The sequence below is a fragment of the Onychostruthus taczanowskii genome, unplaced genomic scaffold (genome assembly GCF_017590055.1).
Source record: "Onychostruthus taczanowskii isolate IOZ18803 unplaced genomic scaffold, ASM1759005v1 scaffold21, whole genome shotgun sequence".
Lineage (NCBI taxonomy): Eukaryota > Metazoa > Chordata > Aves > Passeriformes > Passeridae > Onychostruthus > Onychostruthus taczanowskii.
In genome coordinates this window covers 1,650,326-1,711,273 of record NW_024499351.1, presented here as the reverse complement: position 1 = coordinate 1,711,273, position 60,948 = coordinate 1,650,326, and the positions used below count along the sequence as shown (strand labels likewise).

General features: G+C 40.3%; 1 protein-coding gene across 4 annotated transcripts; it reads right to left on the bottom strand.

The window, feature by feature from the left end:
• Nucleotides 1–4,758: 4,758 nt before the first annotated feature.
• Nucleotides 4,759–46,581, bottom strand: AFTPH (aftiphilin). 4 transcript variants are annotated; one of them, XM_041404277.1, is made up of 10 exons: nt 46,444–46,581; nt 36,055–37,840; nt 26,219–26,370; nt 25,586–25,712; nt 25,217–25,273; nt 23,528–23,650; nt 17,044–17,104; nt 15,299–15,382; nt 11,692–11,815; nt 4,759–5,987 (listed from the first exon to the last, which is right to left on the bottom strand). In XM_041404277.1, the coding sequence occupies exons 2-10, from the start codon at nt 37,828–37,830 to the stop codon at nt 5,843–5,845; spliced, it is 2,649 nt and encodes an 882-aa protein (XP_041260211.1). In that variant the 5' UTR covers nt 37,831–37,840; nt 46,444–46,581; the 3' UTR covers nt 4,759–5,842. The 4 variants fall into 4 exon arrangements, 3 of the variants coding, with proteins under 3 accessions (XP_041260211.1, XP_041260212.1, XP_041260214.1); XM_041404278.1 differs by lacking the exon at nt 15,299–15,382 and having other exon boundaries at nt 46,444–46,579; XM_041404280.1 differs by lacking the exons at nt 4,759–5,987; nt 15,299–15,382 and adding an exon at nt 15,107–15,123 and having other exon boundaries at nt 11,691–11,815; nt 46,444–46,580.
• Between the last annotated feature and the right edge of the window lie 14,367 nt (nt 46,582–60,948).

The window sequence follows — 60,948 nt, the reverse complement described above, 5'->3', positions numbered from 1 at the left end:
AACACTGAGTGTTTAATCACTTAAAGAGTCTAAAATCAACTGAGACACATTTCATTAGAAAAGCAAAACCAAAAGCACACACATGCTGCTGAGCTGAACCTGCCCCTTGGCTTCCCCTCCCTCTCCACGTAACTTCCTTGCTTTAAATATGGAAGGTGAGGCTCACACCATGGCAGCAATCCCAGCAGAGAACCTACTGATATTTTGGCGTTTGTTTGCTGGACCTGGTGTGAACCATGCAAACACCAGGACCTGCCCATGCACCAGCACTAACCCGAGGAGCAAAGACTCACTCACAGCAGCTCCACTGACAGTAGGTGTAGCAAATGCCACCCGGGCACACAACCAGTGAGGGCACAGGTGACAGCCCTGCAGAATCCCTCAGGGAATACAGCCCAATCTGATGCCTCAGATCAGTATATGGCACACACAGGGTACATATTCTAAACACACAAAACTATACCAAAAGGATCACTAAGCATATGGAAAACCAAGCCAGAAGAATCACTAAGGATGTTTAGGCAAACATTAAAAATATGTACAATACCCTAGTTTGACTCTCCTTTGAATTATTTTGTTTTCTACAGGACCCCAGTGTCTTCTAGTTCAAGGAGAAATATTTGTTTGCCCCTTCATATTCTAGAAGTAGTCCCAAGCCTAACTTGAGGCACACAATCCAATTACTGCATGGTGTACAGCACCAGAAACCTCTGTAGATATGTGCCAGAGCAGCAGGGTCCTGACAGAATCAGGGGACCTGCAGAGGAAGACTCAGAGACCCCTAAACTAAGAAAAATACTTTTCTGTGGTGAGCATATAGTGAATCCAGACATGAGACAGCCAGAATTCACCTCTGCCTTTGAGATGTATGTGAGACCTGTGCCAGCTGAGTCCTTCTCAGATATTGCTGACAGAGTTGATCTTCGCAACCTGTATGTAACACAGGGTTAACAACATATATTACATTTTTTAAGTACAGGTTGACACGATGAAAACAAGAGCTCCATCAGTTTTGGATGCATCACATGTGAACCTGACTCCCAGTGCCACGACTGAGTATCAAACAAGCAAAGCTCCTCACTGCTTAAGCTGCATCCCACAGAAATTAGCATTTCTGCACATTCCAATCAGGCAACTCATGCTGGGTACCAAATGACAGAAGTGCACAAGTGATCGCCTGCAAAAAAAGCTGGCATGGCCAGCTGCTTCCAGCCAGGAGAGCATCACACTCCACTGTGCCTTCTCTGCAATTTCCACACAGGGCTACCCCTTCCCTTCAGCCACAGGAAGCAGGAGCCCTTCAGAGAAGAGTTTCACTGCACTACGCTGATTCACAGAATAGATCTGCGCAGGGCACGAGGCAAGGATCAGGTGAAGACAGAAGGATATGTAAGCAACAAATGTCACATTGCAGACACATGACAGGACTGAAGCTGCAGTTCCAAATCCATGGCAGAGCTTTGCTTTGGAGGATTTGATTTTACACCTACAGTGAGGAAATACATTGTATCTCCTTATCACAAAATAATTTTTGAAAAAGGTCTTCTAACATCTGGACTTGTATCAATGCTATGACAGGCACCAGCAGCTGCATTTAAACCCTCAGTCTGCAGTCCAGCTCTCTACCAACAATAACTGACAGCAATAGGGGGGCTGTGGTGATGCAGCTCCCACGCACCCCACGGCTGTGACACATTTCTTCTGCAGAACAGGAACTCAGACCCGTGCAGCTCCAAGGCTCAGTTCCAGATTTTGGAGGAAAGCAGCCAGTGGGCACAGTGTGTGCACCTGTAATCCAGCCCAGGCTTTCCCTTCTCTCCAAATGCTCCTGCTCCTCATGCTTGTATCCCACTTTCTCCACCATCTGCTCTTCCTACAGCTATCCCAGCTGCCTATACTCTGAGTACTGCTTCACCTTCCTGTTTCTTCTTCGGCTGAGCTCTTGCTTCGTGTTTTCTTCCAGCTCCTCCTCCAATTGTTTTTAGGCCTCTGAATTTAAATGTGTTTCTTCCCATCTCCTTTCACATACCAGACTCTCTGGAGGGAGCAACCAGGCTGCTTGCTGCCTTTAATGGCTATGCTCTTTGGCAGAGGCCAGAAGACAAAAAACTTCTCTGATTTTGTAGCAGACACTCCTAGCAGGTACTAAGCAATGATTAGATGACCTACGCTTTTATAAATGATACTCAAGTGTATTTTGCAACTATCCTGTATTTTCAAAATGCTCTGAAATTTACAAGATAAATATGCAGAGTTGCAGAACTGGCACAAAATGTAAATGGTTGGACCCAGGGTGATTAATCTTACGTGCACTGGGCTACATCTCTCTCACATCCTAAAAGCCCACCAGATATTCAGCTCAAGTGCAGCAGTCCAACAACCGAACTTTCCACACGATGATTTCACTACCAGGCAAAATTCTGTACAACAACTCAATGTGATAAGAGTTAACTTCAGTACACACTCACTGCATTTGAGGACATGTACACACACTTATTTGCAGCTTTACTTTTGGCATCTCAAAATGAATTAGCTAATGATATTCTGAGAAGGTGTCAACGTTCCAGGTGCTGTGGGCAGTCCAGCACTGCCAGCACCTGCAGCAGGTGGTGGTGCTCTGGGTAAGGCAGAGCTGAACCCCCAAGTCTCACAGCACAGTCTTTCAGATAACACTAGCAGAGCCCAGCCCATCTTAGCAGTCATTCAGGAGCCTGCAGCTCACTTCACAGTGGGATCTTTGGACTTTGCTTCATGGCCATGTGCCAACTCAGGGAATTGCATCTGAACCAGGTGTCCTCCGCTGCTTGGGCTGGACGGGCACATAGGCACTCCCTCCTCAGTGACACCAGTTCTGGGGGGACAGAGATGCACCCTGACATGTCTGGTGACAATGCACAGCAACACAAATGTGCACAAAGCATCAACTGCCATCCTGCCCATGAGGCTACTGGCAAGATTAAACCAGACACTGCATGTTGTGTCAATGGGAACAGCATGGAAGGATAACCCCAATGTAGCTGAATCTCTAAGCCAAAACTTTCTGACTATGAACAAAGCTGCCTGTACAAGACAGAGAAGCAAGAGGATCCTGTCTGTCCATCCCACCATCAACAACAAAAAAGGAGGCTTAAGCTAGGAAACAAAAAGCAGTCCTACATTTTAAGGCAGGCAGCATCTACGGCAAAAGGCTGAATTTGGATATAAGCTTTACATCTTTCAGCAGTGTGAAGGCCTGTGGGATGTAGAAAGAACATAAAAATCCCATAAACACATTCTGGATAGTACCAGGTTTCACAAAGTTTCAGATTGGTATATCAGTCACAATAGAAATCTCCTTTTTCCCCTCCCCCACCCACGGCAGGCCACCAGAACTGCACTCAGGGACTGGAAGACAAATGGGCAGCTGCCTCTGGAGGCAATTGTGAGGAGACTAAAGATCAACTTGCAGCTGGCACTTCCACCCCCACCTCTCCTTAATACTTCAGTCCACTCGCTGCCAGACAAGGATCATGAGTCAGCTCCTAAACATATTCTCCTTGAAACAATAGCTATAGCTCTGTGCTGCAGCTATCCCACTGCTCCAGCTCCAAGGGACATGCCACAGTCACGGAAACAAAGGCACCAATTTTAACCTACAGCAGCCCAGCACCAGAACTGAAGGATACAATAAGCATGCACTACAGAATACTGTGCTAAACCTGGGAGATTAGCAAAGCTAATTTTGACATGTAACGGGCATGAAGTCAGTGCTGTATTGAAAATCTGCAGAAACAGCAAACAGAAGTGGGTTTGGGGCTACATGCTAAAGCAGATGGCTTTTGCTTAAACCTTTTCTGCTACAACAGGGTGCAGTTTGATACCACATCATTGTACACTGCAGTACTAATTAGAGGGCAAAGGAGGCAATTTAGCCTTTACAAATTAACTTTACCATAGCCATAGGAGCTGCTCTCTCAATTCCGAGCAGCCACCACTCACTGAAACTCCTGCACTCACAAAGATGGAACCCCAGCACTGGTCTCTCAAGGAGAGTAAAAAGCTTCCTTTTGCAAGGAAAAGCTTTCAGCTTACCCAGCTGATGACATCAAACTCAGGTTTTTCCGACCCAAGTGCTGTCAGACAATAAGGAATTCAAATAACAGATAAAAAACACACCAGAGATTTCTCAGAACAAGGTGCTAGGTGATGAACTGGTGGTGACTACTGAGCAGTTTAAGAGCTGTGCACATAATAAAGACAAGGAAGAGTCTATGTCCATGCACCATCCAGAAACAGCAGCACACAAAATATGCCTTACCTGCAGCAGCAGAGACCCTGAGAGCCCCATGCCTCAGCTCCACTCAGACCCTCTGATGAGATGTTGCTCACAGAGCTACAGTGCAGGCTAACACGAGAGCAGAATCCAGTGGCTGCTGTGTTTCTGGTTTTCTGTAGCTAAGAAATCAGCAAACCCAGTTGTCCTTTCTCACCTCACCATAGCTGGTGTTTCTTACAGCTGAATCTTGCCCATTGCTCTGAAGAGTCTCTAACCCTAAATATCATGAGCCACATTGCCCTACAAGCCAGAAGGGAAACTGGAGACAGAACTAAAAGACTGACTCCCAACACGACCAAGAGACAGGAACATTGAAAGAAAATCTGCAGGCCCTGCCAGGTGTGGTTTGTGGGAAGGTCCTATAGCGCATCAATTTTACCACTAACAGAAAAGTGAGCAATGCACACATTCTGTAAAAAAAGATAGCAGGCTGTATACATATGTATCTTTTAAATTATTTTATTTTGTGTAAGCTAAAAGGAAATTTACACACTTAAATCTCAAAAGACCTTGGGCATGCATATTGACCTTTTTAGAGGTTCTTCGACATAGCTCTCTTTTTTCCATAGGAATTTCCCCAGACATTTACAACCCATAGTTTTTTACTGTATATACAGCCTAAAACCATAGCAATCTATGATTATGTCATTTTACACTGTGCAAAATCAAACAGGAATAGTGGTACAACAGAACATAAAAATTTTTAACAGGTAAATTTCATTGTAAGACATTCATATTGTTTTGGTCCTTCTTTTCCAAATCAAACTGATTAAGAGCAGACAACCTTCTAATGACCAAAAAAAAAAAAAAAAAATCAAGTATCAAGTGTTTAGACAGTAATCCATAACTGGAACAAGAAATTACTGACAGCATACCTTTCAAAAGGCTATACAATGACAGAGCCATACTATTGAAGTTCAAGAACATAAAAACTGATCAGCCAACCAATCAAACAGGGGGAGGGGATGGGGGAAAAGAAAAGGAAAAACACATCTTAAGCTTGTTAAAACACAAAAGAAATTACTGGGTTTTAAAGAAACAATAACTGAAAAACCCACAAAAGGGACAACATTACCTTTTGATTTTTTTTCCAGCAAGAAGTATTTTAATATATGCAGGAAAGAAAAAGTTGCTCAATGCAATCTGAAAGTCTTAAGGGGGAACTTCACAGATTGTGAAGACTGAAGTTTTCATTATGTGTTTATAGGATTTTTTTTTTTAACTTTTAAAAGTTTTTTAAGAAGGACACCACCAGTGTATTTCACAAAGACATAAATGTATACAGCCCAGCACAACAAAAAGAATAGATCTTCAAAAAGATTTACCCCCAATTATTTACATTTTTCTCTAATATAAATTTAGGACTCCAGTATGTAAATAAATATACATTACTATGTATACCTTTCTAGTGCTGCTTACCAACAAATCATCTGAACTTGATATTTTTTTAATTAAAGCAAGATTGCTTTTTACGACCCACAGAGGGAGGAAAAAAAAATCAATAGAAAACGTCCAATTCACATCACTTTAGTCTACCTTTTCTTGGCAGCTTGTTGAAGGTGTTAATGTGGCTGGGAACATCAACACCTTGGCATGCATGAAAGTTAAGTCAGGAAGGCTAGAAATCACCTTGGCAGCCTCTTCACTAAGATGTTCTTCCTTTTTAGGCTTCCTGTTGGGAAGAAAAGAACAAAGTGCATTAAAATCCAGTACCTGATAGCCCTGGGATCACTGAAACAATCACTGATTGAAGCAATGTTCTGTCAGCTTGTCTCCCACTGACAGGCACTTCTGTAAGCTACTTGAAGGTAGTCTAATGTTATAATACCTACCTGCCTACCAATAATGTGGTAACAGAGAGAGTCAGCAAAATGTTCCTGTGTATATTGTTGCAATAAGGAAAAGAAGTCCTATTCAAATGATAATTTTTAGAGATTTTTTCCTTTGGTTTTTTAGCAGCTTCAAGAGTCAAGAGACTCACTTGAAGAGTCAATCATGCCCATATTCTAGAGATAAAACAGTTGGAGCATTAGTTCTAAACTACCTAAATCTGGTACAATTCTTCAAAAATGAAATGGAAAAGATCTTAAAAGGACATTAAGAAACACCTAAGTTACTTCTCAGTAATTTTAAAATAAAAAAGCACTTATCTTGTGTTTTCAACATGACTGTTCTCAGACTGTCCATAATGCCACTCTACATTGTGATCCCAAAACCTTTTTTCCCCCTCAGGATTCAGCAGCAGCAGAAGGTGCCTCACAAATAAGTGTATCTACTTGCTTTGAAGTGCAGGAGTATGAGCAGCCATGATGCATACAGCAGTTTGGGAATCACTAGGGTTTACTTTGCCCTTTGCATTATTCACAAGAATTACTGAGCACAAATGCATAAAGAAGTCTGAGTCCCATGTCACTTGGTTCTCACTATTATGCAAAAAATTCACACTTCCCAAGTAAAATGAAGCCTGGCTCAGACTGCTACAGACCCCCTCCTTTGCCCAAACATCCACACTTTACACATATCTGGCTTATCTCTGAAGAACACTGCCTACCACTAGAAATATTCAGTTTTCCATCAAACAGTTTCAAAAAGGCACCTGCTAAATCCTGTAATGATGTAAGAAATTGCAACTGAATAAGCTCCCTCACCTTTGTGGGAAAAAAAGCTGAGACAAAATGCTTGAACTAAAGAAACTGCTTTCCCTAGAACGCTTCAGAAATCTCCCTTGTGTATCTGGTCTTATTTATAAACTTTAAATGAAGCCCATGAGAGGACAATGTCCACTCCAGTCATGAAGCAACAGGTACTTTTTGTCAGCACCCATGAGGATTGTTTCCTCAGCTGAGCAGAGACCAGTGGAAAGTAAGGGGCCACATGTTTGCTTCCACAGAAACCTCAGAATTCCTTAGCTAGAAGAAAAAAAGAGCTGGAGTCAAATGCATCCTTGACATCTGATGATTGTGGTGACCATCACCACTGATCATTGTGCTGACACTGAACTATCACTTCTGTTTGCTACTTGAAATCCCCACTCAAGGAAACTTCTCTAGATGAGGCAGCCTAAATACTAAATCTGACTTACCTTCACAGAACAGCAATACTTTTTTTCTCTGCTGCAGTGGAATTTCACGAGCTACTGACTAGGCAGATTACCAAATTCTGGAGGATAAACAAAGCTGTGTGCTGGTTTTATTGAAGGAAGGAGCAGAGAGCCAATATGTGCCTCCTCTAACAACTTCATAGTCAGCTCTGTTTGCACTCAAAGGACTATCTCTGAGCTGTTGAAATGTGGTTCTCACCCACCACTCTGTTATCAGTATCTGGTGCCACTATTAATAATCACTTACCACAAGCCTCTTAAAGGTACCAACTCCTGATGATCAAGGACTTAGAGCTAACAAAGGAGTGTTTGGCAGAGGAAGCCAAGGGAAGAGGGCTGCCTTGGAGATGTTCCTGTAATTGTTCATCAGGGTAGATGGAGCTCACACACTCCTTGCTATTTATATTCCTCTTCCTCCTCTGCTCAATTACAGCATGCTAAGAAATGGCACTGCTGGGTCCCAGAGGCAGTGCTGCCTTTCACTCCGTGGTCACATGCAGCACCTTTGTCACAGGACAGTGCCATCACTCCTGCTGTGCCAGCTGCTCTCTGCAGAACAGGCACACCAGTGAGGTGCCAATCTCACCCAGTTACCCACTGCTCCCCTTCTGGCTGGAATATTCCCCTTTGCAATAATTTATCTACTCCAATGCAATGTAAAAGGTATCTCTAAAGCAGAAGTTAATACACTAACACAGCAATCACTGCTTAACTGTGACCAAGACAGAACTACAGATACAACCACTTGCTAATGAGACTCAAACCCTTTCTAGGAATCATCTCAGTGCAGAAAGAGATGAGATGGCCAAAATTCTCCATTCCTCCATGGAGAGAGGCAGGTTCCTCTGCAATACAACAAAACTGGACACTGCAAGTACACTTTCTGGGTAACAATCAACACTTCTGGTAGCAAATATCACCAGAGCAACCCTAAAGAGTTACTCATTAGCTCTAATTTTAAAAGACAAAGTAGCATCACCACTGCAGACAGGTTTTACCTTTTAAAGGTAGCAAACTGCCTACTAACTGTGATGTCCTTTAATACAGGCAAGAGAAGGAACTGTGCATTAACTTCAGGCACCCCTTTTGCTAAAGATGCTCCCATTACCAAGAGCTTCTTTTGCTGAGCCCTGATCTGTGGAAAGGAGCCCTGCAGAGCTTCTCCTGCTCAAGCACTCCTCATTTCTAGGTGCCATGGCTTAAAGAACAGACACCTGAGTGAGTGGACCGTCAGTGGCAGCTGTCCTATTTCTGTCTGCTTTGAAATCAGAACTTTTGATTACAAAACCATGAAAGGACCCATCCCTGGATCAAAACAAAGTCTCTGCCTCATTGAGGTTTCAAAATAATCCTCTACAGCACACTTTGCCCCTATCCATCTTTTCTCTTACACTAGGTTACATTCCCTCCCAAGAAAGACAGGAGGGATACCCCTACCCAAGCATTTGTACCAGCCCCTCTATCTGTAGGCACTACATTTCCTTTTCAAAGGCATGTTAACCCTAAGCCACAAGAAATGAACCAGACTTACAGGCAGGAAAGTTGTTGGAAGAAAACCTGGCAAGAAAGAGGGAATGCTTTGTCCATCCATCACTTGCATGTCACTGTTCTGTTTTGCATTCCAACCCCTTCCTGCAGCATTCAAGTCTTCCAGGGCTTCAGTCACCTCTCATGTTTGCAAAGGGTTTTTAGGATAGCACCAGCAAGGCCAGGTTTTATCAGCAACAACGAGCTGATTAGAGAAATGCACTTTAAAAACACTCTGTAATTAAGAGTTAGCCTGCTCCATGCAACACCATCCCCAAGGAGTATTTCCAGTTTAAATGAGGGTTTTGGCCATTTCTTGGAAAGGTATCAGTGCTCTGCTTTCCTTCAAAAAGACAGCAGATAAACTTTTGATCTCTGCCAATTCTATGGAACTAGGCAAGGCTGGAGACTGTGGAATGCTGCTCTGGATCCCTGACCTTCAACACTTACTGCTGCTGTCAGGGTTTCAGGCTCAAGCTGAGGGGGAAGTTTTCCTCCTCTCCCAATACCTTCCTGCTGAGAAACAGACTTTCTGGTTCAAGAGATAGCTTTGCAACTAAAGACAGGGCTACTTTAGACAAAGATGACTCTTCACATGGCATCCCACAGCTGAACAGTGGTATTTTTCACTCTAAACTTAACCCTAAAGATCCTGAGTTCAGCCAAGTCACAGACACAGGATAGCCTCAGCACAACTGAAGTTGCCATCAAAGTGATCCTAATCCACTGGTTTTGTCTTCCTCAGTCAGTTACCATGGATGTCTAATAGTTAACATTTCCAGGCTGGTGCATGAACCGTATTCTCACTGAGCTGGCTGTACCCAGCCACTGCTATTTTAAAGTCTCCAGTTCATTACAAAAGAATTAAAAAAACTGAAAAGAAAAACAAATTTATTACAAAAAGCTAACATTGTGCCACACCAGTTGGCATACTGCTGAGCCTATACCTTCTTATTTCTCAGGAGGCTTCTAGCCTGAAAAAACAGACTGCTTTACTTTTGGGGAGTTTGAAATCAAGAAGAAAAAGCACTTGAATTTTTTTTTTTTTTTTAATTCAGTGTTGATAAGAACATGCAAAATGTATTAAGCAGTGAAAACAGGTAATCCTTGCGTGTGTCTGAACTTAGCCTCCAAGTCTGCGGTCCCAGTCTGACATCTTTCTACATATCACAGATCTAGAACCAATTCCTGCTGGTAAGCAATGCTCTCCAGAACAGGGGAAGAGCTCTGACATCTGGATAAAGAGCTTTAAGAGCACAAGTAAGAGCTTTCAAGTGCATTGTGGAAGCAATGGGAAAAAACCCCACACCCCTCATACGAAAAAAACAGTACAGAAAAATGAGGGTCAACACTCATTTAAGCAAAGTCCCTTTGAAAACAAAAAGCTAAGACATTTTAAAGCGAGGTACAAATCTAAGAGTGCAGACACAACAAAGATACATTTGGAGTTTGCATGTCCTGCTGTGGTTACTTTTAAATTAAGCTAGAATATAATACAAAAGTATTTAAACTGTAACTATGTTTTCTAATTCCTGAAAGCCAAACTTCCACTACAGTATCTCCAGGAAGAGTATGTGAACGTCATGGATAGAAAAAGAGGCAATCCAAAAGACCCAAAAATCAGCATCAAAGTGGGGAGTTCCCTCTACTGGTTCTCCCTTGAAATTTCATGGCTTGTTGATTTCATGTTCACTTTCAAAATTATCACTGCAGGAAAACTGGGAAGATAGTTTTCTCAGTAAAAGAGCATGTTGAAAAGAACTCTTGAAAATTACAAATTAGTCATTTTAAGCAAGCCAGCTCCACCCCACCATTACTGTGCCTCTTCCTAAGGGCTGTTGCATGAAAGTACATCTACTTTAAGAGTGCTGAATAAACCCTAAAGCTCACTTGGGGGTGAAGATATGTTATCATGTACTTGTTGCATGTTGAGGCATACACTTCCAAAAAACCAGCGTTTTACTTGGTAAAGATTCCTCAACATTTCTTTTATAAAGGACACAGACATTAATTATATGTTAAGACAGTCTAGGATCCTACTACTGAGATACACATAAAAAAATAAGCCCAAAGAATACAAGCTTATAAATGGAGAGATGATTCTGGACCCAATCAACGCCCAGAATTCAAGCAAGCTATTTGATGTCTAAGGCCTTTCTATAGATACTACCTATAAAAAAAGCACAAAACTACTTCACATGTGCTCCACTGAGGCAGAAATGACATCCTAAACCAACTACACATTCAATCCTTAACCTGCAACAGCAAAATTAAACTGATGTTTGCTCACTGAAGTTTTGACAGTTGTTAGACATATTTGTGAAGGGACACATATAGTCATAATTATTAGTCTGTTATCATTTTACTTGTGCAACATTCTGTATTTATAAATTGCAGAGTCCAAGGAGAGCCTTCTGTCTCAGCCCTAGGTCACGGAGCTGATTCAGTTTACCCTGCCCCTCTCAGGAATCAGCTCTGGTGTTCAGAAAGTTGCTTCCTCCAGCTCAGTCTTTTCAGTCTTTTTTTCTACCAGCATAGGTCCTGGTGATCTTTTTCCTTCAGCTCATAAACTCCTACCCATCTCATTTTAGACTTCTCAGATAATTTGAAAGAAGAACTACAGTACAATGAACTTCAGATTTGAAATTAAAAGCCTTTTGATTATTCAGGAACTTCCGTCCTAAAACTGCACACACATTTCACACCACCCTTAGAAACAGAAGAATAATGTGCAATGAAGAGCATTTACCTTGTGGACGTGCTTGCCTTCTCCACTGTGGACATGAGCCTTGCAAAAGCATCAGTCACTCTGCTGCTTGCATTGGAAGTTTCCAGTTTTGAGGTTGTCAATTCATACAACTCAGGATCCACACCTTATAGTATAAAATAATAATCAGTGATGGTTGGAGGCAAGCAGAGTCATAACTATAATTAGTCATAGACCAACTTGCTAGAGACTGTTTTCTGTAAACATCTGAATCATTTATAATTTCAAGATACATGAAAAGAACATGACAGAACATGTTTGTGTTTCTGAAGCATCATCCTCTCTCCCCATCCTTTTTCAGCAGCTTTTTTAGCTGTAGTACAAAACACATGCCTTGGATCAAGTCTGGCATACAAGGTCTCAGTCTGTGAGTAAACAAAACCAGTCTGATTGACTTTTTAGAGTGAAACCTCTATAAAAATGTCAGCTGTGTCAGAAATGGATTGTTTCAATTATTTCAACTCAACTGGCTGTATTAAAAGAACACTGCATGTTAACAGGGACCAACTCTTCACCTAGAGATTACAAACAACACTGGCATGCAATAGTTTGTCATTCATTTAGTATATGGTTTTTCACTAGGGGTTGTGTTGAAATTTTAAGTGAGGAAAATAAGCTTTTATGAAACACAGAAGTGGAATGGCATTAAAAAAAGTTACATACTAATATGCACAGGACCACCAAAACTTTTAGTCTGTGCTCCCTTTTCAACTTTCAAGTATTTCTAACGCACTAAGAATCTGAATGTTTCAGCCCTGAATTTCTAGCTTCAGATATCTGAGGTCAGATGCTGAATTTTGACATCAATTTTGTTGCAAATGGATTTCAAATTTTAGCAGCAAAGTTCATTCTGAAAACACTGCAAACAACAGAAATCTGTATGCAAAAAATATATATGTATGAGTCCCATGCAGCTCCCAGATACAAAACTTGCATTTATTAATGTTTGCTGATGATTCTCAGGATCAAGATGCTTTTAGAAGTATTCCTGAAACACCAAAAGATTACTAAAAATAAATGCCAGTGCCTATTGTCCTGCCTTTACAACCACTAACTGCAGCACTGTGTGTGCTAACAAATGATGTTAATCATCCTCAAACCTGCTTTGCATGAGCTCTCTACAAGCAGTGTCTTGACCATTTATCCTTTTGGGACAAGTTAATTCTTCTTTTATTGTGAGGAAACTAAGCTGACCAAAATGTGAAATAAAGAAAATCATCTGGTTAAGTTGCAGGATGTGGAAGATTTGTTCCACATAGTATGAGTTGATTAGAAATTAATCATTTGTCCTTTTAACATACTTGTTTTTTTAAGTCTGGATTTTCACAGTTAATTTGATCCAGTTCCATGCAAAATATCAAAATATGTACTGTCCTGAGACCAGTATACCGAGACTTCTAGAAATGTCAGATGTTTACAGAACTTAGAAATAGGAAAAAGCCTAAATATTCCATAAAATATCCATTTTCAATCAGGGAGAGGAAGCCTTGAAGAAATACACTTTGACTTGCAGAAGCCTGCGAAATCCCATTAAGGTACAAATTGGAAAACTAATTGAAGGAAGGAGCCCTTTGACATGCAACTCTGCAACAAACATTAAATGCAACCTTGTAAATTACATCATTTAGATATTCCCATTTACAGTCCTGTCTTGGGATGTCACTGCTCAATTTACTGTTCTTTAGCCACCTCTTACTCAGCTGCATTTATGTTAAAATATTAACATGAAAAATAAAACAATACACTAAATCTGTGGGAAAATACTAGAAATTAGTAACTTCCTATTCATAAAGTGGAATGAAAATTTTAATTAAAAAGTTATTTTGAGTACTGATGAAATCAGACTGAGAAGAATTCTGTCAATCTATAGCCAGTAAAACTAAGTCTCCAAAGAAAGAATAAACTTCTACTGATAAAAGTATCTTCTTTAAGCAAAAAAAAAACCAAACCAGCAATTTGTCTTTCGATTATTTTATGTATTTTTTAAGAGTTGCATATTCTCCATTTTATTCAGATGCTGAGAGAGTATTTAAGGAAACCACTGTAAAACCTTAATGAGATATTGAAGGAAAGTTAGCCAACCAAACCCCACACAAAGCTCCTAAACACACACACGAACACACGAGCTGCAAGCCATGAAACAAATGACTTTCCCAGAAACAAGTCAGTAAGAAAAGAAACCCAAAGCCAAACCAAAAGAAATGAAGGAAAAAAAAAAGTAAAAGCACTACAGGGCATACCACAGAAGGTGATACCTGTAACTTGATGAAACAACAACATAAAAAATAAAATGCAATAAAAGACTAACAGAGTATTCCTCCAGTAAGCCCTTCCAGTGTGCACACCTTCTGCACAAGCAATAATGCATGTACCCAACTACACAAGCAATAATAAGTGTAATGGGCACTGGTGACTTGTGTCAGTGGACTTGGCACACATTTACAAAAGAATCTGTAGGACTCAAGCACCTTGACTTTGCTAGCTGTCACTTCCATGACAAATCTGCCCTCTTTCATCTGATAATGGTATTTCTCAAGGGTGGAATAAAAAGCCATTTAGATTGCCATGCCATAAAATTGTTTTCAGTGATTAGATCTTAAAACTAAAAAAGTGTGTTTTTAAAAAGAAAAAAACCATAATAATGATAATAATTTATTTGAAATGTGGGAGGACCCCAAACATCTTATAAATGGGTTTTAAAAATTAAAATTACTAAGAGGAAAAATATCTTTCCTGTGAAGAAATTTATTATCATGGCTTCAGGCATTGTATTGAAGGAGTACTTGCATTATCAATTTAACCTATGCACTGGAACAAATCCCCAAAGTGTTCCCTGAAATTCCTGCAGGAATTTATTAAAAGTGTAGGTTTTCACAAGCTCGTGCAAAATACTCAGAGCACGTAAAAACCACGTGAAAAATGAATTCAATTACTTTCACACATTATTCAGTGAGAGAGTGGTGTTTTCATCTCCTTTTTAAGAGAGTAAGTTGCAGATAAAGTGCTTTGGTTTCAAAATTAACATTCATGAATTTCTAATATCCCACAAACATGCAACTATCCTTCTTTTCTATTATAAAGGCTGTTAAAACACCTTTTTCACTGTATTATTAGGAGTAGTCCATGACCTCTTGGGCTGTCATGTATCAAGGTTGATAAATTTATTTTCACACATGGCTTCCAAACATTCTCATAATCCTGTAATTTGGAGGCACTCAGAGAAGAGAGCAAACCTCATCTTTTAGGAATTGCCACATCTACACCATTTTTCCTTAAGTGCTTAGAAGAGTTAACTTCCGGAATTTCTCATTTGAAAAAAGTGTTTTAACATCTTATTTGCAAGAGCATAAAAGCCATTCATTCCTTCAGCAGGTGACAAATACAGAGCTGACAGTACCTTTTAAATACTTCGTACTCGATACAAAACATCAGAAAACAGAACACAGATTAAAGGAAAAACGCAGTAGAGAGACATTTTAGAGAAACGCAATGTAAAACTTCTCCTTGTTTGTAGGAAAGTCAAGTGATGTGCTCATGCTTTTAGTAAGTTGTTATATTCTTACAGTTGTGGTTTGAACACTCTGCTGACCTGGGATTGTGGTGGTGCTGCTAGAGCTACTGTCATCCACGGGCCCAAAGAAATCAAGGTTCAGAAGAGTGGAACCTCCACTAGCTTGAAATTCAGTGACCGTGTTGGTAGGCAGCCATATAGAAGGTAAGCCAAGGGAGGGGTTTATGTGTAAAAAGGGGTAAGACACACACTTGAACATGCAAGTTATAATTAGTACTCAGTACGCAATTTAAAAATCGACATGAAAACAATGCTTACAGTATTAGTTTGTACCTTCTAATATGTTAACAACTTAATTCAGTGCACATTTCCTCATGTACAATGCAGCAAGGAAATCAACACTAGTAACTTTAAAATAGAAATATTTATTTCAATCTAAAAATGAAAGAGAACCAGCACGACCCAGAGAGAGAGATGTGACCAGTTAAAGGGAAACAATATATAGGTCAATTGATAGTTAAAAATAATGGACTTTTTCTCCCCTCACTGAAATTGAAAGCCATTCTTTCATCAGGAAAACTTAGCAGATCCTCAAATAGCAAAGAGCAAAAAGAAAAAAAAAACAAAAAACAAAAAACCAAAATTTTATTTAGCGGCTTTAAGCTATTAATTACCATTATCTTAAAGCAGTGTGACCACTGGGTAACAAATGCCACTCTTATGTCCAGTTCCTCACTGGCAAATTATACTGTTCCCCTTTAGTACTAAAACAGAAATCAAACCAAGATACATTTTAAAGTTGTTTGTTAAAAAGAAAGCATGATGATTGACTGAAGTAGTAAGACACCAGACAACAGCAAAAGGGTCCATCCAGGCTTTCCTTCAGCACCATGATATTGCTATCCAAACTCTTACACCCCGCACATTCTGCAACAACACAGTGTGGCAACACCAGTGCAGTAAGAGATGCACTTTATCTGAGCCTGCCTCTGAACTTGTGTGTCATCAATCAGCTGCCATCAGCAGGCTCCTTGTAAAGGAGTTTCTCAATAGGTTTCTAGTCTGTCAATCAAACAAGTTTCCAGAACCTGTTTTATTTCCTTTGCATGCACTTACATTTCTGACACTGGAGGCAGTGGCACAACTTACTTTGCTATTAAAATAGATACAGGTGAAGGGTCTTTTAGGTGATAACTATATACATTTACAGATACAAACAAGTTTGTAGCTACCTCTTTAATATATTAGCTATAATTAGCTCTATAGTTTAAGCAAAAGTGATAATGAATGAAGTCACATTTTTGAAATATAAAATTATCTTTAAATCTGAAAACTTTCAGCTCAGGAAGTGTATATTCTGCAAACAGTTTGTGGTTAAAATATTGTGCTTTGAAGTAGCCACTTTACAGAAGTTTGTCATTCAGAGGATGTCTAAAGAGATAGCTGACTGGTGAAAAATACTTTTAGGAAGTAAAACTCATCAACCTAAAATGCTCATTTGTTCAGAGTTTCATTATAATCTGCAGTTATACGTAATGAAGTGTTAATATTGCCACTGTGTCACTAGCATATGGCAGGAATCTAAAATAATACTTAACTTCGTATTTTTCAAACTATGTAATACTTCACACAGGGGAGCTGTTAATCAGAAAGAAAGCCTGAATTTCCAAAGTTAGGAGTAAGAAATAAGTATTATATATATATTTTTATATATGTGTGTGTGTATATATCTTAAAAAAATAATCAGCAGATAGATGTTTGTCTGAACTTTGTAGCTTTCTTATCTCTAGCTCTGGTGCTAGAGGCTCTACGGAGAGACGTACCATCTAAAGGGTTAGTAAGGCCACTGCTACTCCAGTCAAACTGGACAGGTGGTAGAGATTCCTAGAGTTGAAAAGTCAGAAATCAGATTTTATAGTCAGTTCAGGTTACAACAATGCAAAGCAGTTCAAACAACAGATTCTTTAGCGTCTAAACACTAAAAAAGACAACTAAATGATCAAGCCCCAACTTTTGGGAGGTATGTCTTTTTATAATATGCACTAGAAATCCAAGTATATTTGTTCTACCACAGGAAGTCCATTAAATTCTGATCAGCACAGATTAGGTAACTTCTAACTCAAACAGGATTTGCAAATTAACTAAAACATTAATTGAATAACAAACCTTAAGGCATCATTGAAAATTAAACTATTACTTTCATGGAAGATGAGGCACTTAGCATAAAAAGTTACGTATACACAATTACAGGGCAAATTCAGAACAGTGAAAGCTGTTTTTGTCTTGATCATATATATTATTTATCATAAAACAACCAATCATTCTTTTGGTTTGTTTTGCTCTTAAGAAACACAATCCCCACATGTGAGGGACAAACTATCAACACACTCTCCACTTCACCCCCTTTAAAAATAAAAGTCCTGCAACTTATTATCCTTTCACAATTACCTCATCTTGATCTATACACAAACCATTGGCAGCAATGCTTGAACAAGAGGAGTATGGAAACACTGACTCCTTCTGGGAGCCCTTCCTTGCCTTTTGATTTCCTCTTGTTAAGCCTTTTGGACACAAGCAAGCAGCAGGGACCATGCTCTGCAGGGAAGGTGTGTTCAGGTGCAGTGTGACTTGCAAGCACTGTCTTCCTGAACTCTCAGGACACAAACTGATGGGACAGTAGCAGAAATGTCTGAAAGAAGATGAACCTTTCTACTTCTGTGCATTACACTCTGCTCTCTCCCCAGTGAACTCAACTGGGAAGGGACTGGGAAAGGATGTGCCCTCAACTTCTAAAGAAACAATCACAGTATGGAAGAAAAATGATGGATGTTCTCAGCAACATTCTTTAAAACATATCAGTACTTGTTAAGCTTCCAGTGGCTGAGACATACCTTCTCCTTGCTTTTGTAGAAAATCAGCCTTCATTTTATAATTTTAAAACTTCCCAACATCTGACACTGAAGAAAAATGCAGATTCACTAATGGAGACTGTAGCAACCTGAGGTAGCTTTGTAGCACAATTAAGCTCACTGTAAAAGGCATTTCCTCGGTGCTAGATGTTTGCAGGAAGCAAAACAAAGGGAGGGGAGCTTTCTGTATTTACTTGTAGGAAAGATTTTCCTAAGCAAGACATTTACTATCTAATGTCTTAAAAATACTTTCAGTACTGAGCACAGCTTGAACAGTACTCTCTCCATGGAGGTTAAGAAACTGATTCTTCACTTTTTACTTTGCTTTGGGAATGGTATTGCGGGCATTGAAATGATTTGCATAGAGATAAAATGTCAGCAGTGTGGAAGCTCCAGCAGATGAAGTAATGATCAGCGTTATCAGCAGCTTGTTTAAACTTTGTCACAGGTAAACCATATTAACATTAAAAGAAGTTTGTAGGAAAAGAAAAGGGTAGTGAATATGACAATTTAGTAGCTTTCTGCCCTGAGCAAAATGAACTCAAATTGAAATAAAGTGGCTTCCTACCAACTCTTACTGAGGAAAACACCCAGTAGATTTTGTGTCAAAGGCCTGAGTCACAACTGATGACTGCCAGAGCTGCATGGAAAAAGTGGCAGCAATGGCTTGCTAAGAGTTTGCCTTTAATGATGGCCTGACTCTCAGATTTGACAAGGAAAGGACAAAGGATGTGATGAATTCTTCCTAAAGTGGGAAAAAACAAGTCTGACTCCAAATGAATAAGAATATACCAAGTATATTAGTCTGCTCTGTGGGATGAGGCCACTCTGCTGACTTCAACTACTTTGCAAAAGAGAGGGTAAGTAAAGCAGCCCTCACCTACACAGATGCTGACAAGTCCCAGTCTATACAGTAGCTAACGAAGTGAAAGGAAAAGGCAGAGGAAAAAGCAAAATTAAACAGAAAGTTTTCTGTTTCTCGTTACCTCAGCCCTAAGAAACACCTGAACACAGGCACTGAAACCTCAGCCAGCGGGAACATACCCAGCAAATGGGAATATAATGTTCAGCTTTTCTGAAACAGTGAGGTTGTTAGGTCATTGCAATTATTATTTTAGTTACATGCTTTAAGGAAAAGTGCCCAATCTAGGAGAATACTGAGAAATGGACCTCATTGCTTTCACTCCTCAAGACCTCCATCTTAGATTACAGGACACAGTACAGAAATGAAAAAGTATACTCAGCTGTCAAAGTACTATTCTGAATGTTAAGGAAGTAAGAAAGAGGAAATTAAAATGCCTGCCTGTTTTACTGCATCATATTTCACTTTGATACAAGTGAGAGATGTTTTCACACAGTAATTTTAGAATGCATTATGTAAGAGCTCTCATAATCCAAAAAAGTAAAATGTAAATGTTTGTGTCTGTGCCAATAATTACTCAAGGAAAATTAAACAAAATTAAAAAAAAGGCAGCATTTTGTTGTCTTAAAGCTGGGCAAAAAGAATAAAAGGACTTGTAATACAAATATAATGTCAATATTCAGATGGATCCCAAAAATGAGCATCATACACATTCCAGAAAAAGCTTTACATGCAAGTAATTCATACATTTCATTGTGTGTATTCATTGGCAAAATTTTACCAGTTCTGAAAATTGCTCTTTTCCAACAACCCCTTTACACAGCTGTCACATCTGAGAATAACAGCAAGTTCTGTAGCATCTCTTACCTGCAAATCTTTCTTTCTTACTCTGTCAACAAAGCTACACACACTCTCACACTCTTGGATCTTTCTCACACATATAACTGGAGAACAGTTCCTGATGGAGCCTTTGGCTGGTGGCCAATAATATGGTAGTTTGCATCTGTCATTGTTAGAAGTCCTGATGGTCTCTTATGTAATTAAAAGTGTTTTTAGAGACTGTCACCCCATGGGGTTTAATTAAGGTTCATTCCCTAATAGCCACCAAGTGTAAAATGTATATTTCTATTATAACCTGATCCCTAATTCAGTGGCTTACACGCAAGCAGATGTGCTGTAAGGGGCACCTGCAGAAAAGAAGCACTGGTAATTTTCTTCTAGAAAGGTCTGGGTCACTGCAGATTTTTATTCCAAGATAAAACTTACTAAGTAAAACTTGGCAGGTAACCCTGCAAAAGAAACATAGTCCCAAACGGAAAGAAGAGAATGCTTCGAAGCAATAGCAGAAGAGCAGAAATATCTGGACAACTTTCTTCAAAAATGCAAAGAGAAGCAGATAAATAAACTTTAAAACAACATTAACCAGAAAACAGTATCAAACCAAGAGAAGGCAGTCATCATTAAGTCCCGACAGCAACCCTTTAGACAAACACTGGAACATATTTTGCATGCACTGCCTGAAGACTTGGCTGTGATTTAGAAGCCCACTAGAGCTGTACAAAAAAGAAGAGAAAGGCACCTGTCTTGGGTCTCACAATCAAAGGGTGCCTATTTCACCAGCCACTCCTTACACCTGATGTGCCTTGACAAAGCCTTTTACTTCAGCCCTGTGAAGTCTTTGAGACACCATGCTTAGATCAAGGCAACAGTAATCAGGGGATTATTTCATATTCTGTTTACTGCCTTACAGTTATGAGCACAGAGGAGCAGAGAAATAAACCCCTCAATTGTCAAGATAAACAACAGATCAAAAAAGAATTTAGATTCCACCTTCAAATATAAAAGAGAATGACTCTACAAAAATCATCTTTATACAATAAACTAATGTGACAATCCAGTCAGTGACTTGCTTGAGAACTCAATTTCAAAACCCTTGTCCTCATAGCTTAAATGGCTCAGATGGAAATTTGTCCACTCTATTTTCCCAGCCTAACTCAGTGAGACCCACTGGAGGGAATGAAGGCAAAACATTCAGAGTTTGTATCATAACTAGGAAGAAACACTGCACCTCATTTGCTGCTTTTTACCTCATTCTATTAGTTCTAAAGTTCTCCATTTTAAATCTCTGCATGCTTTTGTCTGCTTTCCTACAACAAAAACATTTAGGAGGCATTCCTGTGTTTCTACAAATGTTCTTTCCACTATTACTTTCGCCTCATCAGTCTTCCAAAGTCTTATTCCCTTAGCAGGAAGTCATACACATACATGCACAGACACTGATCTGTATACAAGTGCCATAAATGCCAGCCCTCAGAGGAGAACTTTTCCCTGAGCAAAGAACATGAATCTATCAACCAGAGCCTCTCCTTCCAAAGAGAATGTCAATATTCTGAAGTTTCTGAAAATATGGATAAATCTTCATTCTGAAAATGGAGGAATTTAGAAGTTTAACTAAATAATTACACATTAACCAGGTACACTAAAGAAATACTTGAATTGCTGCACCTAAATAACTTGCACTTAGAATAAGTTTCAGAATAAGAATAATTTTAGAATAAGAAGTTTCAGAGTCCACTAAGACTGCTTGTATTTCTACTGATGTGTGTTTGTAGCATAGCTCCTAATGAAATGTTTGGGCACATCATCTTATTACCACAACAATCTGGAATATTCTGAAAGAGCCACTTGCACAACGTGACATGAAACTGGATTTTCCCCAAAGCAAACAGAAGCCACCAATCATTGACAGAAGATGAGACCAAGAAAGAAAGGAGGTCTCTGAGGTGGAGAATTGATCGTTCATGCCCTAAAAGTTTCAGAATGTCATCTAACTGTAGCCCCCTAGAGTTCTGAATGGCTACAATCTCTAACCCATCTCTTCCCCAAAAGCTTATTGTAGTGTTTGTCTCTTTGGAAAAGCTAACCTAATGCCAACAGTGCAGACAGCACAGAAGCTTCTCAGATGCACTCATGGACCACAACTATTGAACAGAGATGGCCTTATCAGAACAAGCTGTAGGTCAAGAATATCACACTGTGACAAGTAATGGGAAATTCTGTAGCAGGAATTCATAATTACAGGAAAAGAGAGACTTTGCTAAGTAGAGGTTCTTATTTTCAGCACTATGACTGTCAAGCAACTGAGAAAATGGCACTTGTCAGGGATGTTGTTACTTCAGGCTCTTGCAGCTCTCTACACTGTTTAGTGTATGGCTTAATTTGTTTCCTCCTCTGTAAAAAAGGGTACTTCGGATGCTGCAAAAAGACTCTGAAATTTTCCTACTTTCTTACCACACAGTAGATTTCTACAGGTCAGACTGTTTGCAGTAATCACTGTTGTTACCTTTTCTTACATCCATTTCAGCTGCTCAGTTCCACTACATATGAGGAGCAGCAAGGAAGCACCAAATGTGTATTGCTTTATAAAGCAATGTGAGCTCCGAGCCCACTGACAAACTGCTGCTCAACAATGAAAGAGAATTCTCCTCTGCTACAAGCATGTCACACTTAGAGCTCTGCAGTGTGGCAGAGCAAGGACTGCAAGAACATCACTACAGTCACAAGTACCTACTGTTAAGGTTAGGTGTAGCCCAAGAATAATTCTCTCTGGAATGCCTTCAATCAGAAGTCACGAGCATAGCAGGTAACTGAAGATGCTGGGTGGAGTAAACAAGACCTGCACTTAGGAGGGACAGAGCTGAATATGTACTGAGCATCACTGTAATGAGACTGAAAATGAAGTATCTCTGCATATCCCATTAGCCTGTTGACAACCACACACATTGCAACATGCAGGGCATTCAAGTGCTCCTCTAATATCCTTACATCAAAACAACAGCAACAAAGAACTCGTGAAACTCAAAAGCTCACCCCTAAACTCCTCTGAATTAATTTTCTATCAGGCTTTAAAGACAGAGAAGCCACAAAGCAACTGTGTGTAACGGATAATTCCATAAAATGTGGCACAAAGGGCCAAGAGAATTCATACAATCAAAAAGTCAGACACGCATGCTTGTAATGACCACACCCAAAATCTCTCTCCAGGCAGCTGGGCTGCTTTTCCTGACACTCTGAAGAAGAAAGGGCAAAAGAAATGAACATGAACAGTAAAAACGTAAATAGGATCATTCAGAAAATCGAGTCCTAACCAACATGTAGAACAACCTCCAACAAGAAGCTCCAGAATAAGCAAAGATGAAGAACCTTAGCCAGAGGTCAGATGAGTCTAACATTACATATCAGATCTGTCTACCTGCCCACTGCCTTTGAGAGCAAACTGCTCTGTAACAGTAAGGATCATCAGGACTCTGAAATGGTGGCCACCAACTGCTACAGCCTCATCACAGGGACTCCCAGTCACACATGAAAAGCAGATCCAAGAGCAGGACTTCATCTGACACAAGCAACACCTGCCTTTTACATACAGGTGTCTTTGAATACACCATCCAGATATGTTCAACATACAGAGACAAGGCATCCCATTATTTCCCTCATTCTTTCTTTGCCTCTCCTCATCCTTCTCTCCCTGTTTTTTACCTGGAACTGATCAGATGCACATGTGCTCATCTCTGGTGATACAGGAGGTGTCTGTCCTATTGAAGCTATTTTTTCTGCTGCAGATATTGGTTTCAAAGGTTCCTTGGTAGGTTCTAACATACCCTGAATAAACAAACAACAAACAAGTAAATAAATAATCTAATTGAAAAAAATTACTTGCACACACAGACATATTTACAGGCATTTCAAGAACTGCAGATGCCAAAAAATAGAACACACTACTAGGTAGTACTACCCTCAACTAAGAGCTTGGGGGTAACCATGGGATACTTTCAGTGTGTTGAGAGGGGCAGGAGTAGATGGAGCGGGGGAAAAATCATCATGGGTCCTTAGGCCTAAGAAACATTTCAGAGCTAGTAACAAAAACCCAAGTGTTGAGCTGGAGCTTGCTTTCAACTTTCAATAGTGTAATTTAAGCTGGAGAAAACAGTTACTTGATAAGGTGATGTCTTCTCCTCCCAGTTGTGTGTAGACTATTCCAGAAATATCAAATGACCCATCACAGAAGTACAACTGCATTCATTCCATTTCAACAATTAAGTAATCCAAAAGAAACAAACCAAATTATCAGTTTTCAGAATGATACCAAGAATGATAATTACTGAGATGGAAATAAACGCATTAAGAAGCATTAAGAAAATAAACTCACATTTTTAATTTTAAGCAAACAATTCAAATATGGATAGTGTTATGAAAAATGTCTGAAATCTGATCTTGAAAAAAACTGAGGGTCAGAAGATGTACAGAAAGCCCAAAGTTTGCACTGAGACATGCCAACCATTCAAGAACAATGAGAAACTCCCAAACAAAAGCACAGGATTTGCAACTACAGCATTTTAAACCATTCTCAGAAAGTCACCTGCCAAGATCAACTGTTTCACAAATGTTTCTACACTGTATTAGGGGAGCTTTGAATTTACCCACCAGTTAAATTATTTATTTTGGACAGCAGAGAAACACAGAAAGCAATGTGGAAACAGAAAGCAACAAGACCCTTTACTCCTACTATTGCTGCTATCCAGCTTATTGTGTGCAAAAGTATATAAAAAAATTAGGGGACAATTAATCAGCAACAACAATCTGTTGCAAAAAATAACTGCATGTGTTGCAAACATAGTGCTGCTCACAAACAGGAAGAAAAAAGCAGTATCTCAGAGTTGTTTGAACTACCTGTATCAGAATACCATGTTGACATCCAAAGAAGTACACAAGCTGACCTTGATGCATGAAAAAACTGTAGAAACCACTCTATGAAATTAACCTACATAATTATATCAGCCTAATATAAACCAAAGAAAACTAATTTTTTACTATTCCATTTGTGGATGATCATATGAAAACATAGGTGTGTTTGTGTGTATACATATACATGCACTGTTTTTTGAGAAAAAAAAAAATTTATTCTGCTCAGACCAGCAAAAATCACAAACCTTATCTTCTCCCTGTTTTTACCAAATATTTCTTTCACTTAAATTCAAGTATGTGCTTGCACACATAATGAAAATTATTTATTTGATAATTCTTTTCTAGCATTTCTACTGATGCCTAAGCCATAACTGTACTCACAAAAATATCTCTCAGCACGCTTCATGTTTAATGTAATTTAATATATTTCATTATATGATGTTACTGGAACTATAACAAAAAAAAATACCAAAAAAAGCTTACCAGTCCTGCTGCATACATGGGTACTATAACAGGCTGCTTCTTGTTGCCTGTAAAGAGCTGATAAAACAAAGAATTTACTTAAGAGTTTCTTCTATGTCAGCGATGGAAATGTTTTTCAATGCTACATAACTTAAATAAGGTTAGTATCACAGAATAAATACTATGTTAATTATAACACAGTGGTTAAAAACTAATGCAACTACATATATTAATAGGGTTTGTAAAAGGTTGCCAGGTGGTCTGTCATGAACAGCCATGTTCTGTGCAACTATGCAATTAGGAGAAGGCATTCACACAAAACACTTCCACCTGATTCTACTTATAAAGCAGCTTCCTTATTTAGAAAGGCAGTTTTGCTGGCAGACTCACAATATTTCTTGTGTCAATTCCCAGGGAGCACAGAAGCTTTTTGTTGCTGTGGGAGCCACCCCACTGGTATCTCAGTCCGTATGCATCGTGGATGTCCTGCAGCTCTGCCCACACGTCCATCAGTTCCCTGCACAACCCATCATAAATCAAGTTATCATTCAGAAAAACAGCTTAGCAGCCTGGAATATTTATTTTGGTTTTTAATGCAAGTGACTTATTATACATTCCAATTAAATTTATGCCCAAGCACAATACCCAGGGGAACTAAAGCTGCACAGTGTTCTCAGAACAATTATAGTTCAGACTTCTTACTGGAAAATGATGTCCACGGCAGACAGGACAAAGCCCACTTAGACTTCATCATCACATGAATAAATACAGTAATTTATAGCAAGTGTAACTAATAAGACATATTTGGTTAATTCAGAGACATAATTGAAAAGAAGATGATAGGCTGCTGAGTTGCTAAGTGAAGTACTCCTGGTGTATGTAGTCACTGAAAACTAGAATTCTGATAGACAGCTGATTTTCACTCAATGGCTTCTCAAAACACTTGAAGCAAACACCTCATTTTAAATTGATGCCATACGTGTTTCAAGTCCATCTTATATTTGTTGCATTGTGGTTTCTTACCCAGTACTTCCTAAGGTCTCCTCAGTTGTTATCTGCTTTTCACCTGCTTCCAGCAAATGATTCAAGGAACTTATTTCTTCTTCAATTTCAGCAACAGGAATGGAAGGAAAACAGACTTCAAATATTCGTTCCAGACGACTTAGCAATGTTGTCTATACCAAAGAGAAAATATTTACGTCAAATTTTGCTAACTGCTATAAAGATAAGTCCAATATAACAGCAAGCTGAAAAACAACTTATAGCTAACACGAGATTTCATTTACCACAAAATATTAACTGTCAGAGGACCACAAGACTCTTTAAACACCAAATACAGGCTAGAATCCTGTACAGTAAACAGTAAGGATCTTGCCCTCTGCAAAGTGGGTTCTTAGAGAAGTGTCCAAAGTCACTCTGTTAGAAATTAGCAGAAAATGTATGCAACAAAATGTATGCTATATAAGGATAATGTCTCAGCAATATAAACAGCATATACTGGAACTAATGGTTTCCAGACATTTTAATTCCAAAGCGTGCACTGGGCCCTGGCAGATGGATCTAACATGAAAAACAAAAGTCAAACAACCTCCTGACCTCACAAAAATAAAAAATCCCGCCCCCCCCTTTTTTCTGACAAGCATAGTATGTTTTCTTCTTTTCAAGTTCTTCCCTTATGTTTCTCTTTTCTCTTTAGTATTTCTATATAGACAGGATTTCAACTTCTTGTACCTCTGTTAACTGGTCTTGGACATCAGATGTACTAATGATAAGGAATTTTTTTCCCAACCCATTAAAAACAGCTAAGCATCAAGCTTTTATTATTGATGCAAGGTATGCTTGTAAAAATTAAATTAAAGCATTTTTAAATGTACTCATTTTTGCCAGAAACACCTGAATCTCTTTTCTTGCTAAGGAAAGGAGGCACAAGCCTGGCATTCAGTGGAGTGTTTCCATCTTTCTAGTTTAGTGTTCCTCAACAACCACTTTTCCAGTGCTCTGCTGCAACACACACAGGGCAGCATCCAGCAGCTCCAGCACCTGCTTTTCTACTGGGGAAATGGAAAAGAAACAGAGTAGGCGGAAATCCCAGGAGCATCCCACGGCGTGTGCTGTTTTAGCTGTGCCAGCAGAGCCCTCCTGTGGAGATGCAGCATATTCCAGCAACAATGTTGAATTTGCACACATAAGCCTCAAAACAGAGGGTTTTTTGTTACAACTGAGATGTTTAAAGCTCAGAAAAGCAAGGGTGTAGGAGGAAGTTACCTATTTTAGTTAGGCCAATCGATACAACTGGGACAAACCTTCATGCAGCAAAACATCTGCTTCACAATTCCAAGAATTATCTGCAACATTTCTTATTTGAACTTTTAGCTGAAAATTTGCCTTGTCTCTCATCTCAGCTAAGCAACTCATTGACCACGTACATTAGCAAACATAACAGAGGTAAACATGTTATCAGAATATCTGCATTCTGTACTGGAGTTGGGGTGATGAGTCAGGAACCGGGATCGAGTCTGTCCAGACTATTCTTTCTGTTCAGCCACTAACTGCAAAAACCAGGAAAATTAATTGGCTTAGAGCATCAGCTCTTGAGTTTACTGTCTGTGAAAGAAATGCCTGAGAGGGACAGGCACCAGGTACAGTCACTTGCAAACCATAATGTAAAAATGGGCAAAGATCTGAATTCAGAGCACACCTGACTCACCCTTTTTTTGGTGGTGGTTGTGTTTTTGGTTTTTTTTTTTTTTTTTTTTTTTTTTTTTTTTTTTTTTTTTTTTTTTTTTTTTTTTGTTTGTTTGTTTGTTTTGTTTGTTTCTTCCTTCTTCATTACCTCTCCGGTAAATTCTAACCATAATGAGCCATGTTCTACAGTAAATAATTTTCCTTTTAATAATCTCTCAATGCTCAGTCATTCTGGCCATACACTAAGTTGCAATACTTGTAAGCTGTTTCCTGTTTGTTGACCAGAACTAAGACACTACCTTACATTTTTAGGAAGTAAAACTAAACAGTATTCCACATTCTAGCCTAATGCTTCACACTAACACAGTAAAACATACACTGCTTCAGTTTTAAACCTTAACTTTGCCTACAATATATCACTTCCCCTTATCTTACATTAACAGGTGATGCTTACTTCATTTCTGTAATACAGCCAAGTGTACAAATCCCCAGGGAAAAGCAAGAGGCAGATGAATGGCATTGGATCATGGAAACAGCAAGGCATCACATTTCTTGAAAAGGATCAACACTTGAGAACATGCTAGTAACTAAAAATATGCTTGCTTAGGTAATGAAAGAATGAACAGAAGATCTCTAAGAACCAAGCAGAATCTCAGTCAATGTCACATTTCAAATTTGAGTTTAAGAATTGTGCCAAAATTTCAGGAACGGTTTAACTATAGCACTCTTTACACTTCCTGTCATCTTTTCTAAATCCCCAGCCATGCTTAGCCCTTATTTCTATATGACAAAGAATGGTTTCCATAGCAAACCAGAATAATTAATTCTGTATGTGCAAATGGACAAAGGGATGAGTGCACAAGCACACACCTCCACACAGTGGCAATGGAAGCAGCTGAACTTGTTTTTGTAACTGGTGATGAAATCCTGTGGTCACAGCTTCCAGGTATTAAGGGCACCACCAAGATTTTAAAGCTGGTGTAAATGTCCACCTCCTACAAACTTTAATCTATTGTTGCATAAATCAGACTGCAAAAAAATACCGTGGATGACCGGAAGTAATGTCATGTCTGTCTTTCTGGAAATAAAAAAAAGGCAGAAACCAAGAATTTTTATCCACTTCTCATGTCACTAAAGGCATTTGATACATGATTGTTCTCCATGGCCATTCAAGAAGAATAATTCTTGAAGGCACTTACAGAAGATGTGAAAAGGCTACAGCTGCCTTTAAACATTAGCTGTGATTCTCCAAACAGCTGATAAATAGATAAATAAATTTATTCATTTATTGATAAATTTAAAGCTTCATAGTTTCTGTAAATGCATTTTGGTAGACACTTAAGATATGTGGTAATCACCACCAGAACCAAACAAAGTATCAGAGATACTTTTTTAAAATAAGCATAACCACAGGATTAGAATTTATCTCTGTGGCAATTAAACAGGGGTCAAGATCCACTCCTCACAGCTGAAAGCCCAAAGTACTTGGTTTACACAATTTGATTTTTCTTCTTCTCCACCACAAGGTCATACAATCCACTAACTCCTTCAACACAGCAATTCTTCAATGCTGACCACAAAGCACATCAAATCCTCCACAGCTCCTCCCACATGAACCCAACAGTGACAGGTCACTGCCTTTCTTCAGAGCTATGAAAAAAGGAGATAATAAAATTTGCCATAAAAACAATGCACTTAAGTCCCACTACAGAAACAGCAGACACAGTGGACACAAATGGCAGTTTTCACCACGTAACTCCTGTAATGCTTCTGTGGGTGAAGTTTTGGGGAACTCTGTGTGCAAAAGTGGAAAAAACCAGTCTTGCTTCTCTCCATGGTTCTGGTCCCATATAAGCTACAAGAACTCATCCAGGTGAACTCTCCTTCAAAAAGTGGAGTGGCACTTTGTCCTTCCATCCTCTCCCCTTTCCTGGAGGGCACAGTCCCATTTTTTAACACAAGCCCTTATTTTCCCTTAGGAAATCTCTTACATCCCAAGCATCACTGCTCTGGCAGCCTCCAGAGGTGCTTTAAGAAGGGGAGAGTCAAAAACAGAGCATGCCTTCAACCCTCCTCATCCTGCTACCAAGAAAAGAGGTCACAGAGGAAGCAACTCAACTCTGGGCTGTTTGCCTCTACCAAACACAAAACTGGAAGACCTAAGAATAAATAAAAACAGTGTAATAGTTAAATTGTTGAGCATGTTTAGATATTCAAGCTTACGTGAAAAGTAATAAAAGAAAAAACATTAAAGGAGATGGAAATGAGCCTATGAAAGATCCAAGATACTAAACATATAAAGCAGGAAAGGAATAAAGTCCATATGGACATGACTGGCTTCTGGTTGGAACTCAGAAGCTGAATGAAAGCTCTCAAAAAATGACAGAACGAAGCTCAGGGGCCAAGAAAAGAAAATTATTAACCACTGAGATTTTATTTAACTTAAATCATGAACTCACTGTTCTGCAGAGTGCCTAGCACAGCTTTTTATGACTATTTAAATAAAATAAAGGTTAAATGAGAAACTCCCTTTGCTGGGTTTTTTTAACAACCAAACCAATTTTCTGGTAACACATTTGCCTGTGAAGAGCTAAGTAGCCATTTACTCTTCTACCTTCACCATGTGTGTGCATGGGATGGGTGTATTTGGGGCTTTTGTTTGGTCAGTTTTAGTGATGTTCTTGGAGTATTTTGGGGTGGTGGGTTTGGGGATTTTTGAAGAGCTAAATTTCATGACCATATAGCTAACACAAGGGAGCTGAAGAACCAATTTCAATGGATGCAACTCACCATGGGGAACACACAATCAACTTCCTCAAAATTTTCTGGACTCAAGCATTAAACGAAGTTAAATGGTTAACTAAAACCACACAAGCAATCAAACAAATATCTAAGTTCACAATTAAATGGTGACAGCTTTTTCTTTGAAACAGCTTATGGACTGTTTAAACTATGAATCCATTTCCTTTTCACATAGCAACAATTTCTTTGTCTGAAGCACAGGCAACACCTCCTCAGAAGCAATGGGACAACAGCTGCAGGCAGAAAAACTCCTGAGTAAAGAAGACAAGCAAAGCTTACAAAGAACACCAGTTTAACTTCTCATGTTTCAAATGTGATGGCTTGTCTCCATCCCCAGTTTAAAAGCAGGTTAATATAAGGTAGTGCCACATATTTCTTAGGTGTAAAAAACTGAATTGAAATATATGTTTTTATTTACATGGGAAATTTATAATGGAAACACTCGTCCCAAACTGAGATTTGCAAGGCAGAAAGAGGATGCCACAATGACCAGAGCTAAAGAGCTGAAAAAACCTTCATCAACATAAAATGAGGATTTTTTTAAAACAATAATTTAAAGAATTAAATAAGGCAATGTTAGTCCTAAATATCCCAAACCCATTTTAAAAGAGTAACTATACAAGTTTTGAGCTCAGCTGCAAAGCAAATCTCAAAATGTAGTGGCTTAAGGGAAAAAAAAAGAGGTTAAGACTTCTCTGCTCTTTTTACTGCTTGATCTGAGAGAAACTGCAGGGAAGTTCAGGCTAGAAATATGAAGCTGTCTCTCTCCTTCCTGCTGGAAGCTTCACCATTTATTCTCCCTCAGCTGAAGAATGCACCAAATATTGCATCTTCCATGCAGGCAAAGCACAGTTTAACAGTTATTTATTGTGACTACGTAAAACTCACTGACCATTTCAGTTTGTCATGTTGTTATTATCTACTGGTGTTATACTAACTTTTCAGTCAGACCCTGAGAGGAAGTACAGCAGATGACACTTACGTGTCGTGGAAAAATGGAAAATAATTTTGTCCATAAACAGTAATGCTAAAACAACCCCCTCTCAAACTATTTTCTTTTCTAAGATTCCCCTCAGCCAGTCTGCTGTGAAAACCAGCAATTATTGGCTACTTTTAATAGTCTGATTTTTTTGTTATTCAGCTGCAAATACTTCAGCACTGTGCTATGGATTTAAAACCCCCAAACCTTTCCAAAAGGGTATATTTACCTAAGTAGCCAATACTATTTTAAATTACCTTACTGAACTGAGGGGTTGAAGTCTTTATGGTCATAATTACTTTTCTCCAAAAGGATGCTGATTGCCCAAGACACAGTACACTCCAAATGACAGTGATCCAGGGTTTTCTTTGTCTGGGTGCCTATTCATGGCTCAGTAACTGTGCCTCGCCCACACTGATTAATCTGAAGAGGCAGAGCCTTCAAGCACAGGCTCTCTAATAAGTGGAGAACCTTAAAACCCACTTGGAGGACTGTTCACCTTTTCCTTCATCCCTTGCCAGGATTTGTTAAGTCTCAGGTAAATCAGGTAAGATTTGGCCTTCCAACCAAGCCCTTCTTTAGCTCCTATTGCTCTAGAGATGCCCATGCTCCTTGCACACAGGCAGGCACAGCCATATTCCCCACCCACACGATTACCATGGATTATTACTGCTCTTGTGCCTCACTGCTGAATCCTATATATATATATATACACATATATATATATACTTATATATATGTATATATATATTCTTAATGCAGCAGAGTAACCCCCTCAGCTGACTAACGTTCAGCATTATCTCATGGAAAAAGCTGCACTACAAGTCTTATATTTATCATAAACAAAACTTGGTAGTGTGCAATGAGATTTCATAGAAGGGACTAATGCTTGTGCAGATTTGCTCAAGACTTGTTGGATCAACCATTAATCTGTTACTGGACACAAAGGCACATCTCTAATGCAAAGTGCAGCCACACTGAAACCAAGCATTAGATCTTTTCAGCTGCAGACAGAAACTGAATGGATTAACATAGGTTCAGATGGTAGTCTGGTTCAGATGGTAGTCTATGTGCACACCATGCCCTTCCTCCTCTCCCCTCTACAGAGAACTACTGTAACAGCATGTTACAAATCCTGCACTGCAAATTGTGTGCAGAATTCAGAGAGCCTGAGACCAAAGGCAAGGAAGAAAAGACTATGATCTTTCTGCCACTACATGTGACTATATCAGGTCATTTTGTGAACTCCCCGCCTCTTAGTTTCATCCTTTATATTGTATATTTTCTAATAAAAATTGGATTAAATAGTTGAATTGAAGCAAAGCCTATTTTTAATTAAAGATTATACCAAATCCACAGTCTTTAAACAGTTTGCCCATCATACATACACCGTGCAATCACGACTGCATTCAGAAAGCACAATATTTTACTGCCATCTCCACATTCAGAATCTACAAACTAAGAAACAAAGGAAAATACACAGAGATCTTTTCAATGGAAACTTGAGCTACTGATAAATAACTTTGCTTTCATGCTGCATTCTGATGGATGAAAATTGCTGTATACATTATTTCCACATTTAAACAGCAGTGCTGCTGGCTAAGTATCCTTTTCAATTTTCTGCTTTTGCAAAGAATTCCATTAGAATCATTCTGTTTATAAACCATTCAGGATTCTTTCATCACCACATTACAGTGACTCTTCCAGCCTCACCATCACTGATCAAGTGTATTCAGTATCTTGTAAACGATCCCAGCTCACCTTTAGCCTAAGCTGAGATCTGTTTTCCCATCTATCTCAAGTGTCTAACACATGCAGTATTTGCACACAGCCTGCTCCCTTTGGGTTGCTACAGCAAATGCTTTTTAGATCTGCCAGCAATACACTGATGCAAGTAATCCCCTCCTCCCTATCCTTCTTTAGGCTGGGTAATAAAAAACTTTGTTCTCTTCCCTCTCACCAGATTTATCTTGCCTGCCAGTATTTCTGCTCCTGCATCACACAGCTGCAGAACCAAGTTTAATACATGTCAAACAGAAGATTAGCAATTACTTTAAAATGCCATATTTTGTGTTTTGACCTCATTGACAGCCTCTTAAATGACAGCATGGAAACTGATCAAAATCTGAATTTAATTTTACTAAGATTTTCTGCACTCAGAGTACCAGGGCTGTCTGCTGGCTCATGCTGACTCATTAGTTAACCTCTGTTTCTAACAGCAATTTATTAAAATTGGCTCAATGGATTATAAACAGAATCACTATTTAATCTTAAAACAAGTATTTTTTAATATAAAAAAGTTTTAATAGATCCTTCTGAAACTTAAAGCACTTACAAAATAACTACTGTTTTCAAGAGTTCACTGAAAAAAAAATGTAGCAACTGACATTGCAAGGCTAAAGAAACTATTGCAACAGAGAAAACAGGTCCAGCTCAACTTCCTCTCCAGTTTATTTGTGTAAAATGTTCTCTCAGCTGTACTTCCTCACTGGCAGAGGAGGGAGAACATCACTTTAGATCCAAACAGTCACAACTGACTGTTGCATAGAGAGAAGGAATGAAAAAACTCTAAGTCTTAAAATTTGCTTTACAATTGCACTTCATGGCAGACTTTAAGTAAGGAACTTCCAATTTACTTGACTTATCTTAAGGCTTGGGGAGGGAAAACTTAATTACAGAGCCTCTGAGGGTTCTGTTTTTATAAACATGTACATTCAGAAGTGTTTTCTATGGAAAACCTATCATAAAATTACAGAAAGCTTTAAGTAAAAATAACTATTTGAAACCTTCAGGTTATCCCTTAATATTAATTACTCACTAGAAAAAAGGGATGATTTACTAGAATCATCTCCCCAGCCCATTTCTTTCTCAGATTCTGGACAGTCTTTCAAGTGGCAAGAGAAACAATTGAGATTAATTGCAATAATCTTAGCACTCTCCAATTTTATGGGTGAATAGGTAACAATAGATTTGTGCTTTCAACTTAAGAAATGGACCAACACATTCAGGTGATAAGCAAGGTCTTACACAGACACAAAAATCTGCCTGCAGGTTTACTCAGGAGCCTTTTTTTTTTTTTTTTGGCTTGTGAAAGCTCTTTGAGGTTTGGAGTGTTAGTCACTGCACGGAAGAGCAAGCAGGAAGAGTAAGGACTGAGGCTCACAGCTTTTAACGTGACAAGAAATCAGTGCTAAGTCCCAAAAGCTCCATTCCATTTGCTGATGCTGGCAGAGCTCCAGCTGGCACAACCTTCTGAAAAGCCATTTCACCTGTCACTGGTAGGAAATGGGAAGAGGCAGGGCTGTCACCAAGCAAGGTCCTGAAAGAAAGGACTTACCTCATTTCCTTTTATTGCCAGAGAAGATCCAAACCTTTCAGACACATATTACCACTAACATCCTTTACTGCTAGTGCTGCTGCATGCTTCAAAAAGACAGAGCACACTCTATACTACTCACATGGAATGACATGAATAAAAAGAAGCTTTGAAGAAAATTCTGTTCTGAATTTTGCAAAAGTATTATTAAATGCTTAACAAAAAAAAGTCTTTGCGTGAATAGCCACAGATCTCAAAATGACTGTTAAAAAGACTTAGGAAGTAACTAATTAGGAATTAATGAATATTTAGCAACGAAAGCAGAAAACATAGGGGAGGTGGTAAGAAATAAACCTATTTACTTCCCCTTCCTGGAAACTTCTAATTAGAAATAGAAGCAGCTTTAACAAATCACCAGTCCTCTGACGTTGCTATAATGTGCAGCTTCCCACAATTAATACCTAACAGAGACTTATTTTTAAAGATCTTTTAAAGAGTTAACTTCCCAGGAGTTTGAATACCCGAGACAGAATTCCACAGCTTGTGTTTTATCATGCTGTCTGCTCTAAGTGAATTAGTGCAGCTATTTACAAATCAAATCATCATTTTTAATCAGGTTTTGAAAACATTGACAGAGAACGGTGATGGAAAATTTTGGGAACCAGTAATCCCAGCTTCCGGTCACACCACTATTTTACAAAAAGGTAACAGTGCCTCCCCAAAAGGCAGTAAATAATGAAGCAAGAGGAAAAGCTATCACAGGCTCTGAAATGTTAGTGCTGGCTTATTCCTTTGATCAATTTATGTAAAGGATCACATGTAATCATCAAAACACATTCCTACAAGTTCCAGCACACCCTGCTCATTTGTCTGTGGGAAGTAACAGTGCTGCAAAGATCTGCAAGATCCAAACACAGCATAATGTTTCCTATCAGCCCATCTCACAGAGCACATTAAATCTCTCCTAAAAGGCAAACAAGGACTATTCAAATATTTGCTGTACGCAGATGCAGGAACCAGGAAGAACTGTATGCATAAGAGCAGAACAAGACTGAGGAAAACAAAGTAAGCCCTTACCTGAACTGAAGGTGATAGCTCTTGGGATTGCTTACTGATAGTCCCTTGGAAAGATCCTAGAGCAACACTTTCAGTCTTGTGCAATACTGGGCCATCACTCCTGGCAGACGTGTCTGTCCTATGTGACTGCCACGTCTCTTTTCTGTGATGAGATTCACCAGCCTGCTCATCTCCAAAGGCAGCCCAAGAACAGCTGTCTTTTTGTTCATCTTCAAAAGCATTCCAGTCTGTGGCCTGGTTACAACCTGCTGAACTGAAGTCTGCAAAGTCATCCGAGTCCTGGAAAGCAACACTCTCATCTTGAGCTTTTGGCACTGAATCGAAGTCTCCAAATTCAGCATCATCACCATTTCCTACCTCAGTAGTATGCTGGAAGTCTACCCCAGAAGTTTTACTGGTAGTATCACATTCTAAAGTGTCAGCAGCCTGATTTAGTTCAGCTTGGTCCAAACTTGCTGGCTGCTGACAAACAGTACTCGTGTCCCTGAATTCACCAAATTCCTCGTTAGGTTCGCTAACGTGCACGGACTGTTCAGAAGTTCTTTCTGAATCGAGAGGATTTATTGAGTCTTGAGCAATCCTGAAGGTGGGAGACGCACTGCTGACTGAACCAAAGTCACCAAACACATCATCATGTTTGTCACTGCAAGCTAAAACTTCAGTGCTACTTCCACCATTCTTGAGATCTTCACCACCACCCAGTTTGTCTCCTGCAGGATCACAGCTGAGGCTTTGGATCTTATCAGCCTTGAAGTCTGCTGCTTCTGAAGAATCCTCAGGCCTGCTAAAATCTTTGCCATTCTCTATGTGATGTTGTCTTCTCCTCCCACTGTGCTCTCCATTCTCTGTAGTGCATATTGAACTTCCAGTTGTTTGAGATGTACTAGAAATTGCGAATTCCAGTGCTGAGGGACCCTGTTCACAACTAATTTCTGAAATGCAAATCTCTTCTTCACTATGAGTTACTCTGTTTATTCTGTTGTTCTCCTGAATGCTCACTGAGTCTCTTTCATTAAGAACACTGCATATTGTAGGCCCTGTTCCCTCTAAATGGATTGGGGTTTTGTTTGAGAAGGTAGCAAAATCTGCAACATCTCCACCTGAGCTAGGCATTGAGTTCAAATTTTGCTCGGTACTATGGGTCCTAACAGTTTTCAGTCCCTTTGAGTCACCAATACTGTCTAGATCTTCTGTTCCCTGAGGATTTACAGGGTCTGATGCTGCAAATCCGTTTGTTAGAATCTCTAGACATGGAAGTTTCTCACCATTACAAGCATCTATTTGCTCCTCCTGCCTCTCAACTGTTACACCAGTTCTAACCACACAAGAAGAAAAACCCTCTGATTTTCCAGTGTTGTCTCTTTGTTCCCCCTTTCTGTTTACATCTTCTAAAGCGGTACCTGAAGTTCTAAACTTAGATTTTTCTTTGATAGTACTAGTAGCTGACATATCAGAAAGCTCCTTAGTATGAGTAGGAAGCTCTGCAATGCAGTCTTTATCTTTACCATTTTTAACAGATGTGAAAGTTGCAATGCTAGCTACATTGTCAGAATAATCATGGAGTGGGATGAAATGATTTGTGGGTATAAACTCTTCCTTTGGATGACTGTAGTCCGCTGTATCAAAATCAGCAAAAGCTACACCAGCAGTGCTCACACCAGAAAATCCTCCAAACTCATCTTCATCATCATCATCAGCTCCATTGTCAAGCGGTGGAGGGGATGAGGAGTACATTCGAATAATGTCTGGTTCCATTGTTTGGTTCTGTTTCAACATTAATGTATTTCTGTAGGAGGGAAAAACAGAGCTATGTTAGAACTTGGCTAGCTTTTGTGTTCTTACATATTTCATTTTTACAGTTTCATGCCTCATTTTTTAAGAGCGTATATAGGTCAATATCTGTATTAGACATCAGAAAGAAGCATTCCCCAAACCCATGTGTTTTACAAGTCACAAAGAACCTATTGGGACAGTTCAAGTCTTTTCTAAATTACTACATGATCAAATTGTCAGCAGACAGTGCTGAAATGATAGTCTTGAAGTGACAGTCTGTTGTGCAACACTGGCACAACTAAATTCAGTTTTAATTCACCAGTTCTCTACTTCCCATCACCAGCAGTTCACAAAACTGCTAGTGACCCTGGTCCATGTTCTGCCACACTCCTTTGTGTGCTCAGGTGTTTGACAGGAATTACGCCACTCCATGTGGCTATGCCACAACAGCCATGCACAAAAGGGACCTTCACCACTGTCAAAGACTTCAAAAAGTGTTTCCATAAGCTCTGAAATTGTGAAGGAGTGGAGGAAGGAACTGCTGTTAGAACCACTAGCTATGATCTGCTGCCCTACTCTCTTTCTACCAGACCATGAGTTTCTATTTGGTTGCCCTCTTCTCTGGATTTCCTACCCACAAGCCAACACACTGCTTCCACAGCTGCTGCCACCAGCCTGCTTCTGTCTTAGAAATGCCTCTGCATTCCTCTTATCTGGTAAGAGAAATGCCATCATGATGCCACCAGTAAAGCCAAGAGCCAAACACACTTCATCAAAACTTATTCTCAAAAAGAGAGCTGAGCACAATTATTCATAAAATATTTAACCACAAATCACTAAACCACAGGGGGAAAAGAAAAAAGAAGAAAGTATTCCCATGGCCTAGATAGAAACAGATTAAGGACTTTCTCTGTCTTAACATTGCAAACCATTACAGGAACAAGCCAGGAATGGATGGAAATTTTTCTTTCCTAAAGAATAATCTTGACTTTTTCAATGCTGTGTGCAATTAATGTATGTACAAACTCAGCAAACCATTACAGGAACAAGCCAGGAATGGATGGAAATTTTTCTTTCCTATCTTTCAATGCTGTGTGCAATTAATGAAATAACTACTAGTATGTACAAACTCGCAGTTGTACACACCACTGAACTAGTTCATATCTTCATATAGTTCATACTAGTTAAAACCCTTCAAAGAAGAGCTCACACCAAGCTCTCTCCATTTCAAATGACACTTGACACGAATGAACCGCAATGACACTAAGCCTCACCTACAGAGGAAGAGTGGAAACAACCTGTACATATTGGGAAATATTTGAACCAACCACCAGAATAAGTGTGGACTTGACAACACTAGTTATGCAACACAGATAAAACATGATCCTTATATCCAGTGCCTTTAGCAAACAACTTTGTAAAAGCACCTTAAGAGCAGCACACAAAGGGTAAAAAAGCAACAAATGAAGCTCTGCAGTTCTTCTCAAGTGCAACATACCAAGCACTTGATCTTTGCCAGGAAACTGGCATCCTTGAGCTGACTAACACATTTAAAATTTCTTTCTGAAAGGGTAGTTTGCAGTTACAAAAGTACATCATGCTTATCAGATGAAACCATGAAATAATTTGTAACATAACATGCAAACTGAAGAGAACTGCAAAGGAATTTTGTTTAGAATAAAGCCTAAGTTGTCAACAAGCTCCCACATAGGCTTACTCAGCACCAGCTGCTTAACAAGGTATTTGAGAGAAGAGCTTCACTCACTCTAAACTTCTGAACTTTCCCATTAAAAGAAAAATTTGTCTGCATGGTTCACCAAAACCCATGTGTTTTAAGTGTTTTCAGATTTATAAGCTTGTATAGGTTGGTTTTCACCTGAGTCATTTCAAATATCACATTCAGGTCTGTATTAATAACTACATCACCTTATATTAGTGGATCTCATTTTGGCAAGACATGCCAAGAAAAATTAATTCTTAACCTACAGTAGCCATAGATCCATATACTATCCATCAAAACAACTCTACCCTTTTTTTTTTGTTGACCATTTACTGTATGACTACTTTAACCTCAGCTAAAAATAAATCACAACAGAGTTGAGAACATCCTTGGAGGCAAGGATGATCTAAAATAACCCAAATATGCAGTTTCAGCAAACAAACTGAATAATGTGAGAAGAGTAAGCATCACAATCACAGGGAATTTACCCACAAGACTCCTTTTCTTTCCAGTTAACTTAAAAAAGGGGTGACAAGGAACAAGAATAATAAGGATAAGTACAGGACAAAGATAACTGCATGGGAGCTGAAGCAAACAGCAAAACCCAATTGAACATGTAGGAAGATGTCTGACCATTTAAAATTTTTCTCTCCTGCAACTTCTGACATAGAGCAGAAAAAACTTCCTTCAATTTTTCATTTCAAAGCACTTTTAAAACATCACAGGGATCATTTACAAAGCAGCACAGCACAATGCTCCAGCTAAATTTCAATAGCAGTTGCCAAAACAGGATCTGCAAGGAACATTAACTGTACATTTAAAAATTTGATCACAGGTTTGATAGTCTACTATAGTCTTAACCCACAAGAACCCACTGCATAACCAACTCTATGGACTTCTGTACAGTTATTTTTTAAATGTCAGGTATTTCCAGTTATGCTACTGCTGCATTTTAAAAGCCAAACACTGAGAGCTCCAAAATGTATGAATCTGCATTATAAATGAGTGTAAGGTTACAACTGACACAATTTAATTGTTGTTGACAGAACTCAAGCTGTAACAAAAGAAAAAAAGTCATAACAGTATTCCCCTCCTCTTGACTAATCAGTGATAAATTTTTAAACTGGGCATAATCCCAATTCTCCTCACAATATAAAACAGCATGAGTATTTTATAGTCTTAATGTCGTTTTCTTCAGAAAGAATTTCATTATGGTCCTCTTTCATGACTTCCAAAAGTGTTCTATCTGCCAGCTAGAAACCAAATTAGTTATTGTCCATTGAAACTTGTGGTGAAAACCCACAGGTCTGACAGAACAACTACTTCGTTCCTTATTTCATTTAGTTAATCCCTGCTTTGTCTGGCATTTCAAATACAGCTGGAACCATGGCTTCATCTTTTGTAGTCCTTTTACCCAACTCAGGCATATTCCTGGTCAAGACATTCTGCTACATTATTTTGCAAACCTGGTATTTCAAGTGATGTTTACAATGTGATTTAACCTGAAGTATAATTTGAACAAGTTCTATGACCAATAATATGGATATGATAAATAATATTTATCATCTTATTTTTGAGCCAGTTGGTGATCAAATTTAAAAGTATAAAGCTAATATGCTCTGTTCACTTATAGATTCTTTAAACATGTATTTCTTAAAAGAAATCACCATTTTTTCAGTACATTACATAATAAGAATTGTGATTTGAAGGAAATTATAACAGTCTTTACTTGTGTAACAGAGCATAACTTGCCTAACTTCTGTGATTTGTAATAAGTAACAACCCAGGTTTCTGGCATCAGACCTTACACCCTGAGGTGAGGAATGTGACACAGTTAAAGCGTTCATGTTTAGTGCATTGCTTTAGTCACAAACACAGATTTATGTTGACAAATTCCAGTAACTTCTGCAGATCTCAACAGTTTAAGATTAGACTGAAGACAGATTTCTATCAATTGCTCATGGCATGCGATTGTACCAAGGTTTTCTAGGAACAATAAAGAATTGTATTCTCTCTCAGATACCATTTTCTGTATTTCTTTCTTTTACCTGCTTTCTTGTTGGGTTTTTATTAATTGGAAATGCTAGTTCCTGCTTCCATGTGCTTCTTTATATTCACATTCTAACGTTCACCATCAAGGAATTTCTCAAAACTTTCACTACCACAAACAGGAGACCACTGTGTAAATCATACTATAAATGCAATTCACCAATAAACTCACAATGCATATTGACATTGTACTCTAAAGAAGAAAAATGTTGATTAATTAATTAAGAGTCAAGGTTCAAACGTCTTTCCCAAGTCACATGCATTAAGAATGCAATTCAAGTTAATCTGAAACATCAAAAAAAAAAAAAAAAAAGAAAACAGAAATCAGTAATGTTAGAAAAATTTTGATAGGCAAGGAACTGGAAAGAGAAAATGCATATTTTCTGAGCACTAACTAGGTTTTCAAAACATTTACAACAAAACCAGGCTTTCTGATTATTTGTTTGCAGTAAATAGGGAACAATATGTGCCTTCCTCACACACAGATCACATCCTTATTCACTACCTTTTTGTAGAGTAATAGCAACAGCCTAACAAAGACTAGGCAGCATAGAGAACAATGCAATTACACTACACAAAAGCAGGTATAAATAGTTCCTTCTCTGTGTATCTTCTAAGGCAAAACTTGAAGCAGCATGTTTGGCTCTTATATAAGACCTAAAAAAATCAGGAGGTCGCTAAGAGTATCTCTAAAGAAATACTTGAGGCATGTAAATTCAAAAGAAACCCCTTGTAAAGCAGAATGTTTCCTTTAACTTGAGAGGAAGCAATGAATAACCTCTCAGCTGTGGATTATTCTGAAGAAAAGCTGAGTTAAGCAAACCACCTCCTTAAAGCATACAAGGAAACACAATAATCAGAAATGGCACAATCAAGATCTCCATGACAGAAATTACAACATTACTGAAATACCTCACAGTAAAAGCCTTGCAATGGCAAGGAGATGGATTCAAGTCATTAGCTGCTAGCCTCTGATCTTTCCAAGAACATTTAACTCTTACTGCAAGGGAATTCCTCTAGCAAATGCCAAAAATATCACAGTATGGACCAAATTTAGACTTCTTATTACAGCACAGTGTTGGCTTTCAATAGGAAAAGCTGTCCTCTTCCATTATCTCTTTGCCTTTTCTTTGTCTTATGAACAATGGAAACCAGATTCCCAGTCTTTCTGCACCTGAGAACGTATTTCTAGAATGGTAGTTGTAAATGAGGAGAGCCTGCCTGTTAGAATGCCATTTCTGCAACCCAAATCCACTCTAGAGAGAGAGTGTCTGTCCAGGCTGAAGTCAATATGTTCTTAAATTGGTTTAATAAGCTTACTTTTATTTTTGGAAATAGTTACCAGCAAACAAAATACAGCAAGAAAATGTTTACTTCATAAAGCCTCCAAGAAATCAATGTTTTCGATTTTGAACTTAATGCTGTTACAGCCAGAAGGTCCATTACCCAAAGCAGGACTTCCAGAGCACCTTTTCTTGGACTAGTATGAGTTGAGGAAAACAATGTTCTCCAGTTCCAGTAAGGCAAACTTATCTAAGCCTTATTTCTCACTACCAAACATTTGGAATTAATCAATTCCACCGTACATTACTGTGGTTTCAAACACTAAATTTGCTGGACACTTTCTATTACAAAGTGTTGTATGTATAATGAACATTAAAGTAACAGAACTCGGGACAACTTCACCAAGAATCTGGCACTAATCTCAGGCAGCTCTTTCTCCTGTTCTCCTGAACTCCCCAGGCTGGCATTAAACATCAGGAACCCCTAGACAATCCAGCCTATTCAATACTCAAACCTCTTTGACAGTGCTGCTCTTCCTCTCATCACTGACAATGCAGGAAGACCAAGCTAGATGGCACAAATGTGAAATTTGAACAATCTTGGATATAAGCATTTTCATTTTAAATGTTAAGCTATATAAAGGAGCAAACATGTATTTTCAGTATTTGTGCTGCTTCACTTCTCCCTGTTTCATTTTGGCTTAGCTGTAGAATCAGAGGAGCTGTTGGAAAACATTACTCTAAATGTTCTGTTGGTTCATTAAACTCCTTTTTTAAACCAAGAACAGCATTACTCCCCACACCTAAAAGACCAGGTTATCCTCAAAGTTACTATAAGCAAAAAAATGTTTCAATTCAAAGTCTACTGATGAGCTGTAACAGCTGCCGTTGAAGATGCTGCCTGTACATAAATCTGTAAACAGAAAGTGGGAAAAATGTTGTAAGAACAAGCACATCTTAAATTCATATGGGCAAACACAACTGGCTGGGACAGTCAATCAGGTTACAATCTGGCTCTGTGGAATGCAGTATTTGTGTCTAACACACAGCCACACAATGTGTAAAGACAGATGTCGTCAGTAACCCATAACTCAGATGTTTTCATTCTTATGATTTCTTAAATTCCTTTCAAAACAGTGCTCAACTCAGCAAGAAATCTATTTCTGGATGTTACCCTCAAACATACTAGCTGGGAATGTGTTCTAAATTAGGATAAAAAGATGCTAGATTAGAAAGTATTAGAACTAGATTACCTAGGGTCAAATGTTCTCAGAGGCTTCCTCACAGAGGAGTATGATCTCCATCACATACAAACCCTTCAAACTTCAACAGACTGCAGCACAGGGTGGATCAGAACTGCCCAGGGCTGCACTCTGCTGTGACAGCCTCTCACAGCTGCACAAGGAAAACAACCACGGGTCTTCTTCCCATTACTGCAAGTGTACTTACTGCTTGTTTTTCAGTGAGCAGGCTTACTTATTCACTATTCATCCCACCTACAGACATTACCTCATATTAAAAACACAGTACAGGAGGGACACCTAATACTCCAAAGAATAAAATCTATTTTCCATTGCTTATCAATAGACATATGAACTTGAGGTTTCATGTTTCCTTCACCCTACTTCCAAACATACTAAAGTGAAGAGAGGATTTGCCCTTCCCTGTGGTTCTCCCAACACGGGACACTTTGATTTGAAAAACCCGAATTATTTGCTTTACAGCAGATTTCTTAGATCACCTTGCAAGTGGCACCAATACAGAAATACTCCTTGCAATTGAAAACTTTAATTGCCTAAGCCATTAGCATGAAAGTCTACAGAAAATCAAACTGTCAATTTTCAAAAAAGGCATATTTCAAGGCTTTTTTTCTCTGTGTGTGTGTGTGTGTGTGCAATAGCAGCAGCTTACTCAGTGTGGTTTTTTTTGCACAAAGGAGAAAACCTAACAGACAAAATTTCTAACACCTAGGAATGAGTAGGATCTAAGGAATTTCTCTGACTATCCAGAAAAATTATAAGTATTTTGAATCCCCACGAAAGGGTTAGCATGTCATTGCTCTGAAATGTTCACAAAGAAGCAGTTTAAGTTGTCAAACAGCACAATAGCACAGAGAGGAATGAACATTCTGTCGAGATAGATAATGGTATCTGCAAGAAAATGATGCTGCTGAGTGTAGTGAAAACAACTCGATCGAGCACCAGTTTCTTTACCACTGGATTTCCAACTGATACCACCACAGATCTGCAAGGACAGCTCAATGAATATTTCAAGAGGAAAAGGCAGAGCAGACTGAGGTCCACCTAAGGTGCTCTATTATTTCCACTGTGAAAGACAAGTCTTTTCAAAGGACTGAGAGTCTCAGAATATTACTTTGGGTAATTAAGGTGTTAAAAGGCTTGTGTTAGCTTAGTAAGCTACTGGTGGAGTTTTTAAGTAGGAATGTAGAGATCACATAGAGCCCTCATCATCAGCAATATGTAACACAAATATGATTCACTGCGTGAACTCCAGATTTTATAGTCTATTAAATCCTTTACAAAACAAAAACACAATCTGAGAAAAAACAAGGTACATTAAAAAAACAAATGAGCCTGAGATCCTTCAACTGCTTACTTATAAACAAATTAAGGAAATAAAAACAAGAGGTCATACTTTCACATGACCTTAAAAGGTCATACAATGTGTACTTTATGCAACCATCAATGCAGAATGAAAACACCAGAGCTCCATTACCTTTTCTACGTATTTTTAAGTCTCATTCTCACATTCATGCTCTTTATCCTTACTGACATGACTGTTTAAAATAAACAAAACAAGCCCAGTAGCCACAGGTACTCCAACTCTTCCCCAGGCTCCCACAATTAATGTCACATTCCTCCAGGTCCAGCTCCAACTTCAGGAGGAGAAACTGCTACCTGTGCATTGCATGAGCAAACCTCTGCCTGTGCTGACAATACAACAGACCATTTTTATTTTTAAAGTAGGCTAATTGCCTTTCCAAGTCTAGTTCATATGTCCAGAGAATAAAACAAGGAGGAAATACTTTTAATTTTGTTCAATCTCCAAGGACCAATCCAGCTAAAAAGCAGCATCCATCAAACTCACTCTACCACAGGCTCAACAGCTGAAAAATGAGTTCTAATGAAGCATGTTGGGCTCTAAACCATGCATGGAAACAAAACTTGTAAAACCAATCCAGGGCAGCTCCTGTCAACAATGTTTCTCTACTCACTCCAGTCATTTATGAACAGATGTTTGCTTAAGGAGCATTAAACTGCCGGTTTCCATTTCTGTGCTGAAGATGGAAAGAAGGGCTGTCACCATTAAAAGGCCAATTTACTGACACTTAGAAGGAATCCCAAGGTTTAACCGTTGTTTTTAAGGCATTGTCTTCCCTAAAGAAAAAAATTATATTTTGGTTCATCAAGTAGACACTTTTCATCGCAAACTGAAGTGTCAGGACCTAACAGCATTTGAGCAATTTCGCCCCATTCCAGAATGACATTACCTCTTCTACAAAAAGAAAAATACCATACTTAAATCATCGTAACTCTGTTCTACCTGTCACGTCCAGACGCATTTAGCAACAGACACGCTTTACGCCCCTCGAAAGAGAAAGCTTGTCAGGAACAGCCAAACACACAGGACAGCTCAACTTCTTGCTCCACATCCCCGAGCCCTCTCCCAGCCGCGGCGCCGCTGAACCCCAGCACAACGCGGGCTCCGCCGCAGGACAAAGCCGAGCCCCCCGCTCCGGCTGCGGCGGGACGAGCCCGGCGAGCCGCGGGGCTTCCCCCCTGCCCTGCCCTGCCCCGCCCGGGCCCCGCCGCCCTCCCCCACGGGCCAAGGGGAAGGACGGCGCTGCCCCGGCAGGCCCCGGGCGGGGAGGGGGAGGGAAGGAGGGAGGAAGGGGAGAGGGGCCGCGGCCGGTTATCTGCGGCCTCCCGCGGCAACCGCCATGGAGGGGAGCCCCTGTGGGCGACAGGAACCGCGTCGCTGCGGCCCGGCCCCCTCCGGCCGCCGCCTCCCGCCCGCCACCGCCCACCGCGCTCCCGGCACGCACCGCGCCGCCGCCCCCGCCCGCGTCACGTCCGGCCCGGCCCGCGCTCCGTCGTGGAGAGCGCTGCGATGAAGGGCTGAGGGAGGGAGCCGGGTGCTCGTGTGGGTCCGGCGGGACACAGAATGCTAGAGCGGCTTGGGGTTGGAAGAGAACCTAAATGGCAGCTAATTCCAAGCTCAAGCGAGCGTGTGTTAAAATTGTAAAGAATAACGTTTAGAAGAGTAGCGCTTAAGCAGCGTGCAAAGCCTGGCATTCGTCCTGGGGCCGTGGTTAACTGAGCAGCGGTCACAACGCGGTGCGAATTGCGTTAATAAAGTAGCGAGTGAAGTGTAACATTAGAGCTCTGTTGCGGAGTCACGGCGTGAATTGGGTTGGGAAAGACCTGTGAGGTCAGCGGGCCCGGCCCGTGAGGCGGCGCCGCGGTGTCGGCCCGACCGCGGCACCCAGTGCCACCGCCGGGGACGGCGACTCCGCCACCTCCCCGGGCAGCCCGTTCCGAGCTCAATCACCTTTTCTGTGAAGAAATTCCTCCCAGTGTCCAACCTAAACCTTGGTTTGCTTACAACTGTGGCCTCTTGTCCTGTCACCGGTGGCCTGGGAGGAGAGGCCGACCCCACCTGGCTACAGCCTCATGTAGGAGCGATAAGGTCACCCCAGAGTCTGTGCTCCTCCAGGCTCTAGATACCCACGCACCATGTTTAAACACACAGGGGTTCGTTTATTGGTTTCTTCCTTATCTTGGGATAAGGTACATCCTTCTGCCCAAGCCTGGTTAACCTCCCCCTGGGTCTGAGATCATGGAAACAAGTCCAGCCCTAAGCCTTAACGAGGCAATTCTACCCACGAGTAATTTGTTTTTCTCACACCTGTGTGTCAGACCTTGTTAGCTGCTGTCTGTTCAAATCTCCCTTCTTGTTGATTTGGCTTGAAAGTATATAAAGACCGAACATTAAAGAACATCCTTTCTTAAGAAAATTTTACATGTTACACATTTTGCAACACTGGCACCCTAAAGAAAAACAAAATAGTAAAGCCCTTCTTGTGCAAAAGCCCACAGCTGCAGAACAATCATGTATCTCAGAAGAAAATCCAGGAAGATAAATGGTGTCAGTAATCAGGTTCTAGATTAGAAGGAAATTTGTTAAGTAAAATTTCAGATGCTTTGAAGAAGTGACTCATATCCTAAGCTATAAAGAAAGGCAAAGAATTCCTCCAAATAGTCCCTGCCAGTCTGATGTGGTGAAAATTTCCTTCTCTTTCTTGGTGGCATTCAGAAGTTTCCAGGACCAGAAGCATTAATCAATATGCAGTTGTGAGTCCATAAAATTCACTTAACTTGAATGCAAGATCAGATGAGAGGTAAGCATGTCACACCAAAAAATGAAGTTAATATTCACTTAGGCATAGTGTGAATGATTGACAAGATGTGTGGGATTTCTTCAGTCGTTCCTGCATAAGCTTTGCTGGTTGAAGGAGATTACATTTGCTTGTGAAGGCAGACTGACTCTTTATAATAGCATTAGCCATATCATGTATTAGCTCAGTAAAATGGAATTCACGGGTTACAACAGTAATTTCAATGTTATATTTTTAACATATGAAAGTTTCCTTTACAGAATTGTATGGATTGTAAATACTGTATCTTATTTGGAGATTATTCTAGCACGGTGCTCTATCCATTTTCAAATAAATGGTGAGGTGTTTTTAAAGCAAATACTTTCAAGCCATTTGTTTTCTTAAAGCATGGTGATAAAATTTATAATTTTGATATATCCATTTCAACGTGAAGCCCTTCTGCACCGTGCAATAGAGGTTTTAAGTCGAGCTGGTCAGGTCTAGGTAGGTCCGAGGCTGAGCCTTGGCTTGTTGACTGCAGCAAAGTGGCTTTATCAGTCCCTGCTACCGAGCGCTGAACTGTCAGGAGAGGGCGCAGCCTTCCCAGAATTCTCAGATGGAAAAAGGTACTCTGGTGTGCCAGAATGATTCAGAAAGGTTCTCCCAAAACCCTGTGTGGTCTGGAGGTTCAGACACTCCTCCTGGTTTGGGAATTGAGGACAGTGGAAAGAACCTGCTATGGTCTGCATCCTTGTCCTTCATAAAATTTAGTCATTCATAATTATCAAAAAAATTGAGGATGTAGTATTTACATAGAAGAAATTTAGGGTTTATTTCTCATTTTGAAGACTACAACATGGCTCCTGAATTTTGGTTTAGTAAATATTGGTTTTATATAAGCTGTACCATATATTGTGTAGTCTGATGCAGAAAATCTTCTGAAAGATGTACTGCTGGTAGTGGATAGTGCAGTTATTTTTCTTTTTTTCTTTTTAATTTCAAAATTACATACAGTGTAACATGGCTCATGCCAGTGCAAACTTCCCCACGGAGTGAGGAAGAAATTTGCTATAATCAAAGGCTAGATAAGTCTCCAAAATTCATGCAGTGTGCTTTCCTCTCTGCAGTGTCTGGCAATGCTGCTGATCAAAACCTACCTAGTGTCCTGAGAAATTATCCAAAGGCTAGATAAGTCTCCAAAATTCAGGCAGTGTGCTGCTGATCAAAAACTACCTAGTGTCCTGAGAAATTATCATCCTGCAGTTATTTTTCTTTTTTTCTTTTTAATTTCAAAATTACATACAGTGTAACATGGCTCATGCCAGTGCAAACTTTTTTAGCTTCCCCACGGAGTGAGGAAGAAATTTGCTATAATCAAAGGCTAGATAAGTCTCCAAAATTCAGGCAGTGTGCTGCTGATCAAAAACTACCTAGTGTCCTGAGAAATTATCATCCTTGCTTTTCCTTATTACTTTTTTTTTTTTTTAATTCACAATCAAATCAGACATTTGAAGATTTTTCTATTATCCATAGAATGAATTTTAAATAGTCTTTTAACATACCAAATAGTTTCATTTCATTAATGCCTTATGCTTTCATTTCTGCTATTGGCTCCATCCTCAGCCAAGTGCTCTTCAACATCTTTTTTGGGGTGCAGGACTCAAAGGAATACTAAGATTGCTGATGTCACTGAATTGGGATGGGCCCCTCAAAGCCAGAGAGGCCCTGCAGAGAGACCTTGAGGAATTAGAGAGCTGGGCAGTCCCCAACCATGTGAAGTTAAACAAGGGCAAATGCCAGATTCTGCACCTGGGGTGGTGCAGCCCTGGATGTACAGACTGAGGAATGAGAGGCTGGAGAGCAGTGCCATGGAAAGGGGAACCTGGTCCATGGCAAGTTGAACATGAGCCAGCAGTGCCCTGGCAGCCAGGAGGCCCACCCGTGTACTGGGGGGCATCAGGCACAGCATCCCCAGCCAGGCAAGGGAGGGGATTGTCCTGCTCTGCTCTGCTCTGCTCTGCACTGGGGCAGCCTCATCTCGAGTGCTGGGGGCAGCTTTGGGGGCCATGATATAAAAAAGACATTAAGGTATTAGAGAGTGTCCAAAGGAGGCCACCAGGATGGTGAAGGGTCTGGAGGGGAATCCATATGAGGAGAGGATGAGGTCACTTGTCTGTCCAGCCTGGAGAAGAGGAGACTGAGGGGAGACCTCAGTAGGGTTTTTGACTTCCTCACTGGGGGCAGCAGAGGAGCAGCATGAATCTCTGCTGGTGACCAGTGATAGGAGTTGAGGAAACAGCCTGAAGCTTAACTGGAGGAGGTTTAGGTTGAATATTAGGAAAAGGTTCTTCACCCATAGGATGGTTGGGCACTGGAACAGCTTCCCAGGAAAGTGGTCACAGCACCAAGCCTGGCAGAGTTCATGAAAGATTTGAGCAAGACTCTCAGGCACATTGTGTGATTGTTGGGATGTCGTACGCAGGGCCAGGAGCTGGAACTCAACGATCCTGACGTGTCCCTTCCAACTCAGCATATTCTAGAGTTCTAATATTCTGTGAAATCATTGCAATTCATCTTCACACAGTGTTTTGACTTTTTCTCGTTCTGACATGAAACTGAATTGGCACATTTCTCTGAAATGTTTTCAATTCAGTAAAACTGCATTTATTTTAGACCCTTATAGCTGAAATAACCCTACAACTGCATTAACAAGCAAAAAGGTATTTTCTGACTGAATTCACCAATCAGCCTCAAAAGCTTTATATGAAAGTTATTTGTGGCTGTGGTTTCATGAGGTGGGCATTGTGAAAGCTACTTGAATGAATAATATGTGCTTTCTGCTGGCTTCTAAAAGGACATCAGTCAATAAAAGAAAAATTCTGCAGTCACTGCTGGCTGAGTTAAACAAAGCTGCAGCTGAGCAGAGAATGAACTGTTGCTAAAGCAGCCTGTTGCTGAACCCCACTGTCCTTTGGCATGGGAAGGTGGTAAAACAGATTTATGAGCAGTGGATACTTGTTTCTTTGGGGAGTGGTTGGTGCCTTGAGCTCCACCCTGAATCAGCGCACACTGCCTGGCTCCTCCCCAGGGCTGTGCTGGGCTCTCACCTCTGTTAGAGTTAAGGGAACCAAGAGTGCCTCTCTTGGCCCCAGGACATCACTCAGCCACATCAGAGACCCCTTGTGAAGAGCCCATCCGGGTCTGCAAACTTCCCCACATCTTCTGCATCGCTGCTACTCCCCTTGGCACTGACCTCTGGGCGGAATGACGAGGCACTGGTTTCTCTGGTTTTGGGGATCCAGCAAAGGTGGTTCAGATTTTCCCAGCTCCCCAAGCAAGGGACTGTTTCCATTCTGTTCCAGCTGCAATGGCATAAAATATAAAACATAGTAACATATGTTTCAGATGCAACATGTAAGTATTCTGTTTGATGCAGTGCAAGTTTGCTGGAACTTTTCACAAGTCTCCCTGGATATCTTTGCTGGAGTCCTAGTACAAAAGTGAGAAGGCATTGTTATGTCAGCAGCTCATTCTCTTGTGATTACCAAGCCATTAAAATTTTCAGAATTGTCCTTCAACAGGCCTGAATATATTAACTACAAAGAACCCAGTGTAGTTACAGAGAACAGAAATAACAGTTATTTTAGAAGTCTCTTACATCTGAGTGTAGGTTCTTTGGGGTTTGGCTCAGGCTTATTTGGGCAAGAATACAGTTGTTGACACTCAACAGTGTTTGTTGGGAGGGTTTGGGTTTTTTCTGGGGGGGATTCGTCTGGTGGTGGTTTTTTTTGTTTTTTTTTTTTTGTTTGTTTTGTTTTGTTTTGTTTTTTGGGTTTTTTTGTTTGTTTGTTTTTGATGTGTTTGTGTGTGTTTTGTTTTGGATTGGCTCTTTGGTTTGGTTTGGTTGTATGTTTCTTTTAAAGAGGTTCTTTCTGAGTTTTGACCATGCTGGCAGGTGATTTGGAGCATCTAATGAAGATGAAGGCTCACATTCTTGCCATATGAGGGCTTACCCAGTGGATTAACCAGATCATAAATGTCTAAAGAACCCCATTTTACCTGCTGTGACCTAGACCACATCCTCCAAGTGGCACAAGTTAATGACTTCAGTGTGGCAATGCTACGTGTGCACCTGGCCTCAGCATATTTGCATGCATAACTCATCAGCAAGGTGTGCAAAGTGTATTTTAGTGTATGTACACATTAATGGTGATGAAGCTTGTCAACAGAGTCCATAACAAGCCCAGGTCTGACAATACTTCCTTGTCCTAGAAGATGGTATTGAGTAGCTCAGTTGTCATCAGGAAAGCAAGATTTCTGGTGCCCACAGCAGCAAAGCTTTCCAGTGCAACTTGTTATTTCAGTTTGGCTCTTGTTGGTTTTTGTTTTGGCTTTTTTTTTTTAGTGCATGCTCTAAATGCAGAAAGCCCATAAGAAAAGAAAACAAAACTATTCATTTCATGACAGTCCCTTGCCTTTAAGAGGTATGGCTTGTGACCTTTTTACATTTAAGATCAAAAGTGCTTAAAAGAGGTTAAGACCATTATTCTGTTTTATTGGTTGCACTCATTTATTGGGCAAAGGTGAGCTGATTTCCAAAGTCATCCTCCTCCCTGCTGCATCAGTTCCTTTCTGTGAGGGAGGAGTCAAGAGCCTCCAACACCCTGGAAGATCAGCTGATGGGAAATTCCAAGGTACAAACTACTCACTCGATGTGCGTAATAAAGGTGTGTGTAATAGGCACCATGACAGCAGTCTCTTGCAGACCACCCTGTGCAGGGTAGTAGTATACATTCCTGTGTTCTCCAGTAACATCTTTTTGAAGACATTTTCATTTCTAAGACTTTTTGGAATTTGGGACTGTTTTGTTTGGTTGGGGTTTTTTTGAGGTTTAGAATCACTGAAACTTACCTCTACCACTGTTTGTGGTTTTTTTTTCCCCATATATTTGAGAAGGCTTGCAATATCCTGTTTCAATCACACAAGTTCATTTCACTTCTGTATGTCAACACAGTCACTGAAATTCAGTTGTCATGTAGATGTTTTGATTAAGTTTTCCTAATAAACGAATGTTGTGTGACTGGCAGTGATTCTTATAAAAAAATAATTTGAGGATTTTTTTGCAAAGGTCATGTCCTTTCATTTCAGCAGTGAATGACAAAATGTCCATTAAACACGAGTGATAGTAGCATTCAGTTCCAGGTTTTAAAATGGAAATGGCAGAGGTTTTTCTGGGTTAATGACAACTTATGTCTCAAATGTAACTGCTATGCAAGGAAAGTCCTTTCTTTCATAGGTATTTGTCAAAATCCTTCTCATTTTCTTTCAGACTCATATCTGTTGCCATGTTTATTTGTCAAAATCCTTCTTGTTGTCTTTCACGCTCATATCTGATGCCTTGTTTCAGAGCCATACGTTCCAATTTTATCCTCTGTCATATTTTTCTGTAATAGGTTTGCTTTCTTGATCTACATTCATTGAGATGCAAAGCATCTGGCATGTAGGCACATGAGAAGGCTAGATCTCAGAAAAAAGAGCATTTCTTCCTTGAAAGCTCTTACACAAGAAATGTGTGAGATTGGCTGTACCTGACCCTAAACTACCTGACGAGGCTGTTGTCATAAACAAGAAGACAGAATCAGGAGAGGAAATACCATGCTCCAAGTAGATAAAATGTGTTTGAATGCTAACAGAATGTCAGCCCCAGCTGCCAGAGTCCTGCATTGCAACAATCTTTGGCTGCACCAGCAGTCAGGATGAGACCTTCAGATGGAGGAATCTGTTGGTCTCTGTGGCATGCCATTGTTTTCTCAAAAGCAGAAAGAAGAGAGTGAACACCTGACATTTGTACCAAGAACAGGCTGAGTGGGGGAAGGAGCAGGCAGAGAGGAGTGTGGAGAGCAGGGTGGGAAACAGTAGGGTGACAAAGACAAGCACAGACAGTGGGGCAGATGAGGAGATGAAAAGTCCAACCTCCATCCCTTCTATATCCAGGATCGGTCAGAGATCTCTGGAGAGCAGCTGAACCAGCTCTGTTTCCATGAAAAGGGCTGGGAAAGATGAGATTAGGTAAATCCAAGTACCTGAGCAATCTATTTAAGGTTGTTAGGCTCTTCTTTCTAAACCATGGCTAACTGGGTCTCAGCATTGGGAAAGGGATGCTGTCTCTGAGTCAGCCTCTTGGTTCTGGGAAGCAAATACAGTCCCATCACACTTACATGGAGTCACTGATGTGGTGTGCAGGAGCCCTTGCCAGGATGTCTCTTCACCATTCTCTGCATCTCTACACCAAACATGTAACCTAAGGGCAGCCTGTGGCACTTCAGAGGAGCAGTGAGCTGCAGTCACCCTATCTCTAAAGTTACTGAACTCCATGGATGTGTGTCAGCAGTGGATTTGGCTCACAGTTTTCAGTTTGTAACTACTGAGCTGAAAAAAAGTGTAATACACTTAATAAATATTTTAATTTATAGGGTTTAGTGCTTCTTGCAAGGAGCCTCAATTCCCAGCACAGGCTGATCACCAAGCTGAAGGAGAATTTTTTGTCTCAGTTTCCAGTGTAATACACTTAATAAATATTTTAATTTATAGGGTTTAGTGCTTCTTGCAAGGAGCCTCAATTCCCAGCACAGGCTGATCACCAAGCTGATGTTCTGAAGGAGAATCTTTTGTCTCAGTTTCACTGCATTTATTGAGTTGTTTATAATGTAGGCCATGGGGTCTTTTCTGTCTGTTTGGTCAGATGTAGGTCAGCAGTTCAGTGGATTCAAATGAATGACTGATAGCAACCTCCAATTGGTTTGCATGGAAATGGCATTGGGCCAATTGCCCAGTTGTGGAATGTTGTAGGAGCAAAGGAGACATACTTATTTCCAAATTTGGCCACAATCCATATTATATCCATATTTATCCATATTTTGCTGCAAATGGCCTTGTCTTTTTTGGCAAGACATCCCATGGGCAGAGAACATATCCTTAGTAACTCACTGTTCTTATACTGGGTATATACCACTGTTCCATGCTGGGTGGAGTTTCCAACAAGTTCTCCTCTGTGGAGAGGCCAAAACCCATGACCCTTGGTAGGCATGCAGCCAGAATCAGGCCTCTGGCTCCTTGGCAGCCTGTCTCTGATGCTGCTGTTTATGGGATCACTCACAGATCTTTGAGCGGCGATTAAATCTTTGCACAAAACCTGTACCAAGGTTTTTTCAAGGAGCAAAGATTCCTGTGCAAATCCTCATATGGAGCAGGAAGGAGTTTCAGGAGCACTGCAGAGATCTCCCACCAGTCAAATGCTTGTTCCTCTTATTCAAAGGGGTGGTGGGATGTGAACCAGCTTTTGTTCAAAAACAGTGTCAGCATTTTAGCGTGTGACTGCCCCCAACATGTCCTCTTGTACCTTCTGGGATCTTTTTGTCTGAATTGTGCTGATGGAACCCAGTTGCTATCAGATGGCCCTTTGCAGAGTTGCTTCAGGGGTGAGGGAAATGTAGACTGAACGTGCTGGGGCAGCTGTCACAAACTTGCCTATTCTTCTCTTGCTTTTGGCCAGCCAGTCAGGGATGGTTGGTGTATCCACATCACAGTGGCTGCTGAGCCATGAGTTTTTGATCTTTTTTCTGTATAAATGCCTTCAGATGCAATTTGACAGCAGGTTGCACTCAGAAGATTTTTCCACTCTGTAGTTCTACGCTATCAAGACATGCTTAAATTATCCTACAGGCCATGCCTTCAGAGAGGCCTGGGTTAGTTATACATCTCTGGTTTTGACTGACAATTTATACACCCTCCCTAGCTAGGCCACTTCTCTGGAGAGTTCCCCTTTCTTGATCTGACAGAGATGCAGGCAGACAGAGCTACAGCCCTGCGCTATATAGAAGAAAACCAGGGTGATAACCTCTACAAAACACGACAGAGTCACTGCATGCTCAGGTTTGCCTTGGAGCTGGCTTGCTTTTACAGAGCCAGACCAGTTTTTTCTGAGTCCAATCCTGTTATATGCACGCTGTTGTAGTGCCTTTAATTCCTTTTTAGAGTGGAGCAGATAGGTTTCTTTCCCTTTCACAATTATTACCTTGTTATTACTCTGCTTTTAAAGTGTTCTGGTTGCATCACACAGCTGTAAGCATGCCCCAGGGCCTGGTGCAGCTAAGTGTGCGTGTGTTTGCTCTCTTGGTTGTATGGAAGGAGTCATCACTGCATTATAAACTCATCTCTGTAGTTTTTCAAAGCTCATTCTTGCCTATGGGAAAGCTTCATGTGTGAAAAGTGTCAGTTCCTTGTGGGATGGGGTGGATTTTTACACCCCAAGCTGTAACTTGCCATTTCTTTTTCTGCATTAGAACGGGGAAGAGGGAGCAGGTAGGAGTAGGTCAGAGCTGTATTGGACCCCAGTCTAATGCTGGGCCTGGGTGAGCCTCTGCATAGGTCTCCACGTTTCTCTTGGAAGTCAAAAATGATGATATTGAATGAATGAGTTTCATGAACAACAGGAAATAATCTCTGTTGTTGTGGCAGCTAGTGGGAAACATGCAGAATTTGTGAGAACTATTGAGTACCAATTGTATTGCTGTGAATTCTTTTAGGATGATCTAACACCTTGATGTTGAATTCAACCATCTCACCTCCCAGGAAGCAAGCATGGCCACCAGAGGACTTTCACTGCTGCACAAAGATGCTCATTGTGCTTCCCATTGCACTGGTATTGCTTAGCTATGAAAAACCAGAATCACTGTTTTTAACCAGAAAATGGTTGCTAGATGAGAGGAGTCTCCCAAGGGATTGTACGTGGTAAGCTGCTCTATTAGGAGAAAGCAACAAGCTGTGTTGATATCTACCTAACACACATATAGGCTTTGGACTCTTTGGTGTTAAAATAATTTTGAAGATCAGGAATAATGTTGTGTGTGACTGCCTGTATGTATTTACACTTTTCTTGCCAAGGACAAAAAGAAAAGAGATGTCAGGTTTTTTGATGATTAAAATTGTTTGTCTGCATGAAGATTGTTTTCTCTGAGGCTTTGCTGCATGGTTTTTTACAGCTACTGGGCTGCTCCCCTGTAAGATTCTTCCAAGGGATACTGCAGAGCAGCCAGCTGCAATTAAAGCTGAGAAGAATGTGTCCAAGTCCTTTGACTTCCAATTCTTTGCCTTCCATTATATTTACATTACATCTTAGTGCTGTCACTCTGTCAGAGTAGGATCACCCTTGCCTAGATCTTTGCCCATGGTTTAGTATTGCCCTAACCTGATTAGGAATCTGAGGGTTTTCTCCTCGTTTCACTAGGGAGTATTAAAACAAATTATTCTGATATGGAGACTATAAAATAGGTTAAAAATTTTTTTTAAAAAAAATTCAAGCACCGATTCTCTATGCGGCAAAGACCTCACCATCCTGGACCCCAATAAATGGGAATAGCAATAAAAAATGTTTGAAGATGCAAAGTGCTGTATGTCTGAAATCTTCAGGTTTAACAAAATATCACTGTCCCTCTGTTGAGAGTCCATAGTCCCAAATCTTTGCTCAGTCTTTAGGTGGACAATGTGGACAAGGATCTTAGAGTGGGATAGAACACATCAGGACTCCTGAGTCTAGCTAAAACTGCATATAAAAATAATATTGTCTTAGAAAGTAAAAAGGCTGTGTCCTGCATCTGCTGAGCAAGGGGTTTCAATCCCATGGTTTTTTTTTTTCTGTGCTCTGGCAGGTTCACAAAATAGGATGCATTCTGACTATAGCTAAATAAACAGCTGGAGGGGTGTTGTCTCTGCAGAGCCACAGACCTGTCCCTTTCTGTTTGCAGGCACTCTGCCCATTCCCTGTCCTTTGTAAAGGCTCCAGCCTTACAGCGGGATGAGCACACTCACACACAACATTGGTGTGACCTGAGACTGAGCCCAACAAGTGCTTTCTGTCCCACTCCCTCAGAGTTCATCACTTAATCTCTGACATATGTATGTTCTGGCAAAGCACTCTGAAACACCCATCAGGCAGAATCAGGCTTTGTGTAGGTACTGAGCATTCACCCATCCCTGGCATTCAGCCCTTTTGGAATCAAGGGAGGGGATTGTCCAGCTCTGCCCTGCACTGGCGTGGCCTCATCTCGAGCCTGTGTGCAATTTGGGGCACCAGGATATAAAAAAGACATTGATCTATTAGAGTGTGTCCAAAGGAGGGCCATGAAGGTGATGAAGGGAGTCAGGGGAGACTGAGGGGAAACCTCACTGGGTCTTCCACATCCTCACAAGGGGAAGCTGATGGGCAGGCACTGATCTCTTTCTTCACTCTTGTGACCAGTGACAGGACTTGAGGAAATGGCATGAAGCTGGGTTTGGAGAGGTATAGGTTGGATGTCAAGAAAAGATTCTTCTTCCAGAGAGTGGTTGGGCACTGAACAGGCTCCCCAGGGCAGTGGTCACAGCACCAAGCCTGACAGAGTTCAAGAAGTATTTGTACAGTGCTCTCAAGCACAGGATGTGACTCCTGGGATGATATGAGCAGGGCCAGGAGTTGAACTCGATGATCCTGATGTCTCCCTTCCGACTCAGCATATTCTGTGATTCTATGGTTCTATGGTTAGCTACACACAAGACTGGCAACCCAAAGCAGCTCAGATCAGATTTGTTTGCTGCTGTAACCTCCTCAATATCTGTGGAATACCAGCATTGTTTCCTCTACATTCAAGTGTAGGAGACCACCAAGGAATGAAGGCTCAATACTGAGACATTTGTCATTTCTGGTGCTGTTTGTAAATAAACTCCTCAGCCAAGAGCTATTGCATATTTTGAATTCCAAGAAGGCAATGTTCTGTGTCTTCCTTCATGTGCCAGTACTGAACAGTTCAAAAAGGACAGTGAAAAAAAATTACCCTGCTCAGTCTAAGAAAAGTGATAAATCCATTCCCTTGAAACCCAGTTCTGCTTTATCTGGCTTTACTTTCAGTGGAAGGCGAGACACACAGTGCTTTCCTATTGCCACCTGCTTCTGGTGATGCAGGCCCTGCTTGTAAGCCACCCACAGTTCCTGTAACCAATAATTCCTTTGGATCTCACTAATGAGAAACTCTGCTCTCAGCAATATGGAAAAGAATTGAGAGCAAATAAAGGTCACATGTTTACAGAGCCCTTCCCATGTCATTAGCATTTCTAGTTGATAGAGTGTATTGTTTCTTACTTCTGTGTGTAGAAGATGCTTGCACGGCCAGTGGAATGTTGTGCAGGCACTCCCTAAGTTCTTTGGCTTCTTCAAGAGCCTTTTATTCAGATCTTTTTCCAAGCCTGGCAGGACAGGTGAATCTCTGCGGAAGCAAAATTGCAAGTGTCTTATTTATTTTGTTAGTTATGCATAACCTTCCCTTCAGCACTGAAAGCTTTTGCTGGTTTTTGCTTTCTTAGGGTTGTAGTTTCTTTCTTAATAGGTACTTAAGGAAACACCTGGAGTCACCTACCTCTGCTCTACTGTTTCCATATCTGGTTTATTCATTTTTTTACACAGGATGTGTATGTGTGTGAAAAGGAGATCAGGCGTCTACATTTAGGTGTTTGGTAGGAAGTGAGTGTCTTCAAGGTTCTTTTATAATCACTGGAGCTAAGGCCTCTGGAAAACCATTCAGAACATCAAAATCATCCCTGCTAAATCATCCTCTGGAGAAGCATCTCTCTTTCCACTGCCTGTGTAGGGAACCCACAGAGACCAGACTGAATTACCACAGCTGAAATAAGATGCTGCAGAAGGTGGCATAAATACCCCTGCAGTTTGAGCTACTATTCACCCACTGAAAGGCTTGAAAGGCTTCCAGTTTTCTCAATAATGTAGTCACTCTGCTCACCTAAGCAAAAAATTTTTAAAAAGTGCATCTTTGCAGAAAATTGTGTATTAAGCACCGGTCTTTATTGCACCAAACAGCACTTTTAAATCCTCTCCCCAGGAAGCTGTTGACACATGTTGGAGTCACTCTACCACCTTCTCCTAAGAAATGCGTCTGTAATTGTATTTGTCTATGGTTACACGATGCTGTGGAGGTGTTGGCATGCTGATCTAGACCTGCAAGCCAACCAGCACAGCCTGTGGCTTCATGGCCCTATATGGCATTTCACCTGTGAAGGTAACCAGGATCTCCCTCTGAATCTCTTTGAGGACTAAACTAAGCAGCTTAGAAGATGGCAAATGGAGCTGCTCCATGCCCGAGATGGGTGGCAGTCTCTGGCAGTGAAAGCTGTGACCTCCGGTTTGAAACCTGGCCCACATCACCCCGAATGTTATGAAGGATGGTTCTTCCTGCCATGCCCTCTCCAGAACAACATGTTCTCTGTGGAGCAGTGTGCTCTGAAAGGCCAGGTCTGGCTGCTCCTTTCCAGCACTGCAGGTAGAAGAAGATGGCTTTAACATAAAGGAAGACACAAAAATTATCTGGAGGCTGGCCAGAGGCAGGTGGGAACAGGCTGAGAAGGTGGAGGTCTGTTTGGTCTGGTGACACGGCTATGTAGATTCACTGTCTAAAATCCCTTGTGGGGAGAGAAAGACATGGAAGGAGTCATTGGCTGCAGTTAGTTTGGGGTGGAGGGAGTTTTCTTAAGGCCAGGCGTAGGAAAGCTTGAAAGCACACATTTCAGCATAATTAGAGGCTTTTCTGACATGAAGATAAAACTTGATATGCAAAGTCTGTACAGTT

Coding starts and splice junctions, on each gene's coding strand:
- AFTPH (XM_041404277.1), bottom strand. CDS start 37,830: ATGTTGAAACAGAACCAAACAATGGAACCAGACATTATTCGAATGTAC. Junction 11,816..15,298: donor CAGCACCACCACAATCCCAG/GTCAGCAGAGTG, acceptor TTATACTATAAG/GTGTGGATCCTGAGTTGTAT. Junction 5,988..11,691: donor AAGGCAAGCACGTCCACAAG/GTAAATGCTCTT, acceptor TCTTCCCAACAG/GAAGCCTAAAAAGGAAGAAC.